This window comes from Triticum urartu, chromosome 5A, assembly GCF_056163025.1.
Source record: "Triticum urartu cultivar PI428250 chromosome 5A, HENAU_Tu73, whole genome shotgun sequence".
Taxonomy (NCBI): domain Eukaryota; kingdom Viridiplantae; phylum Streptophyta; class Magnoliopsida; order Poales; family Poaceae; genus Triticum; species Triticum urartu.
The window spans coordinates 262,112,113-262,184,201 of NC_141877.1; positions in this window are offsets into that span (position 1 = coordinate 262,112,113).

Consider the following 72,089-nt stretch of genomic DNA (forward strand, 5'->3'; position numbering starts at 1 on the left):
AGAAGGAATACCAAATTGTTTCTTTGGGATAACCTACAAAGTAACATTTGTCTGCTTTGGGATCAAGCTTATTTGGCTGTAAACATTTTACATAAGTCTCGCAAACCCAAATCTTGAGATGCGCCAAATTTGGTTTCTTCCCATTCCATAACTCATATGGTGCCATCTCTATAGACTTAGATGGTGCTCTTTTCAATGTATATGTTGTTGTTTCAAGTGCATGCCCCCAAAATGATAAAGGCGGGTTAGTAAATGACATCATTGACCTAACCATGTCCAACAAAGTTTAGTTACGCCTTTCAGATACTCTGTTTCTTTGTGGAATTCCCGGAGAATAAGTTGTGAGACAATTCCACAATCACTTAGATGTTGGATAAACTCATGACTAAGATATTCTCCTCCACGATCAGATCGTAGATATGTAATATTCTTGCCACGATTATTCTCAACTTCATTCTGAAATTATTTGAACTTTTCAAATGTTTCATACTTATGTTTCATCAAGTAAATATATCCATATCTACTTAAGTCATCAGTGAAGGTTACGAAGTATAAGTATCCACCGCGTGTTGGAATACTCATTGGACCACACAAATCACTATGCATTATATCCAATAATTCCAGTGCCCGTTCTTGTCGGATTTTTGGTTCCGGTAAAACCCTTGAGGTTCGAACACTGGGGTGCACATGAAGATCTCTCCTCCCCCCAAGCTCTCACCTTTGCCACAATCTCAAGGCTTAGCGCGTCGAACTCGCAGAACAAAGGGACACAAGATTTATACTTGTTCGGGCCACCGATGTGGTGTAATACCCTACTCCAGTGTGGTGTGGTGGATTTCCTCTTGGGCTAAGGATGAACAGTTATAAGGGAAGAACAACCTCCTAAGGAGAGGTGCTCTTGTGCTTGGTGAGTTTGTGTGGTTGCCTCGGTGAAGTGGATCCGGTCCAAGATGAGATCTGCTTTCTCTATGGTGGTGGCTAGTCCTATATATAGAGGCCAGGGTCCTCTTCCAAAATATTAGGCGGGAAGGGATCCCACAACGACCAATTTGAAGGGGGACAGGTAGTACAAGCTATCCTGACAAAAGATGGTCTTCGCCTGCCAAAGGCTCTGGTGATGACACCGTCCTGGGCTCCACGATGGCCTCCGTCATGTCGTCCTGCTGGTCTTGGTCTCGTTGCACCGATATGGAAACCTTTGCATGCTGCCTCGGGACTCCTCGCCCGTGCTTGCCTCCTTAACACCAAAGAGGAAACGAGGACACTGCGCACGCTAGCGCCAGCCTGGTCCCGGCCTGGCCTTGGTCATCATGGCTTGCGTCACAGGAACCTCGTGAGGCGCCCTTTGCCTTGATCTCTCCGTCCCTCATGAGCCATCCTGGTGAGCCTGTCCCCGAGGAGGTCTTGCATCGTCCGCCTCGCGAGGCTTGGCCCCTCGCGAGGGTCTTGAGTGTTTCGCCGGTGAAGATGGGCCGTAAAGTGCCGCTGGTGGAACCATGCTGTGGGCCGCTGGCAGGCAAGTCTGGGGACCCCAGTTCCCAGGACATCGACAGTAGCCCCCAAGCCCAAGGTGCACTCGAACTTGGTTCGAGGCGAAGCCAAGGGGTTAGTGTGGAGCATCGTGGGCCCCAACTACCTGCGGCCTTGTTTGACGCGTGGCGGTCGATTGGACGTGGGCGTCTCTGCTTCCCCATGCAGCCTTGATATCCGCCTGGCTAGGCGGCCATCGTGACTTACAAAATTATCCCCCATTGCCGGTGACGCGCCCCTCCAACTCTCCTGCCTTTTCGAAACAATAACCTCCTCCTCTAATCTATCCCGAGCTCAGCCCTCCTCGTTGCCATGGCGCCCCAGCGAACGGAGAAGGAAAAGAAGAAGTCTCAGTCTTCAGCCGGGCCACCCTCGGCCATTGAACCCGCCGTTGGCCGATCACTGGTGCTCAACCAGGAAGCCATGCACAAGGTTCGCCCTACGCTCACCACTGACTCCAACGAATGGGGGAGGACGGCGGCCTGGCCCGCGTCTCGCGCCTCCATCGACAGGACAACCATCGAGGTTCCATTCTTCATCGACGCCTTGTGGGTTGGCCTGGTTCCTCCTTTCTCTACCTTCTTCAATGCCGTGCTCTCCCACTATCGGATCCTTATGTTGCACCTGGATCCCTATGATGCCCCCGATTTGACCGTACACTAATCATACACGCAAACGTGTACGATCAAGATCAAGGATTCATGGGAAGATATCACAACACAACTCTACAAATAAAAATAAGTCATACAAGCATCATATTACAAGCCAGGGGCCTCGAGGGCTCGAATACAAGAGCTCGATCATAGACGAGTTAGCGAAGCAACAATATCTGAGTATAGACATAAGTTAAACAAGTTTTCCTTAAGAAGGCTAGCACAAACTAGGATACATATCGAAAGAGGCGCTGGCCACCTGCCTCGGATCCTCCTAAACTACCCCTGGCCATCGTCAGCGGTCTGCACGTAGTAGTAGGCACCTCCAGTGTAGTAGGAGTCGTCATCGACGGTGGCGTCTGGCTCCTGGGCTCCATCGTATGGTCGCAACAATCGGGTATAGAAAGGGGGGAAAGGGGGAGCAAAGCAACCGTGAGTACTCATCCAAAGTACTCGCAAGCAAGGAGCTACGCTACATATGTATGCATTGGTATCAAATGGAAAAGGGGTAGCATATGTAGACTGAACTGCAGAATGCCGGAGTAAGAGGGGGATAGCTAGTCCTGTCGAAGACTACGCTTCTGGCCGCCTCCATCTTGCAGCATGTAGAAGAGAGTAGATGGTAAGTTCACCAAGTAACATCGCATAACATAAACCTACCCGGCGATCCTCCCCTCGTCGCCCTGTGATAGAGCGATCACCGGGTTGTATCTGGCACTTGAAAGGGTGTGTTTTATTAAGTATCCGGTTCTAGTTGTCATAAGGTCAAGGTACAACTCCAAGTCGTCCTGTTACCGAAGATCATGGCTATTCGAATAGATTAACTTCCCTGCAGGGGTGCACCACATTTCCCAACACGCTCGATCCCCTTTGTCCGGACACACTTGTCGGGGTCATGCCCGGCCTCGGAAGATCAACACGTCGCAGCCCTACCTAGGCACAACAGAGAAGTCAGCACGCCGGTCTAAATCCTATGGCGCAGGGGTCTAGGCCCATCGCCCATTGCACACCTGCATGTTACGTACGCGGCCGGCGTGCAGACCTAGCCTCCCTTATACAAGAGCAGGCGTTCCAGTCCAACCCGGCACGCGCCGCTCAGTCGCTGATGTCACGAAGGCTTCTGCTGATACCACGACGTCGAGTGCCCATAACTGTTCCCGCGTAGTTGTTTAGTGCGTATAGGCCAGTAGCCAGACTCAGATCAAATACCTAGATCTCGTTAAGCGTGTTATTTTGAAGTAACCGCGAACGCCGACCAGGGCAAGCCCACCTCTCTCCTAGGTGGTCTCCGCCTGCCCTGTCGCTCCGCCTCAAAGAAACAGTCGGGGGCCGTCGGGAACTCAAGCCCACCACTACCTGGATGGAGCCACCTGTCCTTTCAGCCCCCTCATCCGAATCACATGCGGGTACTCTACGAGCCGACCCGACTTTTGGTCACCACCTGTATAGTATGTATGTATGTACCCGTGATCACCTCCCGAGTGATCACGACCCGATAGTATAGCATGGCAGATGGACAAGAATGTAGGGCCACTGATGATAAACTAGCATCCTATACTAAGCATTTAGGATTGCAGGTAAGGTATCAACAATAGTAGGAAGGACATGCTATGCATCAGAATAGGATTAACGGAAAGTAGTAACATGCTACACTACTCTAATGCAAGCAGTAGAGAGAAGAATAGGCGATATCTCGTGATCAAGGTGGGGCTTGCCTGGTTGCTCTGGCAAGAAGGGTTCGTCGTTGATGTAGTCGATCACAGGGGTACCGACAATGGTCTCAGGGTTTACCGAAAAGAAGTAACGGAGGGGAACACAATAAATAATAGAGCAATCAAAGCATCACAAAGTATAACATGGCAATACGTGTTTTCGGATTTAATTTAATTCGAAAATAAATTAATATTCAATTACTATGGGTACACAGAAGTGTACCCAGCAAATGCAACAGAGAGGCTGACTGGTGGGTCCAGTCAGCTGAGTCAGCCGCTGACAAGTCAGCCTTATCCACTAGAATAGTGGAGTGGTCCCACCTGTCATTGTCTCAACCATTTTAATCAGTGGTTAAATTTAACCCAAGGCTAAATACAGGGGAGGCCCCACATGTCAGGGAGTAATTAGGTTAGTTAATTAGCTAGTTTAATTAAGTTGTGGTTAATTAGGAGGCGGGTCCCAGCAGTTAGTGGCACTGGACGTCATTAGCGGCTGGGTTAAGCGGACATGTCAGCGGCACCGACGTTTAGCCGCCGGCAACGAAAACACGGTGGCGACGCACGTGATGTCGTCGGAAATCGGCTACAAGCCACCAAAACGGGCGCCGCTGGTCGCGTTCGAACGCGCTTGAAGTCCCGCGTCCAACGGTGCTAGGGGTGGGAGCGAGGGAGGTCCCAAGCGACGCCGATGATGGGCGAAGGCGATGGCCGGAGCTCGGTGAGCTCGGTTTCAGGGTCGCAGCGTATGGCGAGGTGACCCAAGGGCATCAGATGGTTCTTAGGGGGCTCAGGAACACGAGGCAAAGCTCGGTTGCGAGTCCTGCGAGCTGTGGCCACGGCGAAGAGTCAAACGGCGGCGACGAGTTGTCAGACGTGGTAGCGGTGGTAGCTAGTGGGGGAGCCAGAGCTCAAGGGAAGAGGGGAGGATGTGGGGGCTCACAGAGGGCCGACAGGGGGCTCAGGCGAGCCAGGGGGTGCCGGAGTCGAGGGGATCGACGGCGAGGTAGCAGCGGCGTCCGACGAAGGGGATCGAGGCAGATGGCATCGAGGCGGCTCGCCGGCTCCAACCAGTGGCTCAGGCGATGGAGGAGATGACGACGGTCCTCCTGGACAGCAGCTCGGGCGCCGAGGAGCTTGGTGGCCACGAGGGCGCGAGTGGACGCCGGCGATGGCACTCGGGTGAGAGGGGAGAAGCGGAACTGGGGTGACAGAGGGAGAGCGGTGGGGGAGGGGGAAGTGGATCTGGGGCTAGGGTTAGCCAGGGGCGGACGGCGCCCTTATCCGCCCACGCAGCTGCAGCGGCATGGACGGCGAGCCGGTCGGGCGACGATCGCGGGCGCGGACGCTCGGTCGCACGCACAGTGGATGAAGATGACTCGGGAGGGGGAGCTGGGCCGCTGGGCCGGCTGGGTGTGCGGCCAGCTGGGCCGTGGCCCAGTTGGGTTGTGAGTTATTTTTTTGTCTTTTCTTTTTCTTTTTCAATTTCTTTTCTGTTTATTTAATCTTTCAAATTGTTTTAGTTTTTTTAAAATCATATAGTTAGCACCTAAATTAGTAATAGTGGTTATACCACTGCCTCAATTATTTTTGTAGTTATAAAAAAGTGGTTTTCAATAATTTTATCATTTAAGAGATGTTTAAATAATTGTTTTAGCTATTGTTTTACTTATCTTAGAGCATTTAATTATTTTATAAAATGTGGTTTCTTCACCAAATTAATGTATGGATTATTTGCCGCAAACCGAACATTTTAGTTTTAATGTTTGAAAACTTTTGATGTTTGCCATTAACTCAAATTTGAATTTGAATCGCTTTGAACTAACGCGGGATTAACAACAGTAATTGTGGTAATGTGGCATCATTAATAGGGTATTACTGTAGCTTAAATATTCGGGCGTCACAATTCTCCTCCACTACAAGAAATCTCGTCCCGAGATTTAAGAGGGGAAGGGAGGTGCAAGGGGTTTGGTTACGAAATTCTAATGAACGTCCTCAATCTTGGTTGCTCTTCTTGAAGCGCTCGATCCATTATGTTGATGTATTCATTTCTCTGCTTCAGGTCATGATGATTTAGTACGCATCCTTTCTTCAGGATCTTCATCGTACTTACGAAAGAATAAAGGGTGGTTATTCCGAAAGAACGGACCTCTGCAAGGTTGACTACCTGGTCGATAACATTGGGGAAGGTGGCAGAGAGTCACTCTCGAATTGAAACTTGAGAAAATACCGAGAGCTAAATAAGAAGGTATCATGGGAAGTTTCGAGTGGGCAGGCAAACGTTCGATGCCTGAAATGGGGCGTGAAAGGGGTTCAAATCACGGGAATAAGTATTGTGTCTGATTCAAAAGTAGCTTACTAGGAAGATGACCCATGAATTACATACGAGATCAAGCACGAGGAATAACTTGGCAACATGGGTGTACAGGAGAGTCAGGTTTCGATCCTGTGGAACTATGGGTTATGGGCCCACCATGTGGGTTAAAAGTAGGAGGAGCGGTGACATCTTGCATGGTCATGATAGCAATGCATGTCAGAGGGTATCCTGTCGATTATGTCGGTAACAACGTCGGTACCTAGGGCGAGGGACGAAGAGAACCATTTTCCTGCTCGTTGAACGAGGCAGACCAATAGGCAAAGTTCTCGTCCATCGGTGGCTACCGGAATGTCATCAACAATAGTAACAGGGTCTTGCTGACAGAATTGTACACCGAGGTGTCTACATAAGCAGGAGAATATTACTGCTTAGATCATATAGATCACTACAAAGGTTAAACCAAACAATGGCAAGGAAAATATGATTATTAGTTTAAACAAAACAATGGAAAGGAAAATGTGTTTAAACACATATTTCAGGGGTATATCCTTCCCAAGGAAAAGTAGAGCATGATATCCATGACAAGATAGAAAGTAGAAACCATTTAGGTAAGGGGAGAGTAATTTGATGACAATACCCATACAACAGTGTTTTCAATAATTGATAAAGAAAAAATAGCATTGCGCTTTCAATGCTCTTGTTGATGTTTGAGTACCACAGTCATGCTTCGGGATAATATTGACCTGGTTTTCAAGTAAAGGTCAAACCTTGGATACTCAAAGGATTCATCAGGAACAACTTATATAATAAGTCAATTTTCTCATGGAAGAATGGTTGCTAAAAAGGAAACGGTAACAATAGGTCCTCCGACCAGGTGTGCTAGGCATGACGTCACCTTACCGGGTGTTATAAAGACCAATGTTATGACTCTTGAAAAACGTTCCAACCATCATATCTGACCGAGATTCAAATCTGATTGGTGTCAGGATACCTCAGACTCAGGATGCCTGAGAAATAAAAGGTGCAACGCAATTGACAAGATGACATTATAAGATTCTCGGGCAATGAACTATGGAAGCAAGTTCTGAAACAAGAGTTCATCATTAAACCAAGGAGAGGATGAAGAGGTGGATGATGGAGTTGGCGACAACTCATCGAGATTACTAAAAAGATGGATTCCGACAATTATGTGAACAAGGGGATAACATTTGTCAGATCAAGTGATATAGTGATGTATGCTCGAGGAAAGCATACACAACCGATCATTGGTTGAAAAGTGCACCCGAAATATGGGCTTAGGTAGTACGATCAATGTTAGAATGGTGATTTGATATCCAATACAGAAAGAATGTAACTATCATTCATTAACTTACAAGCAATAGAGTTGCTAGAAGTTTTGACTTCACACATCATAGTTAAATGGCTGGTATCCCGGTTAGAAACAACACGGGGACTAAGATAAGAACGGAGATGGAGAGAAGTATTACTATATCAAGAATTCTTAAGAGGTGGTGAAATTCTGACGGCATTCTTGACATAAAAGATGGTAATACTCCAAGGTAAGAAGAACAATTGCTGGATAGGAAGGAACTTAAGGCATAACACAAAACAAGAACAAGTTTGTGTTGGTGGGAAGGCAATAAAGTGGTTGATGAGAATACAAATCATCGAGGGCAAGGATGGTATTTCTCATCACGAATTCAATTGATATCCTAGAAGACCTCAGAATATTGATGATGATCACGACACATTTGTCGAGAGGTTTCAAGAAGATGTAACCGATCGGCGATGACATCAAGTCAATGGAATGATGAAGCGAAAAGTTCTTGAAACCATGGGTACGACACAAACTCGAAATCAAGCTTGTTGTTCAAGGATAGTTGGTATGACGAGGAAGATCGACGTAAGATTAGCTCACCGTCGAAATTTTTGCTCCGGGAAGAAGGTCCAGGTAGCATAGTTAAATTCGGCACGACAAGGATATAGCCAAGCACGCTAGGAATGACGTGATCGAGTTCAAACTCGTAAGTCATGAAGGTTACCAAGATTTGTTTAATCGCGGTGTGGACTTCAGTCAGTTATCGGTGTCTTTGAGTGTTTAATAACTCAGAGCCCGTGAAAAATTGGAATCAGTGACAATGTAGCACTTGATGAAGAACTCATAAGAAGTATGCAGTTCCATGATAATCTCGAGATACCAGGGGGTAATACTCGACGACAGATCATAGTAGAAGTTGGACCAGGGTAATGCTCTGCAGAAGACAAGTGCTCAAACTTGCACGAGAAATGGAATCAAGGAGAAATATGGTCGGAACCATGTCCACAGATACAAGATGAACTTATAACAAGGGGATAATTATTTTAAGAGAAGCTTCCATGATAAGGTATACATCATTTCCATGGGCATGAACACAGGGTTCAAGGTCGACTCCCACTTGTTCAACGCATAACCTTTCATTCACCTGTCGTATTTTGAAAATGACATTAGTTGTTGAAAGTTTTACCTGGTACAATACCATATAAGTATGACCCATGAAATCTTCTGGGTTTGCATAGATTAGGGAAGGCATTAGTTCAAACCATCGGGTATCTTAGGAACATATATCACAAACTTCAGGAGTAAATAACGCAAGCTCGAAAGTAGAGCATGGTTGAGAAGGCAGAGGATAGAATTTACCAAAGGCATTGTATACCTGTGGAAAGGCTCACAAGGTTATTGAATAGTAAGGACGATGTCGGATGAAATCCAACAATGGATCTGATGATCCACAACGGAGCTGATGTGAGTACCGGTACTCTACCAGAAGAAGAAAGAATGCAAGGGGATCAGATGATAGAAAAAACTGACTAACTCAAAGCTCAATTGCACAGGAATTATGATTCCAAGTCAAGGGATCAGAAGCAATGCTCCGAATAGGGATGAATAAGTTGAATAGTCTTAGAGGTACAATAGTCGGCAACTTGATTGGTCGAGAACCAACTCATGTTTAAAGTGGCGTCTGGGCCGGAAGGATGAATTCTAGGATCTGGTTGAGGATTGCGAGCATTCGCACTCATTTAATCAATGGGCTCAAAATGATAGTGGCAAGGGATGCCAATAAGATTACGAGACTTATGGGATTAACCTTAATGCAAGCAAACCAGAATTTCAAGATCAATAGGCTGCTTAGGATTTCCAGAAGATCGAATGGTATTTTCGAAGACTTTTGTGAAACATATGAACAACTGGGAATGAGCGGATACTCGATAAGTGCGAGGAATTATCCGTAGGGGTATCATGTGGCAAAGAACTGTAAGGTAGTAGCCACATAGTATTCTCGGTACAATAGAGAGAATTTTGGGGTATTGGGTAATAACAAGATCACTGGGAATGATTGTATGAATGGCACGTGTACATGGTTATCCATATAGGTTAATCGATGGAAGTGAATTGCAAAAGTGATGGGCACAAGGCCTCGAGAGAACATCGAAGAGTATCTTCGGAATCTTCTGGGGGCACTAAGCAATCATCTGGAGTGAGGGGCTCTCCGGGAGGAAGTAGTTACGAGAACCTAGAGTCAGAGTTAGTAAAAATCATTTAACCCAAATAGATGAGAGATCAGAGTCCTAGAGTATAGACGAGGAGTAAAAGATCCTAGTACCACCCAATGGCGACGTGGGACCGCAAGCCACACAGCCATGTTAGTAAAAGTTTTTTGGTGACTAGACTCAACTTCGGCCAAGGAGTTTGGAAGGGGGATTCGTACAGGCAGTCAGCTCTGATACCAACTTGTGACGCCCCCGATTTGACCGTACACTAATCATACACGCAAACGTGTACGATCAAGATCAGGGACTCACGGGAAGATATCACAACACAACTCTACAAATAAAAATAAGTCATACAAGCATCATATTACAAGCCAGGGGCCTCGAGGGCTCGAATACAGGAGCTCGATCATAGACGAGTCAGCGGAAGCAACAATATTTGAGTACAGACATAAGTTAAACAAGTCTGCCTTAAGAAGGCTAGCACAAACTGGGATACATATCGAAAGAGGCGCAGGCCTCTTGCCTGGGATCCTCCTAAAATACTCCTGGCCATCGTCAGCGGCCTGCACGTAGTAGTAGGCACCTCCAGTGTAGTAGGAGTCGTTGTCGACGGTGGCGTTTGGCTCCTGGGCTCCATCGTCTGGTTGCAGCAATCGGGTATAGAAAGGGGAAAAAAGGGGGAGCAAAGCAACCGTGACTACTCATCCAAAGTACTCGCAAGCAAGGAGCTACACTACATATGTATGCATTGGTATCAAATGGAAAAGGGGTAGCATATGTGGACTGAACTGCAGAATGCCGAGTAAGAGGGGGATAGCTAGTCCTGTCGAAGACTACGCTTCTGGCCGCCTCCATCTTGCAGCATGTAGAAGAGAGTAGATGGTAAGTTCACCGAGTAACATCGCATAGCATAAACCTACCCGGCGATCCTCCCCTCGTCGCCCTGTGAGAGAGCGATCACCGGGTTGTGTCTGGCACTTGAAAGGGTGTGTTTTATTAAGTATCAAGTTCTAGTTGTCATAAGGTCAAGGTACAACTCCAAGTCGTCCTGTTACCGAAGATCACGGCTATTCGAATAGATTAACTTCCCTACAGGGGTGCACCACATTTCCCAACACGCTCGATCCCCTTTGTTCGGACACAGTTGTCGGGGTCATGCTCGACCTTGGAAGATCAACACATCGCAGCCCTACCTAGGCACAACAGAGAAGTCAGCACGCCGGTCTAAATCCTATGGCGCAGGGGTCTGGGCCCATCGCCCGTTGCACACCTGCATGTTGCGTACGCGGCCGGCGAGCAGACCTAGCCTCCCTTATACAAAGTAGGCGTTCCAGTCCAGCCCGGCGTGCGCCGCTCAGTCGCTGACGTCACGAAGGCTTCGGCTAATACCACGACGTCGAGTGCCCATAACTGTTCCCGCGTAGTTGATTAGTGCGTATAGGCCAGTAGCCAGATTCAGATCAAATACCCAGATCTCATTAAGCGTGTTATTTTGAAGTAACCGCGAATGCCGACCAGGGCCAAGCCCACCTCTCTCCTAGGTGGTCTCCGCCTGCCCTGTCGCTCCGCCTCAAAGTAACAGTCGAGGGCCGTCGGGAACTCAGGCCCACCACTACCTGGATGGAGCCACCTGTCCTTTCAGCCCCCTCATCAAAATCACATGCGGGTACTCTATGAGCCGACCCGACTTTGGTCACCACCTGTATAGTATGTATGTATGTACCCGTGATCACCTCCCGAGTGATCACGGCCCGATAGTATAGCATGGCAGACGAACAAGAATGTAGGGCCACTGATGATAAACTAGTATCCTATACTAAGCATTTAGGATTGCAGGTAAGGTATCAACAATAGTATCAAGGATAGGCTATGCATCAGAATAGGATTAACGGAAAGCAGTAACATGCTACACTACTCCAATGCAAGCAGTAGAGAGAAGAATAGGCGATATCTGGTGATCAAGGTGGGGCTTGCCTGGTTGCTCTGGCAAGAAGGGTTCGTCGTCGATGTAGTCGATCATAGGGGTACCAACAGCGGTATCGGGGTTTACTGGAAAGAACTAACGGAGGGGAACACAATAAATAATAGAGCAATCAAAGCATCACATGGCAATATGTGGTGCTAGAGGTGACCTAATGCAGTACTAGGTGCTACCGGCGAAGGGGGGCATATCCGAGAAAGTATACCCGGTGTTTCGCGTTTTTGGACAGATGAATCGGAGGGGAAAGTTGCGTGTTCGCTATGCTAGGGATGTGTGGCGGACGAACGGGTCGCGTATCCGGATTCGTCTCGTCATTCTGAGCAACTTTCATATACAAAGTTTTTCCATCCGAGCTATCGTTTATTTTATATTAATTATCAAACCTTTAATTGAATTACTAATTTTTGGATTTAATTTAATTCGAAAATAAATTAATATTCAATTACTATGGGTACACAGAAGTGTACCCAGCAAATGCAACAGAGAGGCTGACTGGTGGGTCCAGTCAGCTGAGTCAGCCGCTGACAAGTCAGCCTTATCCACTAGAATAGTGGAGTGGTCCCACCTGTCATTGTCTCAACCGTTTTAATCAGTGGTTAAATTTAACCCAGGGCTAAATACAGGGAATGCCCCACATGTCAGGGAGTAATTAGGTTAGTTAATTAGCTAGTTTAATTAAGTTGTGGTTAATTAGGAGGCGGGTCCCAACAGTTAGTGGCACTGGACGTCATTAGCGGCTGGGTTAAGCGGACACGTCAGCGGCACCGACGTTTGGCCGCCGGCGACGAAAACACGGCGGAGACGCACGGGATGTCGTCGGAAATCGGCAACAGGCCACCAAAACGGGCGCCGCTGGTCGCGTTCGAACGCGCTTGAAGTCCCGCGTCCAACGGTGCTATGGGTGGGAGCGAGGGAGGTCCCAAGCGACGCCGGCGACGGGCAAAGGCGATGGCTAGAGCTCGGTGAGCTTGGTTTCAAGGTTGCAGTGTATGGCGAGGCGACCCAAGGGCATCAGATGGTTCTTCGGGGGCTCAGGAACACGAGGCAAAGCTCGGTCGCGAGTCCTGCGAGCCGTGGCCACAACGGAGAGTCAAACGGCGGCGACGAGTTCTCGGACGTGGTAGCGGTGGTAGCTAGTGGGGGATCCAGAGCTCAAGGGAAGAGGGGAGGATGTGGGGGCTCACAGAGGGCCGACAGGGGGCTCAGGCGAGCCAGGGGGTGCCGGAGTCGAGGGGATCGACGGCGAGGTAGCGGCGGCGTCCGACGAAGGGGATCGAGGGAGATGGCGTCGAGGCGGCTCGCCGGCTCCAACCAGTGGCTCAGGCGATGGAGGAAATGACGAGGTTCTCCTGGACAGCAGCTCGGGCGCCGGGGAGTTCGGTGGCCACGAGGGCGCGAGTGGACGCCGGCGATGGCACTCGGGTGAGAGGGGAGAAGCGGAACCGGGGCGACAGGGGGAGAGCGGTGGGGGGAGGGGGAAGTGGATCTGGGGCTAGGGTTAGCCAGGGGCGGACGACGCCCTTATCCGCCCGTGCAGCTGAAGCGACATGGACGGCGAGCCGGTCGGGCGACGACCGCGGGCGCGGACGCTCGGTCGCACGCACAGTGGATGAAGATGACTCGGGAGCGGGAGCTGGGCCGTGGCCCAGTTGGGTCGTGAGTTATTGTTTTGTCTTTTCTTTTTATTTTTCAATTTATTTTCTATTTATTTAATCTTTCAAATTGTTTTAGTTTTTTTAAATCATATAGTTAGCACCTAAATTAGTAATAGTAGTTATACCACTGCCTCAATTATTTTTGTAGTTATAAAAAAGTGGTTTTCAATAATTTTATCATTTAAGAGATGTTTAAATAATTGTTCCAGCTATTGTTTTACTTATCTTAGAGCATTTAATTATTTTATAAATTGTTGTTTCTTCACCAAATTAATGTATGGATTATTTGCCGCAAACCGAACATTTTAGTTTTAATGTTTGAAAACTTTTGATGTTTGCCATTAACTCAAATTTGAATTTGAATCGCTTTGAACTAACATGGGATTAACAACAGTAATTGTGGTGATGTGGCATCATTAGCAGGGTATTATTGTAGCTTAAATATCCGGGCGTCACAATCCCCAATCAGTCTCCCTTCTTGCCGTCTTTGCTTTCGTCTGTGAGGCCATGGTGGGCATTTCCCCTTCCGTGGCCCTATTGCGCCATTTCTTCTCGCTGCACCTGACCGATCCTCGACAATGCTCGGGATGCCTGAGCTTCCAAGCCGTGGCCACGATGGCAGGCTCGGGGATTGACTTTGAGCTCCCACCATCTGCGAGCGAGTTTTGGACACGGTGGGTCTTCGTGGACGTTGGTGTGCTCAGCCCCTGCCCTCGCCCCCTTTGGCGCCCGCCGTTCCCAGCTCCGACTGGGGCTATGAGAAGCTCACGGACCCCCGCCTTGCCTTTGTCTGGCTCCGATTGAAGAAGCTGAAAGATCTCGGCGTGACTGTGCCCATGGTGATGAAGGAGTTCCTCCGGCGCTGCGTCGCCGTCCTCCAACGCCATTCTTGGCCGATGTGGGCCTTATCCGGCGGCCAGGATCGCATGAGGCTTCAGGAAGCGGGGCTTCCGCTCGAGGCACGAAGAACGGTGCTCGAGATCTCGACGGGTGACCCCTCGCCAGTTGACATGCTGTGGGAGGGCTGTCTTCTGTACTGTTGCTCGAACAGGGTGGAGTTCGCGGGGCAGATGCCCCCCTTCGATGAATGGGGGCTGCGGCCAGTTGGCCTTGAAGGGGCCCATGAGAACCCCATCTCCGTGGTTCCCCTCCCTGCCGCCAGTGCCGAACTTACCCCAAGAGTGGATGTAGGGGAGCGAGCTCCGCTGGTGGCCGGAGGCATGGGCGCTGAGGCGTCGACACCGCTCGAGGCTCCTGAGGTGCCATTCCCGGGAGCCCGCGACTCTTGCCTTGGGGCGACAGCTGAGGGGGCGATGCAATCCGCTGCTCCTGAGGCCGAAGCTTCCGAGGTCTCAGCGGGCCATCATGAGGCGGTGCCTAAGGGCTCTCCTCAGCCCAACACTCCCGAGGTCGTCTCCTCGGGAGCCTCACCAACTATGCCCCGTGCTGGTTGCCGCGTCCAATGCTTCGGCCGGCTCCATCTGGATTTCTATGCGCTCCGCAAGAGGAAAGGGTCCCCAAGATGCAGCAGTGATGCCTTTCGGCCGTTGAAGCAGAGGAAGTATATCGCCATAGACGAGTGAGTACCTTATCTTTGTGATTTCTCGAGTGCTGCTTCCCCTCCTGACAGTGGCTCCTCAGGGTCCCTTCTGCTAACGCCGCGAAGTCTTCGGGGAAGCATCCTCCTCCTGCCTCGAATCCCCCGCCGGCCTTGAGCGCCCCAAGCCAGCATGCCGCACCCGGCGCCAGGTCAACTGGAGAGGCAAACGCGCTAGCTTGGCGCCTTGAGCCCGCGCCTTTGCCGTATCTCCTTTGTGGACTCGCCTGGGGCGCGGCAAGTGTGCCAAGGGCTCCTTCTTTGGTTATGGACGGCGGCTGGATGACTTTGATCCTAGCTTCTTCTTCGAGCAGCGGGCCTCAAGCCATCCGGGCCCCTGCTGAAGCCTGGCCGGTGACCCGGGAGGCGCCAACCCCCAGCCCCCTGCTGAAGGGGCGTGAGCCGCTTCGGATCCCGCCGGCCACCCCCGCTGCGGGGGACGGACCCGGTTGTGCGCTTAAGCTTGCGCACGAGCGGAGTGTCATCCACTACGAGCTCTTTCAGATGGCAATGGGCGCAATGAGCCAACTCGGCGGAGAACTCGCGGGCGTCGACGCTCGTCTTGAAGCCAAAGGCCTCCGGCTAGTGGAGGAGTGGCATCGACTGAAGGTGGCTATCAACCTCGGGCGCCTCTAGCACAAGCATGCCAACGCGAAGGCCGAGGCATCCCTGGCAACCTCGCGAGAGGCCAACGCTCGGGCCTTGGAGGAGGCCAGGGAGGCGGAGGAGCGTAGGCAGGAGCTCCAGGCCTTGAACGCCTCCCTGGAGTAGCAGGTGGAGGCACGCAGAGTTGCCCTGGCGTCAATGAAGAGTGCCCCGTCTGACGAGGAGGAGATCTTGAGGCGCGAGGAAGCACTGTTGCTGGAGGCCACGGAGCATAGCCTTGAGCTCGAGCGGTTGGAGATGAGGGAGCGCCAAGTCGCCCAAGCAGAGGATGCTGTCGGCGCGCACGAGGCCAGGGCCGAGGAGGAGGTCGACCGCAGGGTGGCCGAGGCTCGCGCGGATCTTGCCGGTAGGTACGACCTGAAGCTGAAGCTCGTGGAAGCCGAAGGTGTGGGCAGGACCACTGCCCTTAGGTCAGGGCTGGCTGAGGCGGAATAGTGCGAGAAAGCCGCCGCAGCTGCCCTGATCTCGGTGCAGGCCGAGCTGGCTTCCGCCCGTTCCGAGCTGCTGCTCTTCAACAGCGAGTTGTTAGTGCCGAGTCCTTCGCGCAGCAAAGCAGGGAGGAGGCACTTCGCCGGCAGACGCTGTTGCGCGAGCGTGCTCCCATGCTTCGAGACCTCAGGACAAAGGCCAACCGGGCACTTGGTACCATCTGTGATGAGCACGCCCCTCATACCCACGCCAAGGATTATGCCAGCCATCTTCGCTTCTTCACTGATGTTGTGACGTGCCTGGAGAGCCGCGCTGAGAGGGCTCGCGAGCTTGTGCACGAAAAGAGCCGAGGCCTTCTTGGGCACGCATTCTCCCGCATCTTCAGCCATCTCCTGAACACCAATCCTGACTTTGATTTTGCTGCCGCCATTTCCCAAGTGCCCGCGGTCGTCTGGGGCAACCTCACACACTTGGTGGACGACAATGTGGACGCTCTGGTTAGGGCCTTCGCTTCTGATGACGACGTGGTGGTGGTCGCGACGGACGAGGGCGACGTGGTTGATGGTAGCGTGGCTGATGGCAGTGTGGTCGATGGCGGTGTGGCTGATGGCGGTGGAGATAGCGACAATGACGATGCCAGTAGCCTGTCCGGGAGTGATTCGGGGGACGAGGCGAGTGATATGTCCGGCTGAGCCCTCGCTCCTGTATTTTGAACCTGCACGCAAAATCTTGGGTACGACCCCTCATGATGTAAGAGCGTTTTGAAGAGGGGAAGCCCCTCATGTAAATAGACTACCACTTCATTCCTTAGGCTAGGCTTAAAGCGTGCTTTTGGGTGCTGGCGACTACCCTTGCGGGCTTGATGCCGTAACTTACTTTGCTTTAGCCAGGCTTCAAAATGGTTTGGCGATTGTGGACGTGCATTCCTTCTGAGAGGAGCCCCTCATGAGCTCACGAGGTTTTGGTTTCCTGAGAGGTCCGCTGGTCCACCCGAGAGGGCCTTGCGAGAAGCGAGCGCCAGTAATGGCGAGATGCGCGTGTAGTGCGTGTGCGCCGCTGCCAGCCCCCGCTCGCGAGGTTTTCGGAAGGGGGGAAGATAGCGGTCATAAATCTCGAACAAAACACGAATCCAGAAACTCATGAAATCAATGCGAACAAGAAAGGATGCCCCCCGCGATTGCCAATGAAAATACAACTTCAAATTCAAGATCAAAAGCTGCAAGTCTGAGCTACAGAAAAGAGGTCGAAAGCAAATGGCCGCGTCCGACACTTAGCTAGTCTTCTTGTCTTTGAGTCTTTGAGTCTTCTCACCAGCGCAGAGCTAAGTGCTTTCATAGGCCGTGAGCATAGTCATTGGGGGACGGTGTCGACGGCCAGCATGGAGCATGGTGCTTCCACCAGGACATGGGCGGGAGCTCCAGAGGCCCGAGGGCGGCACTCCGAAGACTCCGGGGCATGTACAGCCCCACTCATTATTACGTGAGAGTGTCACGAGCGGAGACCTTCACAGGCGTGAGCCTTGCTTCATATCGCCAGGCGAGGGCCCCACCTTGCGCCGCCCTCAACCACCGTTGGGGCGTCCGGAAACCAGGACGATGCCAAGGGGCAAAGGGGATGCTAGCGGCGCCCTCGACGACCACGGGCCCTTTGCCGGGGGAAGGCTCGCCAATGCCTCCCCGACAGAGGACCTACCTCCGGGTGACGCCTTACTCCACACGATGCGGGGAGGGGCCTTGCTCCTGGCCCCTCCCCCACAGCCCCCAAGGCGCTTCCCTTGTGGAAGGGGGGCCGCCATGCTGGGGTCGTCGTCCACCGTTGTGACCTGATTCACTTGCGACCCATGGTTAGCGTAAGCCTGCTCCTGAGAGATCAGCGGTACCCTGTAGCTGTTGTCGGCGAGGCTCCCAGGTGGCTCCTGGAAGGCTTCAGCTTCCAGCGTCTCCTCTTCCCAGCCCGACTCAAGGAATGAACCGGGGTCATCTTCCGGTGCGTACTCCTGGTCCATCACGCGGGGCACATAGACCTCCGGGGCCGTCACCCCGGAAACCTCGCCGAGGTGCCCCACGCTCCACGCAGCTTGGCTCGACGCGCCAGGATGGTAGGGCGGCATCCCACCGGGACCGTGGGTGGCGATGCTTACGCCTGCGCCCATTGGGGGAGGCACATGTGTTGTTGGGTGCCCGGGGCCGCTGGTTGCGCTAATGCCAATGAAACCTCCTGGTGCGCCCAGGGGCGCGCGGGCGCGACGAGGCCCACCGTGCGATCCGGCCGCAGCCCCAGGCGTAAGCAAGGAGCAAAAAGGCGGCGCACCCCTGGCTGCGGCGTCCAACAGCTCGGCAACGCGCTCCAGCAATGCATCCCAGCCGCTGTCCATCAGTTGGCATCGCAGCAGCTCCCGCACCACTATAAGCTGACACGTCTCCAACGTATCTATAATTTTTGATTGCTCCATGCTATATTACCTACTGTTTTGGACTATATTGGGCTTTATTTTCCACTTTTATATTATTTTTGGGACTAACCTATTAACCGGAGGCCCAGCCCAGAATTGCTGTTTTTTGCCTATTTCAGTGTTTCGGAGAAACAGAATATCAAACGGAGTCCAAACGGAATGAGACCTTCGGGAACGCGATTTTCTCATCAGATAAGACCCAGGAGACTTGGACCCTCCGTCAACAAAGCCACGAGGCGGTCATGAGGGTGGAGGGCGCGCCCCCTGCCTCGTGGGCCCCTCGAAGCTCCACCAACGTACTCTTTCCTCCTATATATACCTACGTACCCCCAAACGATCAGATACAGAGCCAAAAACCTAATTCCATCACCGCAACTTTCTGTATCCACGAGATCCCATCTTGGGGCCTGTTCCGAAGCTTCGCCGGAGGGGGCATCGATCACGGAGGGCTTCTACATCATCATCCAAGCCCCTCTGATGAAGTGTGAGTAGTTTACTTCAGACCTACGGGTCCATAGTTAGTAGCTAGATGGCTTCTTCTCTCTTTTTGGATCTCAATACAATGTTCTCCCCCTCTCTCGTGGAGATCTATTCGATGTAATCTTCTTTTTGCGGTGTGTTTGTTGAGATCGATGAATTGTGGGTTTATGATCCAGTCTATCTATGAATAATATTTGAATCTTCTCTGAATTCTTTTATGTATGATTGGTTATCTTTGCAAGTCTCTTCGAATTATCAGTTTGGTTTGGCCTACTAGATTGGTTTTTCTTGCCATGGGAGAAGTGCTTAGCTTTGGGTTCGATCTTGCAGTGTCCTTTCCCAGTGACAGAAGGGGCAGCAAGGCACATATTGTATTGTTGCCATCGAGGATAACAAGATGGGGTTTTTATCATATTGCATGAAACTATCCCTCTACATCATGTCATCTTGCTTAAGGCGTTACTCTGTTTTTAACTTAATAGTCTAGATGCATGCTGGATAGCGGTCGATGAGTGGAGTAATAGTAGTAGATGCAGGCAGGAGTCGGTCTACTTGTCTCGAACGTGATGCCTATATACATGATCATACCTAGATATTCTCATAAATATGCTCAATTCTGTCAATTGCTCAACAGTAATTTGTTCACCCACCGTAGAATACTTATGCTCTTGAGAGAAGCCACTAGTGAAACCTATGGCCCCCGGGTCTCTTTCTCATCATATCAATCTCCATCACTTTATTATTGCTTTGCTTTTTTACTTTGCCTTTTACTTTTCACTTTGCATCTCTATACCAAAAGTACCAAAAATATTATTTATCATCTCTATCTAATCTCACTTTCATAAGTGACCGTGAAGGGATTGACAACCCCTAAGCGCGTTGGTTGCGTTGAGCTATTGTTTTTGTGTAGGTACGAGGGACTCGCGCATAGCCTCCTACTGGATTGATACCTTGGTTATCAAAAACTGAGGGAAATACTTACACTACTTTGCTGCATCATCCTCTCTTCTTCGGGGAAATCCAACGTAGTGCTCAAGAGGTAGCAAGAACAATTTCTGGCGCCGTTGCCAGGGAGTCTGCGCAAAAGTCAACATACCAAGTACCCATCACAATCCCTATCTCCCGCATTACATTATTTGCCATTTGCCTCTCGTTTTCCTCTCCCCCACTTCACCCTTGCCATTTTATTCGCCCTCTCTCTCTATCCTCCCTCTCTATTTGCCTCTTTTGCCTGTTTGCTTTTTGTTTGCTTGTGTGTTGGATTGCTTGTTTGTCGCGATGGCTCAAGATAATACCAAATTGTGTGACTTCACCAATACCAACAATAATGATTTCCTTAGCACTCCAATTGCTCCTCTTACCAATGCTGAATCTTGTGAAATTAATGCTGCTTTACTGAATCTTGTCATGAAAGATCCGTTCTCCGGCCTTCCTAGTGAAGATGCCGCTACCCATCTGAATAGCTTCGTTGATTTGTGTGACATGCAAAAGAAGAAAGATTTCAATAATGACATTGTTAAATTGAAGCTATTTCCTTTTTCGCTTAGAGATCGTGCTAAAGCTTGGTTTTCATCTTTGCCTAAAAATAGTATTGATTCATGGAACAAGTGCAAAATGCTTTTATCTCTAAGTATTTTCCTCCCGCTAAGATCATCTCTCTTAGAAATGATATTATGAATTTTAAGCAACTTGATCATGAACATGTTGCACAAGCTTGGGAGAGAATGAAATTAATGATACGTAATTGCCCTACTCATGGTTTGAATTTGAGGATGATTATACAAAATTTTTATGCCGGATTGAATTTTTCTTCTAGAAATCTTTTAGATTCGATCGCGGGAGGCACTTTTATGGAAATCACTTTAGGAGATGCTACTAAACTCCTAGATAATATTATGATTAATTATTATCAATGGCACACTGAAAGATCCACTAATAAAAAAGTGCATGCGATAGAAGAAATTAATGTTTTGAGTGGAAAGATGGATGAACTTATGAAATTATTTGCTACTAAGAGTGTTTCATCTAATCCTAATGATATGACTTTGTCTACTTTTATTGAGAATAATAATGAATCTATGGATGTGAATTTTGTTGGTAGGAATAATTTTGGTAACAACGCGTATGGAGGAAATTTGAACTCTAGGCCTTATCCTAGTAATCCCTCTAATAATTATGGTAATTCCTACAACAATTCTTATGGAAATTATAATAAGATGCCCTCTGATTTTGAATCTAATATTAAAGAATGTATTTCTTCTCAAAAGAATTTTAATGCTATGATTGAAGAAAAATTGCTTAAGATTGATGATTTGGCTAGGAACGTTGATAGAATTTCTCTTGATGTTGATTCTTTAAAGCTTTGATCTATTCCTCCTAAGCATGATATCAATGAGTCTCTCAAAGCCATGAGAATTTCCATTGATGAGTGCAAGGAAAGAACCGCTAGGACGCGTGCTATGGAAGATGCCTTTATTAAAGCGTGTTCTTCCAATTCCTATGAAAATAAAGATGAAGATCTAAAAGTTATTGATGTGTCCCCTATTAAATCTTTGTTTTGCAATATTAATCTTGATAATGATGGGACTGAATATGATCCACCTTTACCTAGAAGGCGTTCTAAAAATTTGGAGTATTTAGATCTTGATGGTGAAATTGATAAAAGTGGGATTAAAAGAAATAAAACCCTAGATGATGCTAAACCCACTATATTGGATTTCAAGGAATTTAATTATGAAAATTGCTCTTTAATTGATTGTATTTCCTTGTTGCAATCCGTGCTAAATTCTCCTCATGCTTATAGTCAAAATAAAGCCTTTACCGAACATATCGTTGATGCCTTGATGCAATCTTATGAAGAAAAACTTGAGTTGAAAGTTTCTATCCCTAGAAATCTTTATGATGAGTGGGAACCTACTATTAAAACTAAAATTAAAGATTATGAGTTTTATGCTTTCTGTGATTTGGGTGCTAGTGTCTCTACTATTCCTAAAACTTTGTGTGATTTGCTAGATTTCCGTGATTTTGATGATTGCTCTCTAAACTTGCATCTTGCGGATTCCACTATTAAGAAACCTATGGGAAGAATTAATGATGTTCTTATTGTTTCAAATAGGAATTATGTGCCCGTAGATTTTATCGTTCTTGATATAGATTGCAATCCTTCTTGCCCTATTATTCTCGGTAGACCTTTCCTTAGAATGGTTGGTGCAATTATTGATATGAAGGAAGGGAATATTAGATTTCAATTTCCATTAAAAAATGGCATGGAACACTTCCCTAGAAAGAAAATAAAATTACCATATGAATCTATCATGAGAGCCACTTATAGATTGCCTACCAAAGATGGCAATACCTAGATCTATTCTTGCTTGTTATGCCTAGCTAGGGGCGTTAAACGATAGCGCTTGTTGGGAGGCAACCCAATTTTATTTTTATTCCTTGCTTTTTGCTCCTGTTTAGTAATAAATAAATTATTTAGCCTCTGTTTTGGTTGTGTGTTTTTGTGTTTAATTAGTGTTTGTGCCAAGTAGAACCGTTGGGAAGACTTGGGGAAAGTCTTGTTGAACTTGCTGTAAAAATCAGAACTTTAGTGCTCACGAGAACTGCTGTCATTTTTATTTGGAGAGTGATATTTAGTTAATTATTTTTTAAGATGATTAATAGATAAATTCCTCACGTCCATCAATTTATTTTAGAATTTTTGGGGTTCCAGATCTTGAGCTAGCTACAGATTACTACAGACTGTTCTGTTTTTGACAGATTCTGTTTTTCGTGTGTTGTTTGCTTATTTTGATGAATCTATGGCTAGTAAAATAGTTTATAAACCATAGAGAAGTTGGAATACAGTAGGTTTAACACCAATATAAATAAATAATGAGTTCATTACAGTACCTTGAAGTGGTCTTTTGTTTTCTTTTGCTAACGGAGCTCACGAGATTTTCTACTTTAAGTTGTGTTGTGAAGTTTTCAAGTTTTGGGTAAAGATTTGATGGATTATGGAACAAGGCGTGGCAAGAGCCTAAGCTGGGGATGCCCATGGCACCCCCAAGATAATCCAAGGACACCAAAAAGTCAAAGCTTGGGGATGCCCCGGAAGGCATACATGATTTGGATTTTGATAGAATACTCTATGTGCTTCACTTATATCTTTTGAGTTTTATAGTTTTGCTCTAGTGCTTCGCTTATATCTTTTAGAGCACGGTGGTGGATTTGTTTTATAGAAACTATTTATCTCTCATGCTTCACTTAGATTATTTTGAGAGTCTTAATAGCATGGTAATTTGCTTAATAATAATATGCTTGGTATTCAAGATTTGCAAAACTTTCTTTTGAGTGCGTTGAATACTAAGAAAAGAATTTATGCTTGATAATTGTTTTGAGATATGAGGATGGTGATATTAGAGTCATGCTAGTTGAGTAGTTGTGAATTTGAGAAATGCTTGTGTTAAAGTTTGTGATTCCCGTAGCATGCACATATGGTGAACCGTTATGTGAAGAAGTCGGAGCATGATTTATTTATTGATTGTCTTCCTTATGAGTGGCGGTCGGGGACGAGCAATGGTCTTTTCCTACCAATCTATCCCCCTAGGAGCATGCGCGTAATACTTTGCTTTGATAACTTCTAGATTTTTGCAATAAGTATATGAGTTCTTTTTGACTAATGTTGAGTCCATGGATTATACGCACTTTCCTTCCTTCCACCATTGCTAGCCTCTCTAATACCGCGCACTTTTCGCCGGTATCATACACCCACCAAATACCTTCCTCAAAAAAACCACCATACCTACTTATCATGGCATTTCCATAGCCATTCCGAGATATATTGCCATGCAACTTTCCACCGTTCCGTTCATTATGACACGCTCCATCATTGTCATATTGCTAGCATGATCATGTAGTTGACATCGTATTTGTGGCAAAGCCGCCATTCATAATCCTTTCATACATGTCACTCTTGATTCATTGCATATCCCGGTACACCGCCGGAGGCATTCATATAGAGTCATATTTTGTTCTAAGTATTGAGTTGTAATTGTTGAGTTGTAAGAAAAATAAAAAGTGTGATGATCATCATTTTTAGAGCATTGTCCCAAGTGAGGAAAGGGCGATGGAGACAATGATTCCCCACAAGTCGGGATGAGACTCCGGACGAAAAAAAAGAGGCCAAAAAAAGAGAAGGCCCAAACAAAAAAATGAGAGAAAAAGAGAGAAGGGACAATGTTACTATCCTTTTACCACACTTGTGCTTCAAAGTAGCACCATGATCTTCATGATAGAGAGTCTCTCATTCCGTCACTTTCATATACTAGTGGGAATTTTTCATTATAGAACTTGGCTTGTATATTCCAATGATGGGCTTCCTCAAAATGCCCTAGGTCTTCGTGAGCAAGCGAGTTGGATGCACACCCACTTAGTTTCTTTTGTTGAGCTTTCATATACTTATAGCTCTAGTGCATACGTTGCATGGCAATCCATACTCACTCACATTGATATCTATTGATGGGCATCTCCATAGCTCGTTGATACGCCTAGTTGATGTGAGACTATATTCCCCTCTTTTTGTCTTCTCCACAACCACCATTCTATTCCATATATAGTGCTATATCCATGGCTCACGCTCATGTATTGCGTGAAGATCGAAAAAGTTTTGAAAATGTCAAAAGTATGAAAAAATTGCTTGGCTTGTCATCGGGGTTGTGCATGAGTTAAATACTTTGTGTGGTGAAGATAGAGCATAGCCAGACTATATGATTTTGTAGGGATAACTTTCTTTAGCCATGTTATTTTGAGAAGACATAATTGCTTTGTTAGTATGCTTGAAGTATTATTATTTTCATGTTAATATTAAACTTTTGTCTTGAATCTTTCGTATCTAAATATTCATACCACAATTAAGAATAATTACATTAAAATTATGCCAAGTAGCACTCCGCATCAAAAATTCTGTTTTTACCATTTACCTACTCGAGGATGAGCAGGAATTAAGCTTGGGGATGCTTGATACGTATCCAACGTATCTATAATTTTTGATTGCTCCATGCTATATTATCTACTGTTTTGAACATTATTGGGATTTATTATCCACTTTTATATTATTTTTGGGACTAACCTATTAACCGGAGGCCCAGCCCAGAATTGCTGTTTTTTTTCCTGTTTTAGGGTTTCGAAGAAAAGGAATATCAAACGGAGTCCAAACGGAATGAAACCTTTGGGAACCTGATTTTCTCAACAAACAAGACCCGAGAGACTTGGACCCTACGTCAAGACACAAAAGAGGAGGCCATGAGGTAGGGGCGCGCCTACCCCCCAGGCGTGCCCTCCACCCTTGTGGGCCCCCTGTTGCTCCACCGACGTACTCCTTCCTCCTATATATACCTATGTACCCCCAAACGATCAGATACGGATCCAAAAACCTAATTCCACCGCCGCAACTTTCTGTATCCACGAGATCCCATCTTGGGGCCTGTTCCGGAGCTCCGCCGGAGGGGGCATCGATCACGTAGGGCTTCTACATCATCATCCAAGCTCCTCCGATGAAGTGTGAGTAGTTTACTTCAGACCTACGGGTCCATAGTTAGTAGCTAGATGGCTTCTTCTCTCTTTTTGGATCTCAATACAATGTTCTCCCCCTCTCTCGTGGAGATCTATTCGATGTAATCTTCTTTTTGCGGTGTGTTTGTTGAGACCGATGAATTGTGAGTTTATGATCTAGTCTATCTATGAATAATATTTCAATCTTCTCTGAATTCTTTTATGTATGATTGGTTATCTTTGCAAGTCTCTTCAAATTATCAGTTTGGTTTGGCCTACTAGATTGGTTTTTCTTGCCATGGGAGAAGTGCTTAGTTTTGGGTTCGATCTTGCGATGTCCTTTCCGAGTGACAGAAGGGGCAGCAAGGCACGTATTGTATTGTTGCCATCAAGGATAACAAGATGGGTTTTTTTATCATATTGCATGAAACTATCCCTCTACATCATGTCATCTTGCTTAAGGCCTTACTCTATTTTTAACTTAAAACTCTAGATGCATGATGGATAGCGGTCGATGAGTGGAGTAATAGTAGTAGATGCAGGCAGGAATCGGTCTACTTGTCTCAGACATGATGCCTATATACATGATCATACCTAGATATTCTCATAACTATGCTCAATTCTGTCAATTGCTCAACAGTAATTTGTTCACCCACCGTAGAATACTTATGCTCTTGAGAGAAATATTATTTATCATCTCTATCAGATATCACTTTCGTAAGTGACCGTGAAGGGATTGACAACCCCTAAGCGCGTTGGTTGCGTTGAGCTATTGTCTTTGTGTAGGTACGAGGGACTCGCGCGTAGACTCCTACTGGATTGATACCTTGGTTCTCAAAAACTGAGGGAAATACTTACGCTACTTTGCTGCATCATCCTCTCGTCTTCGGGGAAATCCAACGCAGTGCTCAAGAGGTAGCATGAGCGCGGCCCTCATGTTCGCTTGTTCCCATCGGGAGTGTGGCGCCATTGCCGCAGCGTAGCTTGAGGCCTTCGCTGCGGCCCGTGCACGCCGCGGGGTAAGGGCGGAAGGCGTTAGACCACGCCGCCCGCGCCCCGCGGTGTTCGTCGGTGCGCCTGCCACCTGGATCGCGGAGTTGAGGTCTTCTTGGGAGGACGACGCCACCCGGGCTGGCCAGGCTGCCAAGTGATCAGCGTCAGCCCTCGGGTCGCCGGACATCGGCGCTGCAGAGTGTTGGCGGGTCTTCTGATGGAAGAGAGGCTTCGGCGCACCCCTACCTGGCGCGCCAAATGTCGGATTTCGGGTTCTGGCAAAACCCTTGAGAACACTGGGGTGCACAAGAAGATCTCTCCTCCCCCAAGCTCTCACCCTCACCACAATCTCAAGGCTTGGCGCGTCAAACTCGCAGAACGATGGGACACAAGATTTATACTGGTTCAGGCCACCGATGTGGTGTAATACCCTACTCCAGTGTGGTTTGGTGGATTGCCTCTTGGGATGAGGATGAACAGTTACAAGGGAAGAACATCCTCCTGAGGAGAGGTGCTCTTGTGCTTGGTGAGTTTGTGTTGTTGCCTCGGTGAAGTGGATCCGGTCCATGATGAGATCTGCTTTCTCTATGGTGGTGTCTAGTCCTATATATAGAGGCCCGGGTCCTCTTCCCAAATATTAGGCGGGAAGGGATCCAACAACGGCCAATTTGAAGGGGGACAACTAGTACAAGCTATCCTGACAAAAGATGGTCTTCGCCTGCCAAAGGCTCTGGTGATGACGCCGTCATGGGCTCCACGGTGACCTCCGTCCTGCTGGTCCTGGTCTCATTGCACCGATATGGAAACCTTTGCCTGCTGGCTCGGGACTCCTCGCCTATGCTTGCCTCCTTAGCACCAAAGAGGAAACGAGGACACTGTGCACGCTGGAGCCCGCCTGGTGCCCGCCTGGCCTTGGTCGTCATGGCTTGCGTCACAAGAACCTCGCGAGGCACCCCTTGCCTTGATCTCTCCACCCCTCGTGAGCCAGCGTGGTGAGGCCACCCCCGAGGAGGTCTTGCATCCTCCTCCTCACGAGGCTTGTCCCCTCGCGAGGGTCTTGAGTGTTTCGCCGGTGAATATGGGCCGTACAGGGCCGCTGGTGGAGCCATGCTATGGGCCGCAGGCAGGCAAGTCTAGGGACCACCGTTCCCAGGACGCCGACAGTTCTGGATGTGCAGAAAATGGCGTCTTACTCATTTCCCCCACCAGACAAGCTTCGGATGTACCAAATGATTCAAAATCAAAAGATGTCAACACTCCATATGTATGAAGTTTTTGCATACGTTTCTTTCCGATATGACCAAGACGACAGTGCCACAAGTATGTGGTATTATCAGTCTTCTTGAGACATTTAGCATTAATGTTATAAACAACTTTTTCGTGTTCAAGATCTAATATGAATAATCCACCAATCATGGGTGCAAATCCATAAAATATATCCTTATAATATACTAAACAACCATTGTTCTCTGAATTATAAGAATAATCATCATTTATCAAACATGATCGAGAGATAATGTTCTTACATAAATTTGGAACACAATAACAATTACTTAGTTCTAAAACCAATCCTGAAGGTAATTTCAAAGACATGACACCGACAGCTTGAGCAGCGATCCCATCATCATTCCGACACACATCACAACTTGATTTCTTCTCAGCTTCTGAACATTCCGCAGTCCTGCATCGTGTTGCAAATGTTAGCAACAAATCAAGTATTAAATGCCCAAGACTTGGAATTTTGGGTGAGTATAATGTCAATAACATTAACTTGTATAACTTTTATACCTTTACCAGAAGATGAGTTCTTCTTATCCGCCAGATACTTCAAGCAATTTCTGTTCGAGTGTCCTTTTTCTTTGTAGTAAAAACACATAGTCTCATGAGAAGTTCCACCCTTGTTTCTCTTGGTGTTGTGTTTCTTTTTGAAACTTTATGTCTTGTTCACCATCAACTTTTGTTGTTTCTTCAACCCAATCTCATGGTTCTTACAATATTGAAAGCATTCTAAGACGCTGGAATCATTCTTGCGAGACATAAACACATTGATGACATCCTGAGACGCTCCAGGCGCCGGATAGTCACCAAGTGATTAATCCAGTACATGTTCTTTCTTAGCACTCCTAAGAACATATCTTAGAGTGTGGATCTAATCCTCATAGTTCTTACCATCTTACCATTTGTAGTCAACTTTTCTTTCTCAAACAAAGGTGCTAAATTTAAACTATTGCAAGCCATTGATCTACAACAAAAAACACAAGATTCAATTTATTCATTTATTCATAATTAATATTGCACTTATTATTTTAGATAAAACATAATTGTGCTCCCAGTCAAATCAATATCTGTCATAATTGATAGTGAGTGATTCAAGATCCAAATCTAGTTCTCAGCCATTGATGTGGACATCACTGATGAAGAGAATTTTGATCGGTGGGCAATCTATTGTTGATCATATCATCATATGACTCTTGTTCATCTTTCGATGCTATGTGTTCCAAGCTCAGGACGATTCTGCTACAACTTCAAGACAACCAAGTACTATCTACACATATGATCTGACCATCTCCGTCTTACATCTCTCATCTCGCTTAAACTCATGTGGACATGATGAACTCTGAGATGTTAGAATGTCGTAGACGGTTGCAACACTAGGAAGAGCACCTTTTAAATTGATATTTACTGTGAGAGATCACCCTAATAATTGACTACTGCGCAATCAAAGGGTGCAGAGAACAAAGGGATAAACATCTCAGGAAAAATTCATAAAAGCATGATATGGTATAGCCCTGGGCACCGAGAATCTCCGTCATCATCTTCAATCTCTAGTTGAAGCGTCGTGACGGCCAATACTTCGATGTCATGGCAACCGTTTCAAAAATGTTGCCATCGCAGGAATTTCATAAAATGTTGCTAATGACCCACAAGTATAGGGGATCAATCATAGTCCTTTTGATAAGTAAGAGTGTCGAACCCAACGAGGAGCAGAAGGAAATGACAAGTGGTTTTCAGCAAGGTATTCTTTGCAAGCACTAAAATTATAAGTAACAAGTAGTTTGATAGCAAGATAATTTGTAACGAGCAAGTAACGACAACGATAAATAAGATGCAGCAAGGTAGCCCAATCCTTTTGTGGCAAAGGACATGCCAAAACGGTCTCTTATGATAAGCAAAGTATTCTTGAGGGCACACAGGAATTTCATCTAGTCACTTTCATCATGTTGGTTTGATTCGTGTTCACTACTTTGATAATTTGATATGTGGGTGGACTGGTGCTTAGGTGTTGTTCTTACATGAACAAACCTCCTACTTATGATTAACCCCCTCGCAAGCATCCGCACCTACGAGAAAAGCATTAAGATAAAATCTAACCATAACATTAAACTTTTGGATCCAAATCAGTCCCTTACGAAGTAGCGCATGAACTAGGGTTTAAGCTTCTGTCACTCTCGCAACCCATCATCTAATAACTACTCCACAATGCATCCCCTTAGGCCCTAATAAGGTGAAGTGGCATGTAGTCGATGTTCACATGAAACCACTAAGGGAATCACAACATACATACCATCAAAATGTCGAACACATATCAAATTCACATGATTACTTGCAACAAAATTTCTCCCATGACCTCAAGAACGAAAGTAACTACTCACAAATGATAATCATGATCAAGATCAGAGGGGTATCAAATAGCATAATGGATCTGAACATATAATCTTCCACCAAATAAACCATATAGTAATCAACTACAAGATGTAATCAACACTACTAGTCACCCACAAGAACCAATCTAAGATTCTGGTACAAAGATTGAACACAAGAGATGAACTAGGGTTTGAGAGGAGATGGTGCCGTTGAAGATGTTGATGGAGATTGCCCTCCCCAATATGGGAGAGTTGTTGGTGATGATGATGACGATGATTTCCCCCTCCAGGAGGGAAGTTCCCCTGGCGGAATCGCTCTGCCGGAGGGCAAAAGTGCTCCTTCCCAAGTTCCGCCTCGAGACGGTGACGCTTCGTCACGAAAGTCCTCCCTTTATTTTTTCTAGGTCACAATGACTTATATACCAGAAGAGGGGCACCCGAGGTGGGCCGAGGAGGGCACAACCCACCAGGGCGCGCCTGGGGGCCCTAGCGCGCCTAGGTGGGTTGTGCCCACCTAGTGGGCCCCCTCTAGTAGTTATTTGCTCCAATAATTCTTAAATATTCCATAAAAATTCTCCTTGAAGTTTCAGCTCATTTGGAGTTGTGCAGAATAGGTGGCCTAACGTAGCTTTTTCAGGTCCAGAATTCCAGCTACCGGTATTCTCCCTCTTTGTGTGAACCTTGCATATTATGAGGGAAAAGGCATTAGAATTACTCCATAAAGCATTATTATGCATAAAAACATAATAAATAATAGTAGGAAAACATGATGCAAAATGGACGTATCAGTTGCCGTCGCAACCGCTTAAAAAACGTTGTCGTGGCACGAAATTCAGAAATTCTGCCGTGGCACAAAATTATAGCTCCTCGTCCGGCACCAAGTACACCTTATCCTCGTCGGGGTCCTCAGTGTATGGTTTGCCATCGTCACCTATAACATGTAGGCTATCTCTACAATTTTTGCAGTAACATGGCAATCTCATGGCTCCGGCCATCATGTCGTGATGCGTAGGCCACTTAACATTATAACATATAGCCATCTCATACATAAACTCGTTATCATGATGAAGGCTATATCACAACATATGCATACCTTGCAAAACCAAGTTAGACGTCTTTAATCGGTTTTAGTAATATTTTAGTTATGTGGTTAACTAATTTTAACAAGTAACACTAACTACCTACATCCGCAATTAAGGTGATGATTCTTGATGCTAGATTAAGTTCTGGGGTGTGTGAAACAAGAGATTTAATTAAAAATCTCTCGCCACACACTAAACTTCATCAATACACGTGATCCCCTAGAAGATCATCCATCTTCAACACCCTCTTGTGTATACGACGGTTCACTATTCTCAACTATGGTGAAGCCCAGGGAACTGTTAGCATATCGTTGACAGCCAGGGCTGATCGATTGTCAGAACCTTGTAAGAAGCGACACCATGCTGTTAATGAATTGAACCGAAGCAACACTCGAGGGAAGCATAGCAATAACATCAACCCTCATAGTCACATGTAATCTAGATCGCAACCTACATCTAACTCATAAAACCGCCCATGATGTACTATTGGTAAACATGGTAGAAAACAAAAAAATCGCACCTACGATCACCCAAGATTAATATGAAGATGAACAAGGGGTTGGGATCATGATCATTACCATCACTGAGTTGCAATGGAAGAAGAACGTGTCGGTGTAGATAGTACTTGGAGTCCCTCAAACCATCAATGAACGATCCCTTGTATCGCCCATGAATAGTCCCTCGAACTGAAGACCGAAAGCACGACCTCTCTACTTGGTTGCAAGTGTGCAACCTTCATGGTCCAGCAACACTTTTCCTTCTAGAGCTAATCATCACGGGAGAATTAGAGGGAGCAGATTGGAACCACACCGGGCTTCTAATTATGAGGACAAGACGATTATCCTATCTCTAATTAGTCAACTAGGACCAACTAGAACTAGAAGAACTAGAGGAAGCTCCAAAACTTGTATATTAACAATAGAGCAAAAAAAACCTAGTATACATAGGTTGGAGGAGGAGGAGAGGGCAGCCACCTAGGGGGGAAAGTCCCCCTTGGGGCGGCGACCAAAGGGGGGGAGTAGGAATCCTCCCCAAGTCCAATTGGCCCCCTCCCCATAAGGAATGGGGGGCACCTTCCTAGTTGGGCCCTTGTGGCCCAAGTTGCCTCCCACCTCCTGGCCTTTTAGGCCCGTTGATATTTAAATTAAATATAAAATGTTCTAAATACCTCTATAACATTATATATATATTAACATCCCTGGAAACATTTTCCACCTATATATAATTTATCGGTAATGCCCGGTATTACCCGATACTCTCCCAAACCCTTCTGGTGACCCCAAAATGCTTCTGGATCCTCTCGGAACTATTTTGAATATTCATGAAACAATTCCACAAATATATTATCATGACTCCCATCCTACTAACACTCAGCAGATCATGATTGCCTTAAGCTTGTGACCCCGTAGGTTCGGTAACTCATATACATGAACGAAACCATTCATTCAATGACCAACAGCGGGACCGTGGACGTCCGTATCGGTCCCTATGAGCACATGAAATATATTTGAGTGAACCTTTGGTTATCATGTGGTGTTCCTTTTGCTTCCCGATATTTCACAAAACCCGGGATGCATCGGTATCCTCCCGAGTCATCACCATGATTGCTATACTGAAATCCTCATTATTGGTTTTGTTCTTCTTTCTCATTATTGTGTTTGGCATACCCGTGACGAAGTCACGTGTGTCGGGCCATACGATGATCGATGCTGTCACACTGAGAGGGCCCTAAGAATATCTCTACATTCTCGTGGGAGCAAATCCCACTCTGGAGCTATCTGGCCACTTGTCATACTTTCCTATGAACCTGTAAGTCATCGCTATGATCACCGTATTACAGGTGATGTTTGAGCAACCCCAAAGCCCACCATTTGGTAATAAGTGACCACAATAGTCTCATGGTCAAAGGAGCAATGTCAGATGTTAACACTCTGTGTTATTTACAATTTGAAGTAGACAATATAAACTCAATTCATAACGAATGAGTTTGGGTCAATTAAATATGATCGCTCTTCTAACGTCATAGTCTCAATGTTGTTTTAGGATCATTGATGCGTCCATTTTGCATCATTTTTTATACTATTATTTATAATGTTTTTGACCAATATAATACTTTGTGGCACAATTCTAATGTCTTTTCTGTCTTAAATTGCAAGATCTACATGAAGAGGGAGATTGCCGACAGCTGGAATTCTGGACCTGAAAAAGCCACATCAGAGATACCTATTCCGCACAACTCCAAATGAGCTATACTTTCATGGAGAATTATTTCGGAATATATAAAAAATACTCGAGAAGAGAAATACTAGAGGGGGCCCACTAGGTGCCCATGAGGCACCAGGTCACCCCCTAGCGCGCCCTGGTGGCTCGTGGGGTCCCTGGCTGGCCTCCAAAGCCCATCTTCTGCTATATGAAGCATTTGCCCTAGAAAAAAATAAGGAGAGGACTTTCCGGAGGAAGCGCCGCCGTCTCGAGGCGGAACCTGGGCCATACTCGGGCCTAATGGAAGGCATTGTGGAGTAGTAATTACATGATGGATTGATAGAGTGACAGAATATTAAACCCTACTTTATGCGCTATTTCGTAAGGGGCTTATTTGGATCCATATGTTCCATCCTATGGTTAAATTTATCTTAATTCTTCTTTCGTAGTTGCGGGTGCTTGCGAGAGGGGTTAATCGTAAGCGGGAGGCTTGATCAAGTAAGAACAACACCCAAGCACCGGTCCACCCACATATCAAATTATTAAAGTAGCGAACGCGAATCAAACAAACATGATGAAGGTGACTAGATGAAATTCCATGTGTCCTGAAGAACGCTTTGCTTATTCTAAGAGATCGCTCTGGCCCGTGATACGTCTCCAACGTATCTATAATTTATTAAGTATTCATGCCATGTTTACAATAATTTTATATGATTTTGGTATGATTTGATTAGAACTAACCCGGACTGACGCTCTTGTCAGTAGAACTACCATGGTGTCATTTTTTGTGCAGAAATAAAAGTTGTCGGAACGAGCTAAAAATTTACGGAGAATATTTTTGGGAAAAATAAAAAAATACTAGAACGAAAAGATATCGGAGGGGAGTCCCGAGGCAACCACAAGGGTGGGGGCGCGCCCCTTGCCTTGTCATCGCCTCGTGGGCCCCCTTGACTTGTCCCTGACACCAACACCTCCTATAAATCCCACAAACCTCAGAAATAAACCTAGATCAGGAATTCTGCCACCGTAAGCCTCTGTAACCACGAAAAAACAATTTGCAGCCCATTCCGGCACCCTGCCGGCGGGGGAAACCATCACCAGTGGCCATCTTCATCATCCCGGCGCTCTCCATGACGAGGACGGAGTAGTTCACCCTCGGGGCCGAGGGTATGTACCAGTAGCTATGTGTTTGATCTCTCTCTCTCTCGTGTTCTTGATTTGGCATGATCTTGATGTACCACGAGCTTTGTTACTATAGTTGGATCATATGGTGTTTATCCCCCTCTATCTTCTTGTGATGAATTGATTTTTACCTTTGAGGTTTCACTATTATCTGATTGAATACTTTTATGGATTTGAGAACACTTTATGTATGTCTTGCATGGGATACCCATGGTGACAATGGGGTGTTCTATTGATTCACTTGATGTATGTTTTGGCACTCAACTCACGGATTATTGGGGTGACATTGGGGTAATCTATGCATAGGGGTTGATGCATGTTTTCGTCCTTGTTTCTCCAATAGGAATCTTGGGGCACCGTTTGAGGTTCTTTGTGTTGGATTGAATATTATGAATCTAAAGTTGTTTGATGCATATCATATAATTGACCCACGGATACTTGTGGTGACATTGGAGTATCTAGGTGACATTAGGGTTGATTGATGTATGTCATATGGTGTTATTTTACTACAAACTCTAGGGCTGTTTGTGACACTTATAGGAATAGATCAATGGATTGATTAGAAAGAATAACTTTGAGCTGGTTTCGTACCCTACAAGTAATTTCATCTTATGTTCTCCATGATAGGAACTTTGGAGTGACTTTTGTCACACGTTGAGGGATTGCCATATGATCCAATTATGTTATCATTGTTGAGAGAACTTGCACTAGTGAAAGTATGAACCCTAGGCCTTGTTTCCAAGCATTGCAATATCGTTTTCGCTCACACTTGCTACCTTGTTGTTTTTATATTTTCGGATTACAAAAACCTGTATCTACCATCCGTATTATGCCTGTATCACCATCTCTTCGTCTAACTAGTGCACCTATACAATTTACCATTGTATTGGGTGTGTTAGGGACGCAAGAGACTCTTTGTTATTTGGTTGCAGTGTTGTTTGAGAGAGACCATCTTCATCCTATGCCTCCCACGGATTGATAAACCTTAGTTCATCCACTTGAGGGAAATTTGCTACTGTCCTACAAAACTCTGCGCCTGGAGGCCCAACACGAGTCTACAAGAAGTTGGTTGCGTAGTAGACATCAAGCTCTTTTCTGGCGTCGTTGCCGGGGAGGTGAGTGCTTGAAGGTATATCTTTAGATCTTGCATTCAAATCTTTTAGTTTCTTGTTTTATCACAAGTTTATTCTATAAAATAAAACTACAAAAAAAGGAATTGAGGTTTCCTCGTATGCTTCATCTTGTTAATGTCTTTCATGAAAATGATGGAAAGGAAAATTGTGCTCAAGTGTTAGAACAAGAAATCAATAAAATGTGCCCTAAATTTTTGAGTGATGAGCATGATTTCAATGTTGTTAGTACGAATTTCTTTGAATATCCATGGTGCTAATGATATGCAAAGCTATAAGCTTGGGGAAGCTGTGTTTGATGAATATGATCTTATTAGTCCCCATGTTTTGATGAGAAAATTAATTATGATGATAGTGTGCCTCCTATATATGATGACTATATTGATGAAAGTGGGTTTGGAAGAGTGTTAACTTTAGGAAGTAATGATCCCACTATTTGGAGGGTGTTGAATCCTATAATATTTATGAAAGTGGATTTGGAGAGGTCGTGACTTTATTTAGTGATGAATCCACTATTTCGGAAGAGGTTCCAATTGATTATGAGAACAAAGTTGCTATCTATGATGATTATGAAGGAAATATGCTCTAGAGGCAATAATAAAGTTGTTATTTATATTTCCTTATATCATGATAAATTTTTATTATTCATGCTAGAATTTAATTAACCGGAAATTTAGTACATGTGTGAATACATAGATAAACAGAGTGTCACTAGTATGCCTCTACTTGACTAGCTCGTTAATCAAAGATGGTTAAGTTTCCTAACCATAGACATGTGTTTTCATTTGATGAGCGGGATCACATCATTAGAGAATGATGTGATGGACATGACCCATCCATTAGCTTAGCATAAATGATCGTTTAGTTTTATTGCTATTACTTTCATCATGATTTATACATGTTCCTCTGACTATCAGATTATGCAACTCTCGAATACCGGAGAAACACCTTGTGTGATATCAAACGTCACAACGTAATTGGGTGATTATAAAGATGCTCTAAAGGTGTCCCCGATGGTGTGTCTCCGATGGTGTCTGTTGAGTTGGCATAGATCGAGATTAGGATTTGTCACTCCGTGTATCGGAGAGGTATCTCTAGGCCCTCTTGGTAATGCTCATCACTATAAGCCTTGCAAGCAATGTGACTAATGAGTTAGTTGCGGGATGATTCATTACAGAATGAGTAAAGAGACTTGCCGGTAACTAGATTGAACTAGGTATGATGATACCGACGATCTAATCTCGGGCAAGTAACATATCAATGACAAAGGGAACAATGTATGTTGTTATGCGGTTTGACTGATAAAGATCTTCGTAGAATATGTAGGAGCCAATATGATCATCCAGGTTTCGCTATTGGTTATCGACCGGAGATGTGTATTGGTCATGTCTACATAGTTCTCGAACCCGTAGGTTCCGCACGCTTAACGTTCGATGACGATTTGTATTATGAGTTATGTGATTTGATGTACCGAAGTTTGCTCGGAGTCCCGGATGAGATCACAGACACGACGAGGAGTCTCGAAATGGTTGAGAGGTAAAGATTCATATATTGGAAGGCTATATTTAGACACCGGAAGTGTTCCGGGTGATACCGGGTCACCGAAAGGGGTCTGGGCAAACCCCGGGAAAGATATGGGCTTAATGGGCCAAGTAAGGGAACACACCAGCCCACAAGGGGCTGGTGCGCCCCCTACAGGGATATCCACGTGGGGAGAAAGGAAAAGGAGAGGAGGAAAAGGAAAGTATGAAGTAGGACTCCTACTTCCTTCCCCTCCCCCTCCTTCCTTTCCCCCTTGTCCAAATATGGTAAGGGGGGGATTGGACTAGGGGCCCAAGTAGGATTCCTCCTACTTGGGCGCGCCCTAGGCTGCCTCCCTCCCTCTCCCTCCTTTATATACGTGGGGAGGGCACCCCTAGAACACAAATCAATTGTTCCTAGCTATGTGCGGCGCCCCCTCCACAGTTAACACCTCGGTCATATCGTCGTAGTGCTTAGGCGAAGCCCTCCGCCGGTAACATCATCATCACCGTCACCACGCCGTCGTGCTAACAAAACTCTCCGCCGGCCTCAACTAGATCAAGAGTTCGGGGGACGTCATTGAGCTGAATGTGTGCAGATCGCGGAGGTGCCATGCGTTCGGTACTTGGATCGGTTGGATGGCGAAGACATTCAACTACATCAACCGTGTTACTAAACGCTTCCGCTTTCGGTCTACGAGGGTACGTGGACACACTCTCCCCGCTCGTTGCTATGCTTCTCCTAGATAGATCTTGCGTGATCGTAGGAATTTTTTTGAAATACTACGTCCCCCAACAGTGGCATCCGAGCCAGGTCTTTGCGTAGATGTTATATGCACGAGTAGAACACAAAGGAGTTGTGGGCGTGAGTATATACATATTGCTTACCGTCACTAGTTGATTCTTGATTCAGCGGTATTGTTGGATGAAGTGGCTCAGGCCAACATTACGCATATGCTTACGCGAGACTGGTTCTACTGACGTGCTTCGCACACAGGTGGCTAGTGGGTGTCTGTTTCTCCAACTTTAGTTGAATCGGTTTCAATGAACAGGGTTCCTTCTGAAGATCAAAAAGCAATCACTATACTACGTTGTGGTTTTTGATGCATAGGTAAGAACAGTTCTTGCTAGAAGCTTGTAGCAGCCACGTAAAACTTGCAACAAGAAAGTAGAGGACGTCTAACTTGTATTTGCAGGGCATGTTGTGATGTGATATGGTCAAGACATGATTATATAAATTGTTGTATGAGATGATCATATTTTGTAACACAGTTATTGGCAACTGGCGGGAGCCATATGGTTGTCCCTTTATTGTATGAAATGCAATCGCCATGTAATTGCTTTACTTTATCACTAAGCAGTAGCGATAGTCGTGGAAGCAATAGTTGGCGAGACGACAATGATGCTTCGATGGAGATCAAGGTGTCAAGTCGGTGATGATGGTGATCATGTCGGTGCTTTGGAGATGGAGATCAAAGGCACAAGATGATGATGGCCATATCATATCACTTATATTGATTGCATGTGATGTTTATCCTTTATGCATCTTATTTTGCTTAGTATGGCGGTAGCTGATGATCTCTCACTAAATTTCAAGGTATAAGTGTTCTCCCTGAGTATGCACCGTTGCTACAGTTCGTCGTGCCGAGACACCACGTGATGATCGGGTGTGATAAGTTCTATGTTAACATACAACGGGTGCAAGCCAGTTTTGCACAAGCATAATACTCGGGTTAAACTTGACGAGCCTAGCATATGCAGATATGGCCTCGGAACATTGAGACCGAAAGGTCGAGCGTGAATCATATAGTAGATATGATCAACATAGTGATGTTCACCATTGAAAACTACTCCTTCTCACGTGATGATCGGACATGGTTTAGTTGATTTGGATCACGTGATCACTTAGATGACTAGAGGGATGTCTATTTAAGTGGGAGTTCTTAAGTAATATGATTAATTGAACTTTAATTTATCATGAACTTAGTCCTGATAGTATTTGCATATCTAGGTTGTAGATCAATAGCTTGTGGTGTAGCTCCCCGTTTATTTTGATATGTTCCTAGAGAAAAATGACTTGAAAGATGATAGTAGCAATGATGCGGACTGGGTCCGTGATCTAATGATTATCCTCATTGCTGCATAGAAGAATTATGTCCTTGATGCACCACTAGGTGACGAACCTATTGCAGGAGCAGATGCAGACGTTATGAATGTTTGGCAAGCTCAGTATGATGACTACTTGATAGTTTAGTGCGCCATGCTTTACGGCTTCGAACCGGGACTTCAAAAATGTTTTGAATGCCACAGAGCATATAAGATGTTCCAAGAGCTGAAATTAGTATTTCAGACTTATGCCTGAGTCGAGAGGTATGAGACCTCTGACAAGTAGTTTGCCTACAAGATGGAGGAGAATAGCTCAACCAGTGAGCATGTGCTCAGAATGTCTGAGTATTACAATCACTTGAATCAAGTGGGAGTTAATCTTCCAGATAATATAGTGATTGATAGAGTTCTCTAGTCACTATCACCAAGTTACTGGAACTAGGGATGACGAAAATGATTCCCGAGCTCTTCGCGATGATAAAATCGGCGAAGGTAGAAATCAAGAAAGAGCATCAAGTGTTGATGGTTAACAAGACCACTAGTTTCAAGAAAAGGGGCAAAGGAAAAGAAAGGGAACTTCAAGAAATAATGGCAAGCAAGTTGCCACTCCCATGACGAAACCCAAAGCTAGACCTAAGCCTGATACTGAGTGCTTCTACTGCAAAGAGAATGGTTACTGGAAGCAGAACTACCCCAAATACTTGGTGGATAAGAAGGATGGCAAAGTGAACAAAGGTATATTTGATATACATGTTATTTATGTGTATTTTACTAGTGTTTATAGCAACCCCTCGGTATTTGATACTGGTTCAGTTGCTAAGATTAGTAACTCGAAACAAGAGTTGCAAAATAAATAGAGACTAGTTAAGGGCGAGGTGACGATGTGTTGGAAATGATTCCAAGGATGATAAGATCACCATCGCACACTCCCTTTACCTTCGGGATTATGTTGAACCTAAAATAAATGTTATTTGGTGTTTGCGTTGAGCATGAATATGCTTGGATCATGTTTATTGCAATACGATTATTCATTTAAGTCAAAGAATAATTGTTGTTCTATTTACGTGAATAAAACCTTCTATGGTCATACACTCAAAATAAATGGTTTATTGAATCTCGATCGTAGTGATACACATATTCATAATATTGATGCCAAAAGATGCAAAGTTGATAATGATAGTGCAACATATTTGTGGCACTGCCATTTAGGTCATATTGGTGTAAAGCGCATGAAGAAACTCCATGTTGATGGGTTTTTGGAATCACTTGATGCTTGCGAACCATGCCTCATGGGCAAGATGGCTAGGACTCCGTTCTCCGGAACAATGGAGCGAGCCACTAACTTATCGAAAATAATACATATCAATGTATGCGGTCCAGAGTGTTAAGGCTCGTGGTGGGTATCGTTAGTTTCTGACCTTCACAGATGATTTGAGCAGATATGGGTATATCTACTTGATGAAACACAAGTCTGAAACATTTGAAAAGTTCAAAGAATTTCAGAGTGAAGTAGAGAATCATCGTAACAAGAAAATAAAGTTTCTATGATCTAATCGCAGAGGTGAATATTTGAGTTATGAGTTTGGCCTTCAATTAAAACAATGTGGAATAGTTTCAAAAACTCATGCCACCTGGAACACCACAGCATAATGGTGTGTCTGAACGTCAAAACCATACTTTATTAGATATGTGCGACCTATGATGACTCTTACCTAATTACTACTATCGTTTTGGGGTTATGCATTAAAGACAGCTGCATTCACATTAAATAGGGCACCATCCAAATCTGTTGAGACTAGACCATATGAATTATGGTTTGGCAAGAAACCTATGCTGTCGTTTCTTAAAGTTTGGGGTTGCGATGCTTATGAGAAAAAGTTTCAACCTGATAAGCTCGACCCGAAGTCGGAGAAATGCGTCTTCATATGATACCCAAAGGAAACTGTTGGGTACACCTTCTATCACAGATCCGAAGGCAAGTTATCTCTTGCTAAGAATGGATCCTTTCTAGAGGAGTTTTTCTCGAAAGAAGTGAGTGGGAGGAAAGTAGAACTTGATGAGGTAGTTGTACCTTCTGCCGAATTGGAAAATGGTTCATCACAGAAATCAGTTCCAGTGATGCCTACACCAATTAGTGAGGAAGTTAATGATGATGATCATGAAATTTCAAATCAAGTTACACTGAACCACGTAGGTCAACCATAGTACATTACACACCAGAGTGGTACGGTAATCCTGTTATGGCAGCCATGTTACTAGACCATGACGAACCTATGAACTATGAGGAAGCGACGATGAGCCCAGATTCCGCGAAATGGCTTGAGGCCATGAAATCTGAGATGGGATCCATGTATGAGAACAAAGTATGGACTTTGATTGACTTGCCCGATGATCGGCGAGCCATTAAGAATAAATGGATCTTCAAGAGGAAGACGGACACTGATAGTAGTGTTACTATCTACAAAGATCGACTTGACGAAAAGGGTTTTTACAAGTTCAAGATGTTGACTACGATGAGATTTTCTCATTCGTATCGATGCTTAAAGTCTGTCCGAATCATGTTAGCAATTGCCACATTTTATGAAATTTGGCAAATGGATGTCAAAACTGCATTCCTTAATGGATATCTTAAAGAAGAATTGTATATGATGCATCCAGAAGGTTTTGTCAATCCTAAAGGTGCTAACAAAATGTGCAAGCTCCAGTGATCCATCTATGGACTGGTGCAGGCATCTCGGAGTTGGAATTTACGCTTTGATAAGTTGATCAAAGCATATAGTTTTATATAGACTTGCGGTGAAGCCTGTATTTACAAGAAAGTGAGTGGGAGCAGTACAACCTTTCTGATAAGTATATGTGAATGACATATTATTGATCGGAAATAATGTAGAATTTTCTGGAAAGCATAAGGGAGTATTTGATAGGATTTTTTCAAAGAAAGACCTCGGTGAAGCTGCTTACATATTGAGCATCAAGATCTATAGATATAGATCAAGACACTTGATAAATTTTTTCAATGAGTACATACCTTGACAAGTTTTTGAAGTAGTTCAAAATGGAACAGTCAAAGAAGGAGTTCTTGCCTGTGTTGCAAGGTATGAAGTTGAGTAAAGACTCAAAACCCGACCACGGCAAAAAATAGAAAGAGAATGAAAAGTCATTCCCTATGCCTCAGTCATAGGTTCTATAAAGTATGCTATGCTGTGTACCAGACCTATTATGGACCTCACCATGAGTTTGGCAAGAGGGTACAATAGTGATCCAGGAGTGGATCACTGGACAACGGTCAAAATTATCCTTAGTGGAACAAGGAAATGTTTCTCGGTTATGGAGGTGACAAAGAGTTCGTCGTAAATAGTTATGTTGATGCAAGCTTTGACACCGATCTGGATGACTCTAAGTCTCGATCTAGATACATATTGAAAGTGGGAGCAATTAGCTAGAGTAGCTCTGTGTAGAGCATTCTAGACATAGAAATTTGCAAAATACATACGGATCTGAATGTGGCAGACCCTTGACTAAACTTCTCTCACAAGCAAAACATGATCACACCTTAGTACTCTTTGGGTGTTAATCACATGGTGATGTGAACTAGATTATTGACTCTAGTAAACCCTTTGGGTATTGGTCACATAGTGATGTGAACTATAGGGTGTCAAATCACATGACGATGTGAACTATTGGTGTTAAATCACATGACGATGTGAACTAGATTATTGACTCTAGTGCAAGTGGGAGACTGAAGGAAATATGCTCTAGAGGCAATAATAAAGTTATTATTTATATTTCCTTATATCATAATAAATGTTTATTATTCATGCTAGAATTGTATTAACCGGAAACTTAGTACATGTGTGAATACATAGACAAACAGAGTGTCCCTAGTATGCCTCTACTTGACTAGCTCGTTAATCAAAGATGGTTAAGTTTCCTAACCATAGACATGTGTTGTCATTTGATGAATGGGATCACGTCATTAGAGAATGATGTGATGGACATGACCCATCCGTTAGTTTAGCATAAATGATCATTTAATTTTATTGCTATTGCTTTCATCATGAATTATACATGTTCCTCTGACTATGAGATTATGCAACTCCCGAATAACGGAGGAACACCTTGTGTGATATCAAATGTCACAACGTAACTGGGTGATTATAAAGACGCTCTACAGGTGTCTCCGATGGTGTGACTCCGATGGTGTTTGTTGAGTTGGCATAGATCAAGATTAGGATTTATCACTCCATGTATCGGAGAGGTATCTCTAGGCCCTCTCGGTAAGGCTCATCACAATAAGCCTTGCAAGCAATGTGACTAATGAGTTAGTTGCAGGATGATGCATTACAGAACGAGTAAAGAGACTTGCCGGTAACGAGATTGAACTAGGTATGATGATACCGACGATCGAATCTCGGGCAAGTAACATACCGATGACAAAGGGAACAACGTATGTTGTTATGCGGTTTGACCGATAAAGATCTTCGTAGAATATGTAGTAGCCAATATGAGCATCCAGGTTTCTCTATTGGTTAATGACCGGAGATGTGTCTCGTTCATGTCTACATAGTTCTCGAACCCGTAGGGTCCGCACGCATAACGTTCGATGACGATTTGTATTATGAGTTATGTGATTTGATGTACCGAAGTTTGTTCGGAGTCTCAGATGAGATCACGGACATGACGAGGAGTCTCTAAATGGCTGGGAGGTAAAGATTCATATATTGGAAGGCTATATTCGGACACCGGAGGTGTTCCGGGTGATACCGGGTCACCGGAAGGGGTTCTGGGCAAACCACGGAAAAGATATGGGCTTAATGGGCCAAGTAAGGGAACACACCAGCCCACAAGGGGCTGGTGCACCCCCTATAGGGATAGCCACGTGGGGAGAAAAGAAAAGGAGAGGAGGAAAAGGAAAGTATGAAGTAGGACTCCTACTTCCTTCCCCTCCCCCTCCTTCCTTTCCCCCTTGTCCAAATATGGTAGGGGGGGGGGGAATTGGACTAGGGGCCCAAGTAGGATTCCTCCTACTTGGGCGCGCCCTAGGCTGCCTCCCTCCCTCTCCCTCCTTTATATACGTGGGGAGGGCACCCCTAGTGTTGGAAATATGCCCTAGAGGCAATAATAAAAGGATTATTATTATATTTCCTTGTTCATGATAATTGTCGTTTATTCATGCTATAATTGTGTTATCCGGAAATCGTGATACATGTGTGAATACATAGACACCAACATGTCCCTAGTAAGCCTCTAGTTGACTAGCTCGTTGATCAACAGATAGTCATGGTTTCCTGACTATGGATATTGGATGTCATTGATAACGAGATCACATCATTAGGAGAATGATGTGATGGACAAGACCCAATCCTAAACATAGCACAAGATCGTATAGTTCATTTGCTAGAGTTTTCCCAATGTCAAGTATCTTTTCCTTAGACCATGAGATCGTGTAACTCCCGGATACTGTAGGAGTGCTTTGGGTGTACCAAACGTCACAACGTAACTAGGTGACTATAAAGGTATACTACGGGTATCTCCGAAAGTGTCTGTTGGGTTGACACGGATCAAGACTGGGATTTGTCACTCCGTATGACGGAGAGGTATCTCTGGGCCCACTCGGTAATGCATCATCATAATGGGCTCAAAGTGACCAAGTGTCTGGTCACGGGATCATGTATTACGGTACGAGCAAAGTGACTTGCCGGTAACGAGATTGAACGAGGTATTAGGATACCGACGATCGAATCTCGGGCAAGTAACGTACCGATTGACAAAGGGAATTGTATACGGGGTTGCTTGAATCCTCGACATCGTGGTTCATCCGATGAGATCATCGAGGAGCATGTGGGAGCCAACATGGGTATCCCGATCCCGCTGTTGGTTATTGACCGGAGAGCCATCTCGGTCATGTCTACATGTCTCCCGAACCCGTAGGGTCTACACACTTAAGGTTAGGTGACGCTAGGGTTGTAGAGATATGAATATGCAGTAACCCGAAAGTTGTTCGGAGTCCCGGATGAGATCCCGGACGTCACGAGGAGCTCCGGAATGGTCCGGAGGTGAAGAATTATATATAGGAAGTGCAGTTTCGGCCATCGGGAGAGTTTCGGGGGTCACCGGTATTGTACCGGGACCACCGGATGGGTCCCGGGGGTCCACCGGGTGGGACCACCCATCCCGGAGGGCCCCATGGGCTGAAGTGGGGAGGGGAACCAGCCCATAGTGGGCTGGTGCACCCCCCTTGGCCCACCCCCTGCGCCTTGGGTTGGAAACCCTAGGGGGGCGCCCCACTTGCCTTGGGGGCCACTCCACCCTTGGCCGCCGCCGCCTAGGAGATCCCATCTCCTAGGGCCGGCGCCCCCCCTTGGGGAGCCTATATAAAGGGGGGGGGAGGGGCAGCCGCACCCTTGACTCTTGGCGCCTCCCTCTCCCCTGCTACACCTCTCCCTCTCGCAGAAGAACGGCGAAGCCCTGCTGCAGTGACTGCTGCATCCACCACCACGCTGTCGTGCTGCTGGATCTTCATCAACCTCTCCTTCCCCCTTGCTGGATCAAGAAGGAGGAGACGTCATGCTGACCGTACGTGTGTTGAACACGGAGGGGCCGTCCGTTCGGCACTAGGATCTCCGGTGATTTGGATCACGTCGAGTACGACTTCCTCATCCCCGTTCTTTGAACGCTTCCGCGCGTGATCTACAAAGGTATGTAGATGCAATCCGATCACTCGTTGCTAGATGAACTCATAGATGGATCTTGGTGAAACCGTAGGAAAATTTTTGTTTTCTGCAACGTTCCCCAACACCTAGAACACACATCAATTGTTCCTAGCCGTGTGCGTTGCCCCCCTCCACAGTTAACACCTCGGTCATATCGTCGTAGTGCTTAGGCAAAGCCCTACGCCGGTAACATCATCATCACCGTCACCACGCCGTCGTGCTGACGAAACTCTCCGTCGGCCTCAACTGGATCAAGAGTTCGAGGGACGTCACCGAGCTGAACGTGTGCCGATCGCGGAGGTGCCGTGCGTTCAGTACTTTGATCGGTTGGATCGCGAAGACATTCGACTACATCAACCGCGTTACTAAATGCTTCCGCTTTCGGTCTACGAGGGTACGTGGACACACTCTCCCCGCTCGTTGCTATGCTTCTCCTAGATAGATCTGGCGTGATCGTATGAATTTTTTTGAAATACTATGTTCCCCAACAAATTATTGTGATGACATGCATGCTATAAAGAATAATGATAACCATGAAGCTTGTCAACATGATTTTAATTTTCAATTGGATTATGCCTCACATGATAGTTATTTTTTTGAACTTGCTCCCACTATTATGAATGAGAAGAATTCTGCTTCTGAGGAGAGTAGTAAAATTTCTACGATTGTGCATCATGAAAATAATGCTTTATGTGATGGTTATATTGTTCAATTCATTCATGATGTTACTTAAAATTATTATGAGAGAGGAACATATTCTTCTACATATTGCAATAATATCAAGTTTCCTCTCTATGTGTTGAAAATCTTTAAGTTGCACTTGTTTTGCCTTCCTATGCTAGTTGATTCTTGCTCCATAAGTTGTTTGCTCACAAAATCCCTATGCATAGGAAGTGGGCTAGGCTTAAATGTGCTTGTCATATTCTTCATGATGCTCCCATTATGTTTCATTTCTTATCTTTTATGTGAGCATGGTTGAATTCATCATGCCTAGCTAAAAAGGCATTAAAGAAAATTGCTTGTTGGGAGACAACCCAACATTTACCCCTACAGTTTTTTGTGCTCACATGATTACGCTACTCTAGTAATCATGTTTTATAGCTTTTTTTCAATAAAGTGCCAAGTAAGACCTTTGGGATGGTCTATGGTGATAGTTAATTTGATCTTGCCGAAGAACAGAAACTTTCGTGCCCAGTGATATAATTTTCTTATTTGACAAAAGCGTGATAAAATCCTGATTCTTTCTACACAAGACTGATATACAAATTGCCCAGATCGTCCTAATTTTTCAGAATTTTTGGAGTTACAGAAGTATGCAAAGTTTCCAGATTACTAGAGACTGTTTTGTTTTTGACAGATTGTGTTTTTCATGTGTTGTTTGCTTATTTTGATGAATCTATGAATAGTATCAGAGGGTATGAACCATGGAGAAGTTGGAATACAGTAGATATAACACCTATACGAATTTATAATGAGTTCACAACAGTACCTAAGTGGTGATTTGCTTTATTATACTAATGGAGCTTTCGAGTTTTCTGTTAAGTTCTATGTTGTGAAGTTTTCAAGTTTTGGTAAAGTTTTGATGGACTACGGAGAGTGGCAAGAGACTAAGATTGGGGATGCGCAAGGCACCCCAAGGTAATATTCAAGGACAACTAAGATCCTAAGCTTGGGAGTGCCCTGGATGGCATCCCCTCTTTTGTCTTCGTTCATCGGTAACTTTACTTGAGGCTATATTTTTATTCACCACATGATGAGTTTTGCTGGGAGCGTCATTTTATTTTATTAGAATTTGCTTGATATTATTTATATTAAAGTTTTGCATCTTTTATTTCAAGTATAGCCTTTACCATGCTTATCTTGCAAGTCTATATGTTGCTGTTTGAAAACAGAAAGTTTGTTGTTATGTTTTGAATATTGGTGAATAGTCAGAGCATGATAAAATCTTGAAATTTTTACACAATGAGTTAAAACAATTTATCTACAGTTTTGTAATTTTTCAGAATTTTTGGAGTTAAAGAAGTATGATTCCTCTTGCATTCTTTACAGACTATCCTGTTTAGACAGATTGCTGTTATGTTTGCATTGTTTGCATATGTTTGCTTGTTTAATGATTCTATTTGAGGATAGGAGTTTTAAATATGCAGAGTCAATTAGTATGCAATGCCAAATTATAATTTTAGTGATTTTCTATAGTATATAATGATAAGCTTTAGCATGGATTTATACTAACTTATCTCATGAGTTCTTGTTGAGTTTTGTGTGGATGAAGTTTTTAAGAATTAGGGAAACCGTGATATGAGAGGAATTACGGAGACACAAAAGCTCAAGCTTGGGGATGCCCAAGGCATCCCTAGTTAATATTCCAAGAAGTCTCAAGCATCTAAGCTTGGGGATGCCCCGGTTGGCATCCCACCTTTCTTCTTCAACAAATATCAGCTTGTTTAGGTTGAGCCTAAGTTTTTGCTTCTTCACATGATATGTGCTATCCTTGCAATGTAATTTTGAATAAAATATTAAGATCTGAAATACTTAAATGAGAGAGAGTCCTCACATAGCTAAATAATTATTCGACTACACATTGATCTTCACTTATATCTTGTTGGAGTAGTTTCTCATTTACTGTCATGCTTCACTTATATCCCATGAGTAAATGGTTGAATGAATTGAACATCATAAATCTGAATTTATATATGTTTCATATGCTTATACCATGGGGAGTAATGACTTCACATATAAGAAGTAGAGGTGGTAAATTTATTGAAAGTTAGCAAAAGTAGTATTGGTCACTTGAACAATTCATGAAAGAATATTGAAGGAAGAGGGATTTCACATATAATTATACTATCTTGGACATCCTCTATGATTGTGAGCCCCAACAATTATTTTCAAACTTGAGAAAATTAGTTTAAGTTGGACAAGGAAGACAACATAATGAGTTATGTTTAGGTATATTTGTACATAAATTATATTCTTATGGATCCTCCAACATGTGGTGCTTGCTTTTTTGAATCTTTTGCTAGCCAAAATTTCTGTACTAAGTAGAGATACTACTCGTGCATCCAAAAACCCTTGAACCAAGTTTCTTCCATGAGTGTCCACCATATCTACCTATATGCGATAATTACTTGTCGTTCCAAGTAAATTTGCATGTGCCAAACTCTAAACCTTCAAATAATAATCTATTTTGTATGCCCGAATTGCTCATGTAGCGACTAGGGGTTGTCAGTATCTTCCATGCTAAGTGGGTTATTCTCGCGATGAGTAGACTCCGCTCATCATTCACGAGAAAATGGCTAGTGAGCGAGATGCCCAGTTCCATGCTCAAATGAATCAAAATATAATTGCAAACAAAACTCCCCTAGGATTATTGATAGTTGGACGGTACCCGTTGCTTCGGACCAGCCGTGGAATGTGCTTGTTGGTGGTGGGGGAGTAAAAACTTTACCATTCTATTTGGGAACCGCCTATAATATGTCTAGCATGGAAGATAATGAGAACTCTTGGTTGTTACGTTGACAATGAAAGCATACTTCTCAAAATTATATTCATCTTTGTTTTAAAAGCTTCGAGCTCCGGCACCTCTGCAAATCCCTGCTTGCCTCTGCGAAGGGCCTATCTTTTACTTTTATGCAAGAGTCAGTAGTATTCCTTCTCATTCCAACCTACTCTTTAGTTGGCAAGCATCATGTGACGGGGTAAGATCTCAACATATATGGCCATTCAAATATATTTGATCATGAATTATTATTGTTGACAATTATCTATATGATAAGTCAGTCGGGAGGCGAAACACTAAGCCCCTATCTTTCTATGTGTTCGGTGGATGCTATTTGTTCTAAAAATATGCTTTGAGTGGTAGCAATCATGGAAGACTATATGATCGTTGAGTATGTGAGATTTGCTGAATCAAAGCTCTTACATAGCCCCTTCCTGAAAATAAGACGAATTGCAATTGTTTGATGACTGAGAACATAGTTTGTTAGTTTTCAAGAAAGTTCATGGTCTATGCTTTAACATGTGAATAGCTTGTTACGTCATCATGAGAAGCTTTATGATATGAGCTACTGTTATGATATATAATGATGCTAGAAAAAGTGATTGAAATTATCATCGATCAAACTTGTGCAATTGCTAGCATTCACACTTCATAAATTATTTCTTTTATTATTTACCTACTAGAGGGTGAGCAGGCATTAAGCTTGGGGATGCTGATACGTCTCCAACGTATTTATAATTTATGAAGTATTCATGCCATGTTACAATAATTTTATATGATTTTGGTATGATTTGATTAGAACTAACCCGGGCTGACATTGTTTTCAGCAGAACTACCATGGTGTCGTTTTTTTGTGCAGAAATAAAAGTTCTCGGAACGAGCTGATAATTTACGGAGAATATTTTTGGAAAATATAAAAAATACTGGAATGAACATATATCGGAGAGGAGTCCTGAGGCAACCACAAGGGTGGAGGGCGTGCCCCCTAGGGCGCACTCCCCTGCCTTGTCGTCGCCTTGTGGCCCCCCTTGACTTGTCCCCGACGCCAACACCTCCTATAAATTCCAAAAACCTTAGAAATAAACCTAGATCGAGAGTTCCGCCGCCGTAAGCCTCTGTAGCCACGAAAAACTAATCGGGAGCCCGTTCCGGCACCCTGCCGGAGGGGGAAACCATCACCGGTGGCCATCTTCATCATCCCGGCGCTCTCCATGATGAGGAGGGAGTAGTTCACCCTCGGGGCTAAGGGTATGTACCATTAGCTATGTGTTTGATCTCTCTCTCTCTTCTGTTCTTGATTTGGCACTATCTTGATGTACCACGAGGTTTGTTACTATAGTTGAATCATATGGTGTTTATTCCCCTCTATCTTCTTGTGATGAATTGATTTTTACCTTTGAGGTTTCACTATTATCGAATTGAATAATTTTATGGATTTAAGAACACTTGATGTATGTCTTGCGTAGGATACCCGTGGTGACAATGGGGTGTTCTATTGATTCACCTGATCTATATTTTGGCACTCTACTTGCGGATTCCCGAGGTGACATTGGGGTAATCTATGCATAGGGGTTGATGCATGTTTTTGTCCTTGTTTCTCCGGTAGGAATCTTGGGGCACTCTTTGAGGTTTTTTGTGTTGGATTGAATATTATGAATCTGAAGTTGTTTGATGCATATCATATAATTGACCCACGGATACTTGTGGTGACATTGGAGTATCTAGGTGACATTAGGATTGATTGATGTATGTCATATGGTGTTATTTTACTACGAACTCTATGGTTTTTTGTGACACTTATAGGAAGAGCTCAATGGATTGATCGAAAAGAATAACTTTGAGGTTGTTTCGTACCCTACAAGCAATTTCATCTTATGTTCTCCGTGATAGGAACTTTGGGGTGACTTTTGTCGCAAGTTGAGGGATTGCCATATGATCTAATTATGTTATCATTGTTGAGAGAACTTGCACTAGTGAAAGTATGAACCCTAGGCCTTGTTTCCAAGCATTGCAATACCGTTTTTCTCACTTTTGTTACTTGCTACCTTGCTGTTTTTATACTTTCAGATTACAAAAACCTATATCTACCATTCGTATTACGCTTGTATCACCATCTCTTCGCTGAACTAGTGCACCTATAAAATTTACCATTGTATTGGGTGTGTTGGGGACACAAGAGACTCTTTGTTATTTGGTTGCAGGGTTGTTTGAGAGAGACCATCTTCATCCTACGCCTCCCACGGGTTGATAAACCTTAGGTCATCCACTTGAAGAAAATTTGCTACTGTCCTACAAAACTTTGCGCTTGGAGGCCCAACATGAGTCTACAAGAAGAAGGTTGCGTCGTAGACATCAGCCCGTCCTTTACTACAAAAGGATTGGGCTACCTTGCTGCACTTTTGTTACCGTTACTACTTGTTACTTGTTACACATTACCTTGCTATCAAACTATCTGTTATCGGTAATTTTAGTGCTTGCAGACAATACCTTGCTGAGAACCGCTTGTCATTTCCTTCTGCTCCTCATTTGGTTTGACACTCTTACTTATCGAAAGGACTACGATTGATCTCCTATACTTGTGTGCCATCAATCATCGTTACACTTAAACATATCCTGAGATCCGGAAAATATGACCACCAACAACACTTGAGCTAGTCTTAGAGGCGAGACTAGGAACCTTTTATTTTACCATTTATCATTTCACACGTGCATATGAGTTTTCCACGGAAATCGCGTATTCCAGGATCATAGCAGTTATAACGTGAAGTATAAACTCTATAATTGTGAATATGGATATATAATAATACAAGTATTATTGCCTCTAGGGCATATTTCCAACAGTACCTAGAAGCATTGGTTAGTAAATTATAAAAGATATCAAGTATTTCATTTTTCTTAAGAGGATTATCAGGCAAAGAATTAAGTAATTGGAGAAGCCTCTCCCAAGCTTGAGGGAGATTCTATTCTTCAATTTGCACAAAGTTAAATGTTTCCTGTAAGGCAGCTTCTTTCTTATCAACAACAAAATATTTTTTAGAGAAGTAATATATCCTAGGGATTACACACACAACCAGGAGCAAGAGTATTAAACCATTTCTTAGCATCACCCTTTAGTGAGAAAGGAAACAAATTAAGAATATAGTAGTAACGGATTTTTTCCTCATGATAAAACATAGTGGCTATATCATTCAATTTAGTAAGGTGTGCCACAACAGTTTCAGATTCATAACCATGAAAAGGATCAGATTCAACTAAAGTAATTAACTCAGGATCAATGGAGGATTCATAATCCTTATCACTAGCATAAACAGGAGAAGTAGCAAACTTAGGATCATATTTCATTCTCGCCATTATAGACTTTTCTTTAAACTTACTCAGTAGTTTCTTAACATCATCTCTATCATTACAAGCAAGAAATTCTCTAGCTAGCTCCCCATCCATAGCATAACTATCAGGTACCTTAGGTGTTTCAACTCTATAGGAGAGCTAGGCATAATAGGTGAATAATAATTTTCATCAATTTCAGCATTCTCAAGTTCTTTAGCTTTAGCAAGTTGTTCATCAAGAAATTCACCTAGCAACACAATTTTATCAAGTAGAGTAGTAGCATCATCGTAAGCATCATTCATATTAGAAGTAGCATCATCAATAACTTATGACATATCAGATTGAATAACAAGTGGTGGTGTCGCAAGCCTAAAACAGAAGGTGAATCAAGTTTGGAGCTAGATGTCAGTTCCTTACCTCCCCTTGTCTTATAGAGTATGATCTTGGTCTTGGCGTATTTCAGATTCTTTATAGTGATCAACAGATATAATTCCCAAGTGACTCAACAAATAGATCTATGCTCCCCGGTAATGGCGCCGGAAAAAGGTCTTGATTGTTGGGGAACGTAGCAATAATTCAAAAAATTCCTACGTGTCACCAAGATCAATCTAGGAGATACTAGCAACGGAGAGAGAGGGAGTGCATCTTCATACCCTTGAAGATCGCTAAGCGGAAGCGTTACAAGAACGCGGTTGATGGAGTCGTACTCGCGGCGATTCAAATCGTGGAAGATCCGATCTAGCGCCGAACGGACGGCGCCTCCGTGTTAAACACACGTACAGCCCGGGGACGTCTCCTCCTTCTTGATCCAGCAAGAGGAGAGGAGAAGTTGAGGGAGAACTCCGGCAGCATGACGTCGTGGTGGTGGAGTTTGTGGTATTCGTGCAGGGCTTCTCCAAGCTCTACGGAGGAGAAGGAAGAGTTGGAGGAGGGAGGGGCTGCGCCAGGGAAGGGGCGCGGCTGCCCTCTCTCTCCCTCACTATATATAGGGGAAAGGGGTGGAGGAGGCGCCCTAGGGTTCCCTAGGGGAGGAGCAGCGGCCACAGGGAAGACCCTAGATGGGTTTGGGCGCCCCCACCCCTAGGAAACTTGCCCCCTAAGCCGGGAGGGGTGGCTGCCCTAGGGGAGGCGCCCCCACCCCTCCAAGTTACGTGAGATGGGGTGGGAGGGGCGCTCAGCCCCTTAGTAGGCTGATGTGACCCCTGCCCTTGGCCCATAAGCCCCTCCAACGCTTGCCGGGGCCTCCGAAACCCCTTTCGGACATGCTGGTCGTCACCCGGTACCCCCAGAACAATTCCGGACTCCAATACCCTTCGTCCAATATATCAATCTTCACCTCCGGACCATTCCGGAACTCCTCGTCACGTCTGGGATCTCATCCGGGACTCCAAACAACCTTCGGTAACCACATACTATTTCCCATAACAACTCTAGTGTCACCGAACCTTAAGTGTGTAGACCCTATGGGTTCGGAAACCATGCAGACATACCGAGACATCTCTTCGGCCAATAACCAATAGAGGGATCTGGATACCCATATTGGCTCCCACTTGTTCCACGATGATCTCATCGGATGAACCACGATGTCGGGGATTCAATCAATCCCGTATACAATTCCCTTTGTCTATCGATATGTTACTTGCCCAAGATTCGATCATCGGTATCCCCATACCTCGTTCAATCTCGTTACCGGCAAGTCTCTTTACTCGTTCTGTAACGCATGATCCCGTGGCTAACTCATTAGTCACATTGAGCTCATTATGATGATGCATTACCGAGTGGGCCCAGAGATACCTCTCCGTCACGCGGAGTGACAAATCCCAGTCTCGATTCGTGCCAACTCAACAAACACTATCGGAGATACCCGTAGTGTGCCTTTATAGCCACCCAGTTACGTTGTGACGTTTGGCACACCCAAAGCATTCCTACGGTATCTGGGAGTTGCACAATCTCATGGTCTAAGGAAATGATACTTGACATTAGAAAAGCTTTAGCAGACGAACTATACGATCTTGTGCTATGCTTAGGATTGGGTCTTGTCCATCACATCATTCTCCTAATGATGTGATCCCGTTATCAACGACATCCAATGTCCATGGTCAGGAAACCATAACCATCTATTGATCAACGAGCTAGTCAACTAGAGGCTTACTAGGGACATGTTGTGGTCTATGTATTCACACATGTAATACGGTTTCCAGTTAATACAATTATAGCATGAACAATAGACAATTATCATGAACAAGGAAATACAATAATAACCATTTTATTATTGCCTCTAGGGCATATTTCCAACAGTCTCCCACTTGCACTAGAGTCAATAATCTAGTTCACATCACTATGTGATTGTAATGAATCCAACACCCATGGGGTTTGTTCATATCTCGCTTGCGAAAGAGGTTTATTAGTCAATGGGTCTGAACCTTTCAGATCCATGTGTACTTTACAAATCTCTATGTCATCTTGTAGATGCAGCTACGACATGCTACTTGAAGCTATTCCAAATAACTGCTCTACTATACGAATTCGGTTTACTACTCAGAGTCATCCAGATTAGTGTCAAAGTTTGCATCGACGTAACCCTTTACGATGAACTCTTTTACCACCTCCATAATCGAGAAAATTCCTTAGTCCACTAGTTACTAAGGATAAGTTCGACCGCTGTCATGCGATCCATTCCTGGATCACTCTTGTACCCCTTGACTGACTCATGGCAAGACACACTTCAGGTGCGGTACACAACATAGCATACTGTAGAGCCTACGTCTAAAGCATAGGGGACGACCTTCATCCTTTCTCTCTCTTCTTCCGTGGTCAGGTCTTGAGTCTTATTCAATACTCACACCTTGTGACACAACCAAGAACTCCTTTGCTGATCTATTTTGAACTCCTTCAAAATCTTGTCACGGTATGTATTCATTTGAAAGTACTATTAAGCGTTTTTGATCTATCCTTATAGATCTTGATGCTCAATGTTCAAGTAGCTTAATCCAGGTTTTCCATTGAAAAGCACTTTTCAAATAACCCTGTATGCTTTACAGAAATTCTACATTATTTCTGATCAACAATATGTTAACAACATATACTCATCAAAAATTCTATAGTGCTCCCACTCACTTCTTTGGAAATACTAGTTTCTCATAAACTTTGTATAAACCCAAAATCTTTGATCATCTCATCAAAGTGTACATTCCAACTCCGAGATGCTTACTCCAATCCTTAGAAAGATTGCTGGAGCTTTGCATACTTGTTAGAATATTTCAGGATTGACAAAACCTTCTGGTTGTATCACATACAACCTTTCCTCAAGAAAATCGTCGAGGAAACAATGTTTTGACATCCTATCTGCAAGATTTCATAAATATTGTAGTAACTGCTAACATAATTCCAACAGACTCTTAGCATCGCTACGAGTGAGAAAGTCTCATCGTAGTCAACTCCTTGAACTTGTCAGAAAACATCTTAACGACAAGTCAAGGTTTCTTAATGGTGACACTTACCATCATTGCCCGTCTTCCTTTTAAAATCCATCTGCACCCAACAGCCTTACGACCATCAAGTAGTTCTTCCAAAGTATATACTTTGTTTTTATACATGGATCCTCTCTCGGGTTTTATGACCTCGAGCCATTCGGTGGAATCTGGGCCCACCATCACTTCTCCATAGCTCGTAGGTTCATTATTGTCTAGCAACACGACTTCCAAGACAGGATTATGTACCACTCTGAAGTAGCAGGCATCATTCTCGACCTATGAGGTTTGGTAATGACTTGATTCGAAGTTTCATGATCACTATCATAAGCTTCCACTTCAATTGGTGTAGGTGCCACAGGAACAACTTCCTGTGCCCTGCTACACACTAGTTGATGTGACGGTTTCATAATCTCATCAAGTCTCCATCATCCTCCCACTCAATTCTTTCGAGAGAAACTTTTCCTCGAGAAAGGACCCGTTTCTAGAAACAATCACTTTTGCTTCTGGATCTGAAATAGGAGGTATACCCAACTGCTTTGGGTATTCTATGAAGATGCATTTATCCACTTTGGGTTCGAGCTTATCAGCCTGGAACTTTTTCACATAAGCGTCACAGCCCCAAACTTTTAAGAAACGACATCTTAGGTTTTTCTAAACCATAGTTCATACGGTGTCGTCTCAACGGAATTGCGTGGTGCCCTTTTTAAAGTGAATGCGGTTGTCTCTAATGCCTAACCCATAAACGATAGTGGTAATTCGATAAGAGACATCATGGTACGCACCATATCCAATAGGGTGCAGTTATGATGTTCGGACACACCATCACAGTATGATGTTCCAGGCGGTATTAGTTGTGAAACAATTTCCATAATGTCTTAATTGTGTGCCAAACTCGTGACTCAGATATTCATTTCTATGATCATATCATAGACATTTTATCATCTTGTCACGATGATCTTCAACTTCACTCTGAAATTACTTAAACCTTTTAATAATTCAGACTTGTGTTTCATCAAGTAAATATACTCAGCATCTACTCAAATCATCTGTGAAGTAAGAACATAACGATATCCACCGTGTGCCTCAACACTCATTGGACTGCACACATCAAAATGTATTACTTCCAACAAGTTGCTTTCTTGTTCCATCTTACTGAAAATGAGGCCTTTCAGTCATCTTGCCCATGTGGTATGATTTGCATGTCTCAAGTGATTCAAAATCAAGTGAGTCCAAACGATCCATCTGTATGGAGTTTCTTCATGCATATCAACCAATAGACATGGTTCGCATGTCTCAATCTTCTCAAAAATGAGTGAGTCCAAATATCCATCAACATGGAGCTTCTTCATGCGTTTTATACCAACATGACTCAAATGGCAGTGCCACAAGTATGTGGTACTATCATTACTATCTTATATCTTTTGGCATGAACATGTGTATCACTACGGTCGAGATTCAATAAACCATTCATTTTAGGTGCAAGACCATTGAAGGTATTATTCAAATAAACAGTGTAACCATTATTCTCCTTAAATGAATAACCGTATTGCGATAAACATAATCCAATCATGTCTATGCTCAATGCAAACACCAAATAACAATTATTTAGGTTTAACACCAATCCCTATGGTAGAGGGAGCGTGCGATGTTTGATCACATCAACCTTGGAAACACTTCCAACACATATCGTCATCTCACCTTTAGCTAGTCTCCGCAGCCTTTTATTTTGAGTTTTTTTTGACTGAACACTGTGAGGCAACAGCCCCACAGCCTTTTATTAAAACTTGGCCAAACAAAACAAATACAAGGAGTTTAAAAGGTAAGGCTAACTAGGAGACAGGGGAACCTACCTATATCTGTACAAATATACAAATATACAAATATACAACAGCATATGCCACAAGATTAAGGCAAAGCATGAATCCAGTCTAGGAGAGGTTGCTTGATAGAGGCCTTCATCCTATAGGAGTGCAGAGTAATGTCATGGATGAATTTGGCTTTCCATCTGCCAAAGCTTGGCCTAATATGCCTGAAGATCCTGTCATTCCTTGTGGTCCAAATGCTCCAGGCAGCAAGGTAGACTACTTCAAAAAAGAAAGGATGGTTGAAACTTCTCTTGGCAGCCAGAATGCATTCACGAGGAGTTAGCCCAGCATACCAGTTAATTTGCAGATAATTCCAAACCCTGGTGCTGAAAGAGTAGTGGAAAAAAATATGATTTCTGTCTTCATGCAAGTGGGCTATGCACAGTGGGCATGAGTTATCATCCTCCTGTGATCTCCAATGTCTTCGTAGCAACATATCCCTCATATTGAGTCTATCATTCAGCATGAGCCAGGCAAAAACTTCTATTTTCATAACACACTTACTCTTCCATATCCATTTACAGGGATCATCATCAGGTAAGTGAGCATGGGCCATAATGTAAAAACTCTTGGCAGAGTATTGACCATTACCAGGTGTCCATGACCAAGTGTCAGGTTCAAGGGGCCTCCTTTGCAGTGTGGATAGATGAGATGTTAGAGACATCAGTTCATCCATTGCTTCCTGGGACAATGGCAGTTGGAAGTAGGTTGAAATATCAAAATCCTCAATGAAATCTCTGACTGAAATCTTATCATCCAGTGTGAATGAAAACAACCTAGGAAATCTCTCTTTAATTGGTTGGTGGCTTCCACCTAAGATCCATGTATCATGCCAAAAGAGAGAGCTATTTCCATCATTGATTGTAATAATACAGTGATTTCTGTAGGTGTCATGTAGTTTCATGATGTCTCTCCACCAAAAGGATCCACATTGAACTGTTGCATGAGGAACCACTCCATCATAGTAGGTGTCCCAGATCAAGGAAACCCATGGTATATCAGCCCTATTGTAAAACTTGTGTAAGTGTTTGGTAAGAAGGGCCTTGTTCTGGATTGCAAGGTTTATTATGCCCATGCCTCCCTTATCTTTTGGTTTACAAACCATTGGCCAGGCAGCTAATGACTGTTTAGGTGTATCAGAGTTTCCCCTCCATAAGCATTGCCTCATAATTCTCTCAAGCTGTTTAATGATAGTAGCTGGCAAGCTAAGACTGCAAAGGAAATATATTGGCAAGGAGGTAAGAACAGACACTAGCAGTTGTAGTCTAGCCCCCTGGGAGAGGAGGGAGGAGCTAGCAGAGAGTCTTCTTTCCACTCTATCTACCACAGGCACTAGGTCTTGAACTCTTGGTTTTGTGGTGCCCACAGGTAGGCCTAGGTAGGTAAAAGGAAGGGACCCAACCTGACATCCAAAAATTGCTGCCAATCTATTAGTTTCTTCCTGGGAGACATTAATTGGAAGAATGCAGGACTTCTGAAAGTTGACTTTCAAACCAGTTGATTTGGAAAAGGCCAGCAACATTTGCTTTAGAGCTAGGAGTTGTACTTCATCAGCTTGGGTGATTAACAAGGTGTCATCTGCATATTGGACAATTGGAAAATCTGGATCATTAGAGGGAATGGGTAGAGTAAGCAGTCCCTGTTGTAGCATATGGTTGACCACAGATTGGAGAAGGTCAGCAGCAATCACAAACAAAAGAGGAGAAAGGGGATCCCCCTGTCTGACACCACGTTTACAAACAAATTGTTTGCGAGGCACACCATTCAATAAGATAGAAGAAGATCCTGATGACAATAGTTCCTTGACCCATCCAATCCATTTGGCATCAAAACCCTTATATTTCAACATCAGTAGGATGAGGTCATGTTCAACAGTATCAAATGCTTTAGCAAAATCCAACTTGATGATAAGAATGGGTCTTTTGGACTGGTGACACTGATGTATGTATTCCAAGCTCCAAGCAATGCAGTCCTGAATAGACTTTGACTTAAGGAAGCCATATTGATTTTTATGGATGCATGTGAGGATGACTTTCTGCAGTCTATTAGCCAATAGCTTAGTTAGGAACTTCAGACAAGTATTTGTGAGAGATATTGGCCTAAAGTCATTTGGCCCCTCAGGAGAAAGGATTTTTGGGATGAGTGTGACAAGAGATCCATTGATACTCTGTAAGGAGATTCTTCCTTCGTAGAAGTCCTGCATTAACTTGAGGAAATCATCTTTAATTATGTGCCAGCATTTCTTAACAAACATTCCAGTAAAGCCATCTGGTCCTGGGGCTCTGTCAAGAGGTAGAAATTTCAAAACCTCATTTATCTCATCCTCAGTAAAAGGCCCAGATAAGCTCTCTAAGCCAGGGACTGGTTGTATCAAGGCCCTAAGATCAAACAACATGACAATTCCACATTTAACTCCCAATTTGTCTTTATATGAGGACCAGAGTAGTCCAGCCATTTCATTGTGAGTTGATAAAGTCACACCATCCTCAGTTACCAAGCTGGAAATGGAATTCCTTCTAAACCTCTCTGTTGCCATAGCTTGAAAAAACTTGGAATTTTCCTCACCCACTTTGATCCACCTGATGGTACACCTTTGTTTCCAATAAATGTACTGCAGGTGAAGGAGCTCTTCCAGGTGTAATTTCACAATTTTCCTGAAATTAAATTCTGGTCTAAACAGTGGTCTGGTTTCCTCTAAGTTATCAAAAGCTAGGATGACTACATTGCAGGCATTCATCAATAGCTTCAGCCTGGATATTCCTGTGTGCCATTTCTTAAGCTCTGACCTTAACCTTTTAAACTTATGGGTGAGGATTGCAGCAGAGTTAGATAAGTGCGTGGGGGCAGACCAGGACCTTTCAACACATTCCATAAACCCAGACATATCAACCCAGTAGTTTTCAAAACGAAAAACCTTAGCTTTTGGTATGGAGGTAGAGATTGAGACCACACAAGGCACATGATCAGAAGTAGTTTTGGCCAGTGGGTAGACCATGGTGTTGGGATACTCTGCAGTCCAAGAAGGAGTTGTAAAGAACCAGTCCAACTGTTCCAAAAGAGGAGTTTCTTGCATGTTTGACCAGGTATATGATCTCCCCTTGAGTGGCAACTCAATAAGGCCAAGATTGCCAATGATCTCATTAAAAATGAACATATCATTAATGTCACCCCCAGGCATATTTCTATTATCCAGTGATCTGATGAAGTTAAAATCTCCTAGAAATAACCAAAGTTCATCCTGTGGGATTTGAATATGATATAACCAATTCACAAAAGCATCTCTAAGCTCTCCCTGGCATGGACCATAGACATTGACTAAGGTCCAAGTTTGGTTATTTTGTGTGGAGGAGAAATTTATAACAATACCATAGCTCTGCAGATCAATAAGAGTACCAACCAGAGCAGATGAACACCATAGGACGATGATCCCACCAGAAGCACCCACAGAAGGAGAGTATACAAAATTATCGAATCTTCTAGGACAAAACTTCCTAATAGACCTTTGATCGAAGAAATCACACTTAGTTTCTTGTAAGCAGACAACAGAGCATTGGCTTTCTTCAATTTTAGCTCGCACAGTCCTCTGCCCAGCTTCAGAATTCAAACCTCTTACATTCCAGCAGAGAACTTTCCAGTTCTTATTAATGTAAGTACTCATGATAAACCAATGTGAGGGAATAGGGCAAGCACAGTATCACATAATAATACTGACACACAATATAAGCAGCATACTGCATGAGATAGTTTAAAGGAGTCTGCACAACCATAAAACCACAGTGATCTGAAGAATGTAATAGCAGACCTAACAGATAATAAATGCCAGGACAAAGGGCCTGCCTCCCTATGATATTACAACACAAATCACTCATCATTGGACATGTCTGGTTGCTGAGCTTGTTTGGGCTCAGCCATAAGCTGATCCACAGATAGTTTCTCCAGAGGGATGCCCAAAGAGGCACCTAGAGTCTGCATAACCTGGATTGGTATAGGTGCTGGTCTGGGATCTGACGCCATGGGGCTTCCATTTTGATCAGTTGTCTCTTGAAGCTTGGGCTTCTTCGCCCGTGGCTGTCTCAGAGGTCTGGGCTTGACTGGAATTGGAGATGTTGGCTTGAAACCTTGCAGCTTGGCAGCACTTCTAGTCATTCGCCTATCTGAGAAATCTGCCTGAGGAGCCACCAGAGACTTTGGTTTTCTTCCCTTTTTCTGCACAACAAGAGGTTCACTGACAAAAGGTTGTGGAGCTTGCATAGTGTGTAAAGAGGTTTCAGGTGTAGGCATGTTTGGGAGCCCATCATCAAAGGGCAGTTTCCTAGCAACTGGCCTGTGAGGTGATGGTAGCTGATGTAGTGGTTGGTGTTGCTCATAAGACAATGTAGGTGGCCAAACAAATGACATGTCTTTTGGAAAAGCTTGCAACCAAGATCTCTTAAGGGTAGGACACTGGATCATCATAGGTATCTGCTTGGGAATTGATGCAGTCAGAAAGCTGGGCAACAGAGACTCAAAAGTCCTCTGCCAAATCATGGTAGGTGGAAGAACTGGCCCGTAGACAACTCTGGCAGCGCCAACAAACAGTGGAGGTTGTAGGGGAGGTTGGTATGGTACAATAGCAAGGTTGTTATTGTCTTCAGGTACAACTGGAGCTTCAAATTGATTTGCATTAACCTGAACTTCTGCCTAAACTTCAATGTCCAACTCTTGTACCAAGATGTTATCCACAGGTATATGCAGAGGCTGCAATGGTCCAATCTCCTCATTTGGCCCATCTATCTCGTCTTGTATTATTGGGCCAACAGGCCCATCACCCTCAAGCACTGGCAGAAAGCCCTGGACAGGTTGCACTGGGGGCCCATCAACCACAAGATTCTGCTGTGAGGAGTCGTTGGAACCCATGGAGGGGTTTAAGACCATGGAAGCTTGATCTTGCTGCACCGGTGGTTGCTCTCCAGCCTGCTCCTCAACTGGCTCATTCCAAGCGTCCCAACCATCCGGCTGAGGCTGCTGTTGCTGTGGACCATCCGGTTGCAGAGGCTGTGGGATGTCATTCCATCCAAGAGCAGGGTAAGGCGGCAATGCCCAGAAGTTTTCTGCCGGTTGAAGGTGGCCTGGCATTGGGTGGGGATTCCCATCGATTGGCATTACATCTTCATCTTGGGGAAGTTGCTCAGCAAAAGCAGCCGTTAAGATACTACATGAGGCGGTCCAAGAAACAACAGCACCTCCAACAGTGGCAAACTTGCGGAAAACAACATCTCTTGGGACAAGCAAGTTATCTGGAAAAGATGCATAAACCAGAGTTCGAACTAGTCGATCATCCTCATGATTCCAATAATGAAACTAGCCAAAAGTCCCCACTACTTCAGACAGAATTTCCTCATTGCGATAATCTAGTGGCACCCCAATGAACATGAGCCATCCAGTTCGGTACCCTTGAAGAGCTCTATACCCCTCTCCATCATCGTGATTTATGAATCTAACAAAGATTTCCTGGCCATACTGATCTAATCCAAGAGGCCAAGGTGCATGATTAACTAGGGCGCTGCGAATAACTGGGTCTTGCATCTGATACAAACCAACGCCCTGGAACCACGTTTGAGAGGAAAGAATTGGCAGTTCGAGCTCATCGGTGATAAAATCCCTGACCTGTTGTCGAAGATGATGTACATCCTCTGGCTGGGGTATTGGCTCCACAATCCCCACCATGTAGGACTCGTGCCGGCGGGGAGGCGAAAGAGCCGGTGTATAGAACGTGCGCGGCAGTCGCTGTGGGCCGGCGTCGACGATATCATGTCCCGCCGGCAAAAACCTTCTCGGGTCAAGCTCATAGTTCGCCATGGATAGCGGCGAAGTAGAGGGCGAGGTGGAGGGCGAAGTAGAGGTATCGATGGGCGTGCGGTTCGATGGAGGTGGCATGGAATAACCAGACTGCAGGGTGGGAGAGGCAGGGGTTTTGGCAGGGGATCTTTCCACTGTTTGGGAGCATGAAGCGTCCGGGCTGTGCCTGAAGGCGCGAGGCTCGAGGTTGGTAGTTGGGCTGGTTTGTTTGAGTTACTAACACTTAGCAACCGAATCGGTATTTTTTACCCTAGTGCTACTAGGAGTACTAGTAAAGTACACAATAATATAACGTATATTCAAAATACCTCTGTCGACCTTGCCAGCCTTCTCATCTACCAAGTATCTCGGGTAGTTCTGCTTCAGTGACTGTTCCCCTCATTACAGAAGCACTTAGTCTCGGGTTTGGGTTCAACCTTGGGTTTCTTCACTAGAGCAGCAACTGATTTGCCGTTTCATGAAGTATCCCTTCTTTCCCTTGCCCTTCTTGAAACTAGTGGTTTAACCATCAACAATTGATGCTCCTACTTGATTTCTACTTTCGCGGTGTCAAACATCGCGAGTTGCTCAAGGATCATCATGTCTATCCCTGATATGTTATAGTTCATCACGAAGCTCTAATAGCTTGGTGGCAGTGACTATGGAGAACCATCACTATCTCATCTGGAAGATTAACTCCCACTCGATTCAAGCGATTGTAGTACTCAGACAATCTGAGCACATGCTCAATGATTGAGCTTTTCTCCCTCAGTTTGCAGGCTTAAGAAACTTGCCAGAGGTCTCATACCTCTTGACGTGGGCACTAGTTTGAAATCCCAATTTCAATCTTTGGAACATCTCATATGTTCTGCGATGTTTCAAAAACGTCTTTGGTGCCACAATTCTAAACCGTTAGCATTACGCACTGAACTATCATGTAGTCATCAAAACGCGTATGTCAGATGTTTCCCAACATCTACAGACGACGCTAGAGGTTCAACACACCGAGCGATGCATTAAGGACATAAGCCTTCTGTGCAGCAATGAGGATAATCCTCAGTTGACGGACCGAGTCCGCATAATTTCTACTAACAATTTCAACTAAATTTTCTCTAGGAACATATCTTAAACAGTAGAACTAAAGTGTAAGCTACGTCATAATTTGCAAAGACCTTTTGACTATGTTCATGATAATTAAGTTCATCTGATTATTTAATGAACTCCCACTTAGATAGACATCCCTCTAGCCATCTAAGTGATACATGATCCGAGTCAACTAGGCCGTGTCCGATCATCATGTGAGACGGACTAGTCATCATCGGTGAACATCTTCATGTTGATCATATCTACTATATGACTCATGTTCGACCTTTTGGTCTCTTGTGTTCCGAGGCCATGTCTGTACATGCTAGGCTCGTCAAGTAAACCTAAGTGTTTCACATGTGTAAATCTAGCTTACACCCGTTGTATGCGGACGTTAGAATCTATCACGCCCGATCATCACGTGGTGCTTCGAAACAACGAACCTTCACAACGGTGCACAGTTAGGGGGAACACTTTCTTGAAATTTTAGTGAGGATCATCGTATTTATGCTACCGTCATTCTAAGCAAATAAGATGTAAACATGACAAACATCACATGCAAATCATAAAGTGACATGATATGGCCAACATCCTCTTGCGCCTTTGATCTCCATCTTTGAGGCGCGGCATGAACACCATCGTCACCGGCATGACACCATGATCTTCATCATCATGATCTCCATCATCGTGTCTTCATGAAGTTGCCTCGCCAACTATTACTTCTACTACTATGGCTAACGGTTAGCAATAAAGTAAAATAATTACATGGCATTTTCATTGACACGCAGGTCATAAATAAATTAAGACAACTCCTATGGCTCCTGCCGGCTGTCATACTCATCGACATGCAAGTCGTGATTCCTATTACAAGAACATGATCAATCTCATACATCACATATATCATTCATCACATCCTTTTGGCCATATCACATCACATAGCATACCCTGCGAAAACAAGTTAGACGTCCTCTATTTGTTGTTGCATGTTTTACGTGGCTGCTATGGGTTTCTAGCAAGAACGTTTCTTACCTACGCAAAACCACAACGGTGATATGCCAATTGCTATTTGCCCTTCATAAGGACCCTTTTCATCGAATCTGATCCGACTAAAGTGGGAGAGACAGACACCCGCCAGCCACCTTATGCATCAAGTGCATGTCAGTCGGTGGAACCAGTCTCACGTAAGCGTACGTGTAAAGTCAGTCCGGGACGCTTCATCCCACAATGCCGCCGGATCAAGATAAGACTAGTAACGGTAAGCAAATTGAACAAATCATCGCCCACAACTGCTTTGTGTTCTACTCGTGCATAGAATCTACGCATAGACCTAGCTCTGATACCACTGTTGGGGAACGTAGCAATAATTCAAAAATTTCCTACGTGTCACCAAGATCAATCTAGGAGATACTAGCAACGAGAGAGAGGGAGTGCATCTTCATACCCTTGAAGATCACTAAGCGGAAGCGTTACAAGAACGCGGTTGATGGAGTCGTACTCGCGGCGATTCAAATTGTGGAAGATCCGATCTAGCGCCGAACGGACGGCGCCTCTGCGTTCAACACACGTACAGCCCGCGGACGTCTTCTCCTTCTTGATCTAGCAAGAGGAGAGGAGAAGTTGAGGGAGAACTCCGGCAACACGACATCGTGGTGGTGGAGTTTGTGGTATTCCTGCAGGGCTTCGCCAAGCTCTACGGAGGAGAAGGAAGAGTTGGAGGAGGGAGGGGCTGCGCCAGGGAAGGGGTGCAGCTGCCCTCTCTCTCCCTCACATATATAGGGGAAAGGGGGTGGAGGAGGCGCCCTAGGGTTCCCTAGGGGAGGGGCGGCGGCCACAGGGAAAACCCTAGATGGGTTTGGGCGCCCCCACCCCTAGGAAACTTGGCCCCCAAGCCGGGAGGGGTGGCTGCCCTAGGGGAGGCGCCCCCACCTCTCCATGTTATGTGAGATGGGGTGGGAGGGGTGCTCAGCCCCTTAGTGGGCTGATGTGCCCCCTGGCCTTGGCCCATAAGGCCCCCAACGCTTGCCGGGGCCTCCGAAACCCCTTTCGGACACGCTGGTCGTCACCCGGTACCCCCGGAACAATTCCAGACTCCAATACCCTTCGTCCAATATATCGATCTTCACCTCCGGACCATTCCGGAACTCCTCTTCATGTCTAGGATCTCATCCGGGACTCCAAACAACCTTCGGTAACCACATACTATTTCCCATAACAACTCTAGCGTCACGGAACCTTAAGTGTGTAGACCCTACGGGTTCGGGAACCATGCAGACATGACCGAGACATCTCTCCGGCCTATAACCAATAGCGGGATCTGTATACCCATATTAGCTCCCACATGTTCCACGATGATCTCATCGGATGAACCACGATGTCGGGGATTCAATCAATCCCGTATACAATTCCCTTTGTCTATCGATATGTTACTTTCCCGAGATTCGATCGTCGGTATCCCCATACCTTGTTCAATATCATTACCGTCAAGTCTCTTTACTCGTTCCATAACTCATGATCCCGTGGCTAACTCATTAGTCACATTGAGCTGATTATGATGATGCATTACCGAGTGGGCCTAGAGATACCTCTCCGTCACATGGAGTGACAAATCCCAGTCTCGATTCGTGCCAACTCAACAGACACTTTTGGATATACCCGTAGTGTGCCTTCATAGCCACCCAGTTACGTTGTGACGTTTGGCACACCCAAAGCATTCCTACGGTATCCGGGAGTTGCACAATCTCATGGTCTAAGGAAATGATACTTGACATTAGAAAAGCTTTAGCAGACGAACTATACGATCTTGTGCTATGCTTAGGATTGGGTCTTGTCCATCACATCATTCTCCTAATGATGTAATCCTGTTATCAACGACATCCAATGTCCATGGTTAGGAAACCATAACCATCTATTGATCAACGAGCTAGTCAACTAGAGGCTTACTAGGGACATCTTGTGGTCTATGTATTCACACATGTATTACGGTTTCCAGTTAATACAATTATAGCATGAACAATAGACAATTATCATGAACAAGGAAATACAATAATAACCATTTTATTATTGCCTCTAGGGCATATTTCCAACATTGATAACCCACAAGTATATGGGATCGCGACAGTCTGCGATGGTAGTATTTTACCCAAATTTATTGATTCAGTACAAGGGGAGCCAAAGAATATTTGCAAGCATTAGTAGTTGAATTTTCAATTCAACCACACTTGGAGAACTAAATATCTGCAGCAAAGTGTTTAGTAGCACAGTAGTATGATAGTTTGATTGCAGTGGTAGCAGTAGCAATACTAATGATAACAGTAATAGTAGCAACGAAAATAACTTAGCAAGGACCTGTGAAAAGCGTAGGCATTGTATCAGTTATGGATATTTCTATTGGATGATATTCATCATATAACAGTCACAACCTAGAGGGATACACAATAGCTCCAATTCATCAATATAATGTAGGCATGTATTCTGTATATAGTCATACGTGCTTATAATAAGAACTTGCATACCATTTCTTGTCCTAGCCTTCTCTTGCAGCGGGGTCCATAAGGAAACTAAGGGATATTAATGCCTCCTTTTAATAGAGAACCGGAACAAAGCATTACTACATGGTGAATACATGAACTCCTCAAATTACATTCATCCCCGAAGAGTATACCAACTATTGTCACTCTAGGGTCTACGGATCAGAACAATAACGAGTGCATATTATTAGTCAATAGGATCAAGAATTCAAATATATTCATGAAAACATAGAGGGTTATGATATGAAATCATGGCACTCGGGCCCTAGTGACAAGCATTAAGCATAGAAAAGTCATAGCAACATCAGTCTTAGAACATAGTGGATACTAGGGATCAAGCCCTGACAAATTGACTCAATTACATGACAAATCTCATCCAACTCCATCATCATCCAACAATCCTACGAAGGAATTACTCACTCCCAGTGGTGAGCATCAAGAAATTGGCGATGAATAAGGGTTGGTGATGATGATTGTGATGAACTCCCCTCTTCGGAGCCCCGAAGGGACTCCAAATCAGCCTTCTCGATGAAGAACAGGAGGTGACGGCGGCTCTGTACCATAAAACGTGATGAAACTTCTTCACTTATTTTTTTCTTGGGAAGATAGAATTTATAGACTTGAAATTAGGGTCATCGGAGTCACATGGGCCCCACAAGGTAACAGGGCGTGCCCAAGGGGGTGGTCGCGCCCTGTTGCCTTGTGGGCAACAGGTGGCTCCCCTCTGGTGGGTCCTCGCTCCGATTTTCTTTCATAAAAAGTCCCCAAAAAGTTTTACCTAATTCTGAGAACTTTTATTTTTGCACAAAAAATAACACCATGGTAGTTCTGTTGAAAACAACGTCAGTCCGGGTTAGTTCCATTCAAATCATGCAAATTAGAGTCCAAAACAAGAGCAAAAGTGTTTGGAAAAGTAGATACGACGGAGACGTATCAGATAGCACACTGGTTGGGGATCTTGCCCCTCCCCACGCACGCTGGTACTATTCAAGGTAAACCTAAAACAAAGTCCATAGATACATCCTCCAAGGAACACTGGGTGCAGGCAAAGACATATATAAACCATAAGGATTCAATCGTGACTTAGCTTTTTGACATGTAGTGCAGCGAGCAACAAAATGCCCAACATCCCATCTCATCTTTGGCCAAAAGAAATGTGTAGCAAGTACGTCCTCTGTCTTCTTCATGCCAAAGTGTCCCATTAGTCCTCTTGCATGCACCTCCTGCGACAATGAAAGACGAACGGAGCTAGCTGGAATGGATAGCTTGTTAGCATGGAACACAAATCCATCATTAACGACAAGCTTGTTCCATGTTCTCCCTTCTTTACAATTATGTAATACATCTTTAAATTCAGCATCATGCACATATTGATCTTTGATGGTCTCCAAACCAAATATTTTAAACTCAAGTTGTGAAAGCATAGTATAGCGACGAGACAATGCATAAGCAATAACATTTTCTTTACCCTTCTTCGTTTTTATGACATAAGGGAAAGTCTCAATGAATTCAACCCATTTATAATGTCTACGGTTCAGTTTTACCCGACTTTTAATATGTTTGAAAGATTCATGATTAGAATGTATACCAAATTCTTTGGGCCATAAATAATGTTGCGATATTTCTAAAGGCCGAACAAGAGTATACCAAATTCTTTATCGTAAGTAGAATAGTTCTGACTAAGCACTACCAAAAAAAGACACATCTGTGACATTTTGGCCCGAAAGAATTTTTTTCCTGTCATGCTTATGACACTTCTATGATGATAATGGTGACAAAAGAACGTATCATCATAGATGTGGTGGGCTCCTACTTCTATGACAAAAAATCATGATAGAAAATGGGCTTTTTGTCCTGGGCGGGCCGGGGACGCACCTACATGACATTCTTTGGGTTGTCCATGAGGGAAACAATTGCGGTAGAAGCGAGAGCGAGGAAAATATCCGGGAGTTCCCGGTTACGGTGGGTGGTCGGGGCCAAGCGATGCACGAAGGTTTGTGTGTTTCTCTCGTACATGTATACGCGTGTGTGCGGCGAGGCGTTGGGCTCTAACTGAACCCGAGCGATCGCACTGCTAGCTATGTTACTGAACCCGAGCGATCGATCCCTTGGCTGTTAACTGAACCCAAGCGATTCATTCGCTGCCGACTAAACCCGAGCGATTGCTTCGCTTCTGCTGCTAACTAAACCCGAGTGATCGATCACTTTTATTGCTTACAGAAGCCGATTGAGCCCCTGTATGAGACGTAGCTAGCCGGTGTTGGGTTGCCTCTTGATGAACAGTGACCATTGCTACCGTGCGCGTGGTACGTAGAACGAGTCGAGACGTGGTGAGTCGAGCTGATTGGTTGGCTGTGGATGAACAGTTCCCGGTGGGGGTTGGATGAACAGGGCCCAGTGGTAGTAGGCCATTGCCGCTGCATGAATAGGACCCTGAGGATGCCGCCGCACCCCAGCCGGTTGGGGGTGGTTTAACAGGACCCCGTGGAGGCTGTATGAATAGTAGCCGGTGGAGGCTAGATGAACATGACCCCGTGGATGAACAGTAGCTGGTGGAGGCTGGAGGAAGTCAACGGTGGAGGCTGGAGGAAGTCGATGGTGGATGAACAGTAACCCATGGAGGCTGGAGCGAGGCAGTAGATGGTGGATGAATAGGACCACGTTCTGACCGTAGGCGCTCCAACAGAAGTTTGTTTTCTCTGTTTTACGGTATGCCAGACCCTTCCCGATGAACAGGACCCAGTTTCGACCGTACATGGTCGAACAGAAGGCCGTTTCCTCCATTCTGCGGTACACCCGACCTCGTTTCAGCTGTTCCATCCAAGCTAGTTGGCTCTCGATGAACATGACACATTTCGACCCAGTCGGTTGCCTCCCGATGAACACGACATTGTTTCCTCCGTTGCGACCCAGCCGGTTTGCTGCCAATGAACAGGATGACATCGTAGTATGCGTTCGAGACGCCGCCTTAGTTCCATGGTAGTTCTGCTGAAAACAGCATCAGTCTGGGTTAGTTCCATTCAAATCATGCAAATTAGAGTCCAAAACAAGAGCAAAAGTGTTTGGAAAAGTAGACACGACGGAGACGTATCAGATAGCATGTTGGTGGGGGATCTCACCCCCCCATGCACGCTGGTACTATTCGAGGTAAACCTAAAACAAAGTCCATAGATATATCCTCCAAGGAACACTAGGTACAGGCAAAGACATATATAAACCATGAGGATTGAGTCGTGACTTAGCTTTTTGACATGTAGTGCAGCGAGCAACAAAATGCCCAACATCCCGTCTCATCTTTGGCCAAAAGAAATGTGTAGCAAGTACGTCCTCCATCTTCTTCACGCCAAAGTGTCCCATTAATCCTCCTCCATGCACCTCCTGCGACAATAAAA